The sequence below is a fragment of the Myodes glareolus genome, chromosome 2 (genome assembly GCF_982192425.1).
Source record: "Myodes glareolus chromosome 2, mMyoGla1.1, whole genome shotgun sequence".
Taxonomy (NCBI): Eukaryota; Metazoa; Chordata; class Mammalia; order Rodentia; family Cricetidae; genus Myodes; species Myodes glareolus.
This window is the reverse complement of record NC_142027.1, coordinates 129,027,966-129,100,054: the sequence shown is the minus strand read 5'-3', so window position 1 is coordinate 129,100,054 and position 72,089 is coordinate 129,027,966. Positions and strand designations below refer to the sequence as shown.

Sequence of the window (72,089 nt, the reverse complement as noted above, 5' to 3'; positions counted from 1 at the left end):
CAGCAAGGCCTCTCAGACATCATTGTTTCTTGGAACTTGATTTGCCTCTTAAGAAAATAGATTTAATATAGCAAAACACTTGTAAGATGATGCCAAGATGGGGGAAATGTGGCTTGGGCATGGAGTAAGAGCAAGGGCGCAGCGAGTGAGAAAGATCAGGGCCTGTTGTCCCTATGGCAGAGGATGTGGCCAACACACACCCCTGAAGCTACACAAGGTCAGGCTCCAATTTCCTGTAAGGATGACTCTACTCACAGCCTGACTTCGGAAAATATTCCCAGCGTTTGCCATTCTTGATCTGGGCCCAAAGCTGAAATTATTCCAGGACTTTTCCCTTCCCTTAGTCTTCTTTTTACGTCTTGAGCAGAAGGAACTGTTTGTTTGTTTGTTTGTTTCAGAAAGGGAAACACACACACAGAGACACACAGACACACACAAAGAAATATACACAGACACAAAGACACATAGAAACACACACAGACACAGAGAGACACACACAGAGAGACACACAGAAACACAGAGACACACACAGAGACACACACACAGACATAGAGACACACACACAGAGACACACAGACACAGAGAAAGACACACACAGAGACACAGAAACATACACAGACATGAGAGAGACACACATACACACGCACAGAAATACACACACAGAGACACACAGAAACACACACAGATATAGAGACACACAGAGACACACAGACAGAGAGAGACGCACACAGACACACAGACACCAGAACCATCTCTATAGGACAGAATGTCCCCTGTGCTGAGAGCCAGCCTCACTCACTCACTCAGCATCACCATGGGTTATATAAGTGTGGTTTGGACTTGGAGGTTGAACACAGTCTTGGACTTTGAAAGGAGGCAGAGGAGTTTGGGTGAGGAGCTGCTTGGCTCAAAATAAATCTAGGCACTCGATGCAGGAGGGAAAACACCACCAGCAGCTCTGATGGAGGGAATATTTAGATGTGCAGTCTAGAAGGTCCAAGCCAGAGCCTGGCCATCACATGTGTGCAGGGAAGGGGTTGACGGGAGGGAGGGGTGGCACAGTGTGACACACAGGGTGAAGACTGACACCACTCTCGTTCTCTTGAAAGGGAACAGACAATTCCTCATGTGCTGAAAGCCAACTTGTGCTTCTGTGCAGAACCTGTGCCCCTGGGTCAGACTTTGGACACACTTGGCATTTTCCAAGTTCTGGTTTGGCAAAACATTTGTTCCAGAACAAACAAATGCAGGAGATGGATGCTACTAACTTATCCTGCTGGGCCTGACAGTCCTGGTTTTGAGCCTCACCTTCAAGAAGACCTTTCAGATGAGGGCAAGTGGAGAGAACAATGTTCTGATATGGCTGCTAGGGAACAGAGTCCCTGATTCACTGATGCTCACAGGGTTCCCTGGCTGCCTCTCCAGCTAAATCTCATAAGCCCATTTTACACAGTGGGCAACTGAGGTTTGAAGATGTGTGGAGACAGAAGGGAAGGAAGGTGTGTTGTCCTTCAATTTTTTTTCTGTGTTTTAGACAGGTCTTTCCATGTAGCCCAGGCTAGCTTTAAACTCACAACCCTCCTGCTTCAGCCTCCTAAGTGCTGGCGTCACATTTGTTCCCTATTAAAGTCTGAGCTTCCTCAGCCCCATCCTTTGAAGTGCCTCACTTTAAGACACATTCCTGAGGGTTCCCTCAGCAAGTGGCTTCAGTGTCACTACCCCGACTTCAATTGTTGGGGATGCTCTATTTCAATGGGAACAAACGTTTGAAAACAGGACAAGCAGGAAGGACACGGAGGTACAACAGGAGTATGGTAGTGAAATAAAACAGCCTTGTGGTCAGGTAAGAGCCTAAAGGGTTTGGAACTTCATCCTGGGGGAACTAGGGAGGTGGGGGAGTACTTATACAGCACTTACAAGGTCAAGTTTGCAATTGGAAAGGTGACTCCAGCTGTTAGCTCGGCAGCCATGTTGGAAGAAGGTCAGCTGGAGGCAACAGCACAGCTAAGGAGGAGAAAGAGACACACACTTACACCAGCTGATAGGAAAAAGAAACTGGGGCTTCTTCAGAGATGCCCAGTGGCTAAGAGCACTGGCTGCCCCTACAGAGGACCTGGGTTCAGTTCCCAGCACCCACATGACAGTCTATCTGTAACTTCAGCTCCATGGGCCCAGATACCCTCTTCTGATCTCCTCAAGCAACATGCAAGCTGTATGCACACATACATACATGTTGGCAAGCAAGAGGTACACCTGCATATATACTGACAAAACACTCAAAAATACAGTCAAAATTTTACAAAAGGCAAGGGTCTTGTAACAACAGCACATCCCTAGGCTCTGGGCTCCAGGGAACCCCCATCACCCCATATTGGATTGAACCCCTTTTGAGGAAAGCAGATGTGGCAGCCTTTAATAGGCAAGGCTGTTATGACCCTTCCTGACTGCTTTGGGGCACTGTCCTCACTGTTCTGCACAGGCTGGATAGCTCTGGGATGTGCACATCTGAGGTAGGCCTGGACTAGGCATATAGGCTATCACCACATGTCCTGCCCCACCAAGGTGATGTGGGATTTCCCTTCTGTATGCTGTGAATATGTTTTATTACCATTGGTTAACAAAGAATCTTCTTTGGGCTTATGGCAGGGCAGAATATAGACAGACAGGAAATCTGAACAGAGATATATAGAGAGAGTAGGTGTATATAAGTAGACAGACACTGAACGGAACCTTACCAGTAGACCACAGTTACATGGTGATACACAGATAAATTAAAATGGGTTAATTTAAGATGTAAGAGTTAGGTAGAAATATGCATAAGCTATTGGCCAAACAGTGTTGTAATTAATATAGTTTCAGTGTGATTATTCGAGTCTGGCAGCTGGGAATGAACAAGCAGCCTCTGTCTACACCCAAACGAGTCTGCAACAGTCTCAATCTGTGCATAAGAAGCCCCATCTAGAATGTGCTCAACAAACATGGATTGGTGATAGAGCTCTGACTGTATGCCAAACTGTGCATGGCAAGGGAGAAGGTCCTGACCAAAACAGGGGTAGCCTCTGCCTTTGGGAGAGGCTGCACCCACCTGCTGAAGTCCACAGTGGCATGTCCAGGCAGTCTGTTCAGAGGCTCTGCAGAAGGATAGTCCTCAAAATGACTCAGAAATAAAATGATTTTCTACAGAATCAGGAACAGCAGTGTGCATTTAATCTTAGCCACCCTACAGGCTGAGATGGGAGAAAGCCAGAGCCCAGACTCTGAGTCAGAACCTGTCTCTTTGGGGGGCTCCTAAGGTTTGCCAGGAGTCCACTTGCACATTGAGGCTGAGTTCCTCCTACACATTGGATCTTGTACATGTGGGCTTTTGTAGTAGGGTATCACCCCCATTTACAATAAAAGGGAAACAGAATGTGAGACTCTAACAAGTCTGATCCTGCAGGGCCCCTGAAGGGGACTATTCTGAACCCAGCTTCACATAACAAACTTGCTGTGTGTTATTTTCTGGGCGCATCCCTTCTGTGACCTGTGGCACAGGTTTCATTTCCAAGGAGAAAGACAAGACTCAGAAAAGCAATGTAATCCACAATCTAGGAGACTTGGATTTGGAAAAGGGTTTCTATAGACCTGACTCTGAGCATAAAGTTTTGTTGCATCCTGCAGCTTCTCTGAGCCCACCCCCCGGCTCATGACTGCCACACAATGTGTGAGGTTTCTAAGGCTCCACCATCACTCTGCTCTACTCTGGCTCAATGTTCACCAGCCCCTGACCTCCAGGTTCTCAACCAGCATGGACAGGCATCATTGTGGGTCCTTTGAGTAGGACCACTCTCATCCTCCTGCCAGCCTCTGTCTCCACACATTCCTTCAATGTAGAGGCCAACTTCGCCACTGTGTCAAGTTAGACCCTCTGGCAGAGACTTGGAGCAGGACTGTCACATCAGGAGGAAAAAATAGAGCTAATGGTTCAAGCAGTGATTTAATCAATATGGTTTCTGTGTGATTATTTCAGGCCTAAGCTAGCCAAGCGGCCAGGAAGAACAAGCAACCTCCCCCAACAAATTGGTGGCAATGTGGCAAACTAAAATCCATATAAAAACCTGAGAGAGCTTAATTCTAGACACAAAAATACAAAGTTTAACACGGCTTCTTGCTTTTTGTTGGTGCTGTGCCACAGCTCCTTTAAGAGAGGTCTTACTGATTCAGCAGTAGCAGCCCTGCGACTTCAAAATAGGAGCTTTCCAGCCATGGATCATGCTGCCAGCATGAACTCTGACTCTTTCAGGCAGGAGGTCTGGCTATGAAGCATTTGGATGTGTTTTGTGAGCAATGTGCTAAAGCTTCCTTGGTGGCAAAATGAACTGGCTGTGTGCCTAGAGATGGGGCAGTGTGCATGACTCTGGGAGGGAGGGGAGATGAGCAGCTCTGCCATGCTGGACTGTGTGGAGCAAGCAGGAAGTATCATATATATCATAGCAATGTCACAGCCTAAGTTTTAGACTGGGCAGGCAAGCAGGAAGTATCATATATACCATAGTAATGGCACAGCTTAAGTTTTAAGATGCGCTTAGCATTTTAAAAAGTGCTCCTGGACAGTAAAGAATTACAGGTAAGCAATAAAGACAAATCCAGATGAGTCATAGTGTTGGATAAATGTACATCGGCTTGGAAGAGAGAAGAAAACTAGTATAGAGGGTCATAAAATAAAGTTAATGCTTTAAAAGAAAAGGAGCAAAGTCTTCAAAGAGACAGAGTACAGACAGTCATAGATTAAAAGGAGTAAAGAGAAATAAGCCACGTAAGGACATAGAGAGTCTGGATTCTGTATATTATTGTGTTTTCTTTGAATTTTTTGACTGTAAAGGAGCTAAGTACAAAGAGACATTTCATTGTATGGGCTGCTAAATTAAACCAACATAAAGGTATCTTGACTTCAGAATTTGGGACTAAGGATATGTTTCTTTGGAAAAGAAATTCTTCTTTTGTTTCCACAGAGGATGAGAACCTGTGGATTCATTCCAGGCTAATATAGTTTGAGAGAGCACAACCCCCTGAAAAGTCACTGTGAACACCCTCAAAAAAATTACTTCTCCCAAAGTGGGATAATTGCTGACTGAAATGAACCTAGCTCACAGGATACACTATGGAAGACCTGATTAACAGCACCCCTAAACAGCAGGAAGCAGTATGGACAGAATTACACCCATATTCCCAAATATTGTTTATAATTGTTTGTTCACATTTAAAGGGGGATATGCTATAGAGATGAATAACTTGTTTTGGTATAGATCTTGGTTTGATACAAATTTAAGGTAAATTTTGTATTTGTGCAGTTCCTTGATTAAGGTATTGTGTTTGTGCAGTTCATTTAAAAATATAATGTATAATTAAGAAATATAATAGTCAAGATTGTAGTCATGTTAGTTAGGTTTTCTAGATATATAGTTCAGTCAGTTAATTAGGGATTCTTCAAATCTTTCAAAGACCTTCAGAATATGGCATTTAAAATGTTTAAGAATTTAGTACTTTTCATTGCAATGGGACACATCTGCTCCTGGCAGCACCAGTCTACTTCAAGAGGAATATGGGCATTGAAGAGGCTCCTTATGGAGTTTGTTAGCCATTTGGGAAAAAAAAAAACCTGCTTTTGCCTTGACTGTTTAACTGGACATGCAGGACCCACAGAGAAATGACTACTGAACTTGTCGAAAGGTGAGACAGTCCTTCAGGGTTCCAGCTTCATGAAAGAGTCTTCCAGACATTCTGCAGAACACAGAAAACAGCTATTGACAAACTGCCAATATGGGTGGAACTGTCTTTGAAATTTCCTGCTTCATGGAAAAGTCTGCTGGACTCTATGGACCTGTAGGCTGAAGATGGATGCCCCAACGTTACAGAAGAACTTTGGGTGACTATCTAGGCAGTGAGATGTCTCTGTCAATTCTAGAGTTTGGGAAGTTGCTTACAATGAACTTATTGTTTACTTAGGTAATATTATATCCTTTTGGAGTCTTTGATGGAGTTGAAGAACAGATAGGAAGTAGATATAAATATTGTAACTGTAATTCTTGTTTGATACTTGTTTTGTTATATGTAATTTTACTATGTTAAAGTTAAAGCCTTTCTTTTTGTTTAAACAGAAAAGGGGAAATGGTGTCCTTCTGTCTATGTGTTGCTTTTATTGGTTAATGAATAAAGAAACTTCTTTGGACCTATAGCAAGGCAGAACTTAGGTAGGCAGGGAAAACTAGGCTGAATCCTGGGAGAAAGAAGGGCAGAGTTAGAGAGAAGCCATGGAGCCACCAGAGACAGATGTGCTGGTAGGCCACAATCTTGTGATGATGTACAGATTAATAGAGATGGGTTAAATTAATATGTAAGAGTTAGACAATAAGAAGATAGAGCTAATGGGCCAAGCTGTGATTTAATTAATATGGTTTCTGTGTGATTATTTCAGGTCTAAGCTAGCTGGGGGCCAGGAAAAACAAGCGATCTCCCCCAACAAGGAGATCCTAAGAAGTAGAGTCAGAAGCAAAGAAGTGATGGGAAAGCTATGTAGAGAGGCTGCCTGGGACATGCAGGTGCAGGGGTGCTAGGGACCCCAGATACCGTAATGGTAGCTCCTGGAGTGGAACAGGGTGCATGCTAGGCAGGCAGCCAGAGAGAATAAGAGTTGTGTACAGGTAACTGCCAGGATGGCAGGGATGTGGGTGGAGCAATGAAGACTGTGTTTGTACTCCCATTCATGGATCCCTTGTACCCACCTACCTTCCCACATCCAAGAAGCACTCATTATGCTTCAGGTGTCAAACTGAAAGTGTCATCCTGTCTTTTCAAAGTCTGTGTGCCTATGTCAGAATACATGACCAGTAGTCCCCACCTGCTGGGCACAGGGTTCACTCTTGGAACTGTGTTTTCCATCTATATGCATGGAGCACGGGGGTAGAGGGATTCAATGGGAAGGAAGCTGATATGTGTTGAGCCTTACACAAATGGTTGTCTACTACTTTTCTATTACCATGAGAGCACACCACAGGCAAGACATTATCAACTGCAAATAACATCTTGACTTTAGAAATACCAAAAGAGCACTTCTTTGAATAAATAGGCCATACTGTTCCTTGATAGGCTATGGCACTGCCCCAGGTTAAGACACAATTTTTGTTATGTTCACAAACTGGGGATGGAACCAGTGGCTCACACATGCCAAGCCAGTGCTTACCCGTGAGCCCCAGTACTAGATCAAGGCATTCCTGAGGTCTGTGTTGTCTTTAGCAGGTCACCTTGGTGTCAAGGCCAGTCACTTACACTGTGAATGCCAGGTTACAGGAGAATGAGCCACAGAATGAACTCAGCCAGTACTGATCCAGAGCAACCACTATAGGCCCACACCCACCCTACACCCTCCTGGGCCTCTACCAAGATGATTCAGCCCCAATTATCCCCTAATTGTCTCAGCCTGTGGACTCCCAGCTGGGGCCCTCCTCCCCCAGCCTTCTTGAATGGATCCTGCAGAGTTAGAGGCAGGCGGGAAGCCCCTCTGCAATGGAATACTGCCTGCCAGGCTTTTCTAGGCTCTTCTAAGCCTGCTCCTATCCTTCCTTCTGGAAGCCCCCTTTGCACACAAACCTGTGGGACCAAGATGTTTGTGAAGTTCTTGTTGCAAAGCACTTCTTGCTTTGGGGACCCCTGGGCCGCCACACTGGCCTTGCTGCCTACCAGATGACCTGCTTTGGTAGGGACAGCAAGGACTCTTGAGCCTCTTAGGGGAACTCCCTTACTCAGTATCTCCTTCCCATGCAGCAGGCTGGCAGAGAACTCAGGAAAGACCAGGAAAGATGGGAAGGGGGCTGCCTCTGGATGGAAAAAGCCTCAGGGAGGGGTGCCAGAACAGGAGAACTGAAAAACCCAGTACAGGGAGCTCCACACAAACTAGAGGATGGTCCAGAATCTCGGGAGACAGGAATTCAGATTTTCATCTTTTCTTGGCCAAGTACCTTTAATTTGAAAACCCACTCTCTGAACATGCTTATGTTGATCCACACTCAGCAAACACTTAGGTATCTAGGAGAAACAAACAACCTTGCTCTGGGTAGAAAGAGTTCTAGGCTCCTGGCATTTTGGACTTCAGACTTCCAGATTAAAGATGCTGACTGTGTGAACGCAACATTGAGAACTCTGAAACCAGAAGCACTTCCGGTCCCAGATGTCATTTCCAGTGTGGGGCACTATCCACACCTGTATGCCAGTTTAATGAGAACAGAAATCCTGAGAATTCAAGTTTTTGTTTGTTTGTTTATCAGTTTTAGGATTTTATTTTTATTTATATGTCCATCTGGGCAAGTATATCTGGTGCCCTTGGAGGCCAGTGGGAGTTTCTGGCAGTTATGAGCTGCTTGGTGTGGGAACTGAACTCAGGTACTGTGGAATTTGGGTACTCTGGTTATAATAGCAACACTATTAACTCCTGAGCCATCTCTCCAGCTGCCCCCAACCGTATTGTTTTGAGGACCCACTGGGGAGGCAGGTTATGGCTCATAGGACCCCCATTCTTTTTATTACCAGGGACCCAATTGAACCAATTTCCTCAAGAACGCTTGTCTGTGAGTGGGCCAGGGTCACCACTTGACAGCTCACTCCTCTAGCCTGTTCCCTCCCCTGCCACACACCACAGTCACCCTTTCAAGTCAGCTGCCATGCCCTATGCACATGTAGTGTGACCAGAGATAGCTCTCAAGAACATGGATAGCATCCCCTGTAGTTCATTGCTACCTTCTCTCATTCTTTTTTTTTAAATATTTATTTATTTATTCATTATGTATACAATATTCTGTCTGTGTGTATGCCTGCAGGTCAGAAGAGGGCACCAGACCCCATTACAGATGGTTGTGAGCCACCATGTGGTTGCTGGGAATTGAACTCAGGACCCTTGGAAGAGCAGGCAATGCTCTTAACCTCTGAGCCATCTCTCCAGCCCACCTTCTCTCATTCTTGAGCTTCATTCTTTCAGGTAGCTGACAGTTCACCAGCTTTTATTTATTTATTTTTTTTGGGGGGGGGAATACGGAGATCATGGCCATGGAAGAAACTCTACACAGGACCTGGTATATTTAGAAGAACAAGTGAGGTCAGTGAGTGCTGGCTGGGAGGAAAGGGTGGTGAGGTGCACTTTAGATGATTCCATCTGGTATTACACTGCCTTGGTCCTCTTTAGCAGCCCAGGCTGGACAGCTTCCTGCCCCAGTTGAATATGATGTGCCTCTCATCTCAAAGTGTGAATCCTCATTTATATTATGCAAAGTCCAAGAAATTGTTCCTAAGTATACAGTCCACTGTCTGAAGACTAAATTCCTCTAGTGAAAGTCACATTCCCCAGGATTCTCCTGGAGTTCAGACTCTGGGGTCTGCCTTAGGGGGATCCAGATTTGTTGTTCTAGCAAAAAGAAACCAGAACTCGTGTTGAGCAAGCTTAGAATCAGATCTTGGTCCAGGGAAACACTGCCAGAGGCTTAATTGTGCTCCAATTACACAGAATGCTCTAGAAGGGCTGCTCTGGGCAGAGCAACACGGATGGCCATTATTACATCTGAACAGCCCTGTTCAGTCGTATGTAACCTCTGTGCTACTGTGGGTCTCCTTAAGAGCTGTCAGCCCCCCATGAGACTGTAGGTAGTGGCTGCTCATCTCAAACATAACAGCCACGAGGGCAGAGACCTCCTGAAACTTCTGGTCCAGTGGGAAACGTGCCCCTCTCCCTTTCTTTCCCCCTCCTGTAGTTAAGGGCTTAAAAAAGTTATGACTAGCTCTAAGAGGAACCAAATGGAGGAGGAGCCTTTGAGGGGATGAGGTCAGTCCAGGAACAGGATCAGTCATTGCTGAAGGGACCTGTGTGGCGGGTCACAAAGTAGTCAGCACGAAGCAGTGTAGCTGGAATAGAAAGGGGCAGGATGAGAGCAGAGGGGCCTGGAGAGTCACCATGGAATCTGCACGTGCCCGTTTTTGTGCCTTTGTAGACAGGGATGTGGCCTGTCTACAAAGAGTCAGGAGGCTTCTCTGAGGTAGGGAGGAGCTATAGCCAGGCAGCGAGAAAGGGCAGTATCTCCAGAGTTTCCTGAAGGAAACTTTTGCTCCTGCAAAAGGTGTGTCTGACGCAGCCAGGGAGCTGGACTGAGCCTTGGTCTGACTTAGCTCCACCTTTACTGTCTCCGCTGCAGCCTGCCCCTGAAGCTTTAGTTAACCCACCTGAACAAACATGCTGCCTGCCACTAAAGCCACTAAAGCCAGTGGCTCCAGCCAGAGGCTCTGATCCTGCTGGATGGACCCTGGGCTACTTTTGGCAGCTTCTTGTTGGTTGCCATTCTCTCGCCAATAATGCATTTCGAGGGCTCACTTTGAAGTCTTTCCATATGCATGGTGCAGGCAGCCTGCACAGACATGGGAAAGGCTGCTGTAAAAGGCACGTGACAGCCTGGAGTGACAGGACACTGCACATGCGAGTCTACATCGCATACAACTTCATGTGTGATGGGCGGAGGGGTCAACAGACTCCACTGCTGTAGAGCCTCAGATCTGCTTTACTTGTTCCATCCGGAAACTTTCAAGTTTTGCTTTTTTCCTCACATATCCCTCATTTCTTTCTTTTTTCTCCCCATCCCCAACATGTCCCTCACTTATTTTGGGCCTATTTGCTCTGACTGGCCTGGAACTCAGAGATCAGCCTGCCTTTGCCTCCTGTCTGCTGGGGTTAAAAGTGCACACCACCACACTTGACTTTCACCACCCCCTTTTAAGTCTACATCTAATTCCCAGGCAACTAGAATCTCCTTGATTTAACCACCAATCAAGTCTGCCCAAGAACTTTGAAAATGGTGGAATGTAGGTGCAGGCCACAACTCTAACCACGAGTACTTGCTTGTGCTCAATTCTTCCATCAGTCTTCTGAGTGGCAAAAGGTAGGCAGGCAGAGATGAGAACCAAGGGAGGGCGAAATAAAGACTTCAGTGATGGCTTTGTGGGTTAAATCCATGCAAAATGCAAAGGCACATAGTAAGATGGTAGACCGTGGGGGCACTTGAGATTCACTGACGTGGTTCCCAAATTCAAGAGCCCATCGGAATCACCCAGAAAACATACTCAAACACAGGACCCCCAGAATGGGCCCTGGAGGTCCTCTCTGCAGATCTAGGACAGACAAGCCCAAAGGGTGGGCAACTATTTCCCTTTGCCCGGCTCTGAGTGAAGCACAGGAGGTGGGGCTAAACCAGATTAGCCCTGGGTAAACTGGGTTGGAGGACCCATCTGGTGCAGGGCCTGCAGCTTTAGCACTCCCAGGTGGTGAGATGCAGGCTTCAGACGTTCCTGTACCACATGCTGAGGCCCAGGAGGAGTTTAGGGGGCAGGGCAGCATACATTGCCAAGCCCAGAGGCAGTCAACATTCCCCAGAGTGAAAAAAAACACTCTCCCACCCCCACCCCCAAGATCTACCTCTGCATCCTCCCGCGTAGCAGGTAAGCATGATCAATAACAATTAAAAAGTGTCCATCAGCTAGTTCGGGTGGGGCCAGCAGACTTGTTGGTATTTTGGGGCCAAGTTTCCTAGCAGCACCCAGCTGGGTACAGCTGAGCTTCGGCTTCTGTGAGCTGCAGGGTATGTGGAATGAAGGCTCAACCTTGGAGAAGTATTAATGAAAATGTCACAGGCACTAAAGTCAAAGCAGATGTGAAGCCAGCTACACGGGCAGACCTAGCTGATAAGGAGCAGCCCGGGAGAGAACAAAACCTCTTGAGATTAGGTCAAGGACAGAAGGGGGGGTACCAAGGGGTCCCCCATGGCAACTCAAGGGAGGCTGTCGTTCCTGTGGAACAAGCTGACATTTCTGTGCTGCTGTGTTATATATTGACATCCCGACAGGGCAGCATTTGGAGGCCTCCACATCAGCAAATAAATATTACGTCTCCATCTTCAGCTAAGCAGAGCCGTGGTGCATTCCTATTACTTCATGTGGATTAACCATCTGGAAGTTGAATCAAGCCACAGAGTAAAGAATGGGATCCAATTTTGCATTCACCAAAATAAGCCGTACTAGTCTCAATTTATGGCAGATGGTTATGCAGTCTCAGCGGGCCAAAGAATCTCTCTGCAAAAGAATAAAGTTCATGCCAATTACTGTAATAGGAACCGGTACAACAACTGTGTGGGGCTGACGAAGATCGCAGTGATTGCTGTATAGCTCATAAACTGCGAGGGCCTGGGGAGCAACGGACACCCAGTTAATTCATTAAGATAACGGGAGAGAAACAAGAACACACGCGATCATGAAGCAGGAATGTTTCCTTGCAAAACGGAAGATAGCCGAGTGGCTGTTGCTGGGTCATGCCACAGGCAGGGGCAGTAAATGGTTAACGGCAGGAGGCAAGCTAGCAAGGAATGGGTTAAATTCTGAGCTTCTCTGTTCCATTCATTCAAAACAGACCTATGGGCTCCCGGGTCTCAGAATCTGGAATGAGGCCATTGTGGGTGGAGCCTAGGGGTGAGTGGCAGGAATGAAAGGGGTGGGAGCACAACAGTCTGACCAGGGGGCCCTGCTCTCCTTCAGGAAGGGGTCCTTGGCTGGTCCTCAGTGAGCTTGGATGTGCTTGTCCTAACTGTCCAGGGCAACCTGGGAAGAGCAGTGCACTGGGAGGAATGAACACTTTGGGCTCTCCCTAGCCTAGCTAAGCATTTTCAGAGACCTCCTGTGAGACTGGCTTCTCAATCCCCTGCTCCTACTTGTGGCTATGCAATCTGTGCCCTGGTGGAGTTGGGGGCAGTTAGATTATAGCACTGCATGTTTCCTGTATTTGGCTCAGTGTTTACATCTGCCCTTAAATAAAAGCTGCTGGAATTAAGAATGTTGGTGTTTGGGTTTTATAACAGGGTTTAGTTTTTTTTTTAAATATTTATTTATTTATTATGTATACAATATTTTGTCTGTGTGTATGCCTGAAGGCTCTTAACCGCTGAGCCATCTCTCCAGCCCCAGGGTTTAGGTTTTAAACCAATGGCCCGTTTGTCCAGGACTGTCCTCATTTTAGCAATGAAGCCTGGCCTCCCATGAATCCTTTGTCTTGGGATGGCTAGTGACTCTAGCTAAGAGTCTAATCAGGGCACAAAAAAAGCATTGTTTTCATATGTTCCCTGTCATAGAGCCATGTTCCATGTTGGTGCTGACTACTCAGACTTCCACTGGCAGGACACCAAGGCTCAGAGCGGCCAAGGCTTCATTCTGGGCCTATTGTTCTGTTAAGTAGAGGGGTAGGCATAGGATGCATGCGCTCAAGGTCAAAGCCTCTTGCAGTGTGAGCAGTCAGGTCCATTCTATGACTTAAAGGTATCAACCACACTTACAGGGCTAACAGGACAACAGCAGTAACAGTAATTCCACTGAAAAATACGGGTCGCTGTCTCATTCCAGCACCCTGGGAAGGTGGCTGCCACGTGCATGACAGTCATAGGGGAGAGAGACCTAGTGTGGGGCGTGACATCCAGTCATGGGCAACACTAACATGCACAGGCTGGCCTCAATCTCTGATGCAAAAGCTGAGCCAGTCCCTCAAGATGGGCTAAAAGCAAGACTGAAATCCTGTTAAGATTTCTGGACCCCACACAGTAGGGCACTGAGTTCATGGCCCACTAGATGTTCAACCGATATTGTCTCCAGCCAGAGAAAGCAATGCTAGCCAGGCATGTGTGTGTGTGTGTGTGTGTGTGTGTGTGTGTGTGTGTGTAGCCCCAAGGCCTTGTGTGTTACAGCTTCAGCTATATACCTTGGTAAAGTGGTACAGCCCTGCCCACAGCTTCCCCATTATTCCCTACAGGTATTCACAGGCCACCCCCCCCATCACCCAAATGCTGCCAAGCACACTTAGAAGGGACACACAACAGGATCCTAGAGACTCATCATGGTCCATAGCACAAACACAAAGCCAGTTGGGATGGGAGGAGACAAGGTGCCATTGGTAAGGGACCTCAACAGGGGCTGAATGTTGCTCCCGCCTCAACCCGCGCCACCTTTCCTTTGAGGCCTCAAAGTGTGGAATGTTAGAATAGACCTGGCTGTTCACACTCTGCCAGAGGTCATGCTGGGTGAGGGACTCTGGCACCTAGCACATCCCCATTCCTGCCCTTTCAGAATATTATAGACTATGCCTGAGGGTTTCTATGCCACTATGCAGCAGCTCAGCTCTGCCTCAGAGAACTTTATGAACAAATACTCTTACGATGCTGGTGGCGCACACCTTTAATCCCAGCACTCAGGAGGCAGAGACAGGCAGGTCTCTGTGAGTTCGAGGCCAGTTTGGTCTACAGAGTGAGTTCCAGGATAGCCAAGGATATACAGAGAAATTCTGTCTCAAAAAATCAAACAAGCCAACCAGTTGACAAACAAAACATTCTGAGCATTAAAGCTGTAGCCACAGACTTGGAGTTCTGCAATTGGCAACTACGGTCTAAACAAGCAGGCGATCTGAAGGACCTTTGCTTAGAAGGCGACCTGCCTCCATTTTTAGTAGAGGTGCAGTGTCACCTGCCTTCCAGGCAACTATCAAGCAGGAAAGTTGGTGTGAGGACTACTTGGTTGGCAGCACTGGTGGACAGCAAGTTTTGGAAATCAGAGGATAGTTTGGGGAATTATTAGCAAGGTGTCACGTGGCCCAATTGGGGCCACACCCCTCACCCTGTGATGCTCAAGGCTACCTACCTGCTACAGGGGCAGCACAGGGCAACTATAGGCTCAAAATCTCAATGAACACCTAGCCCTTTACAGAAAGTTTGCCAGCCCCAGTTCTAAACAGCTGCTGTGGACTATAGCTGAGAGGTCACAGGTTCTCTCTTGGAAGGACACATAGGAGTAGATGCTAGCACACATTGGAGGGGAAGTGGGCATACCTCCAGTGAGAGTAGTACTAAAATGCTGCTGTTAGCATCAAGGATGAAGGGAGACATCTTGCCATGGGCCACTCAGAGCCGAAGCTTGTTTTTATCCTGTAAGCTACTCCTCTGCTGTATTCCTCCATGCCTCCCATGGTCTGAAGGCTATCTTGCTATCAACATAACAGTAAAAGATCAACACACAAGTAGCATGTCAGGCACCTCATAGCTTCTCAGAAACTAAGGCAGACTCCACCAGAAGCCAGGGCACAGAGGCCAGGTCAACAAAGCTGGGAACATCACAGCAGAGGAGCAGCACACGTCAAGAATTTAATCAGCATCATCTTCAATGCCTTCTGTGAACTCACTGTAGCATCACCTTGCAGCTTTGGGTCTGAGCTGGCTGGAAATGAAATGCTTCCACTATTTCTCTGAATATCTCAGCTAGGGAAGCAGACTGTTGTTGGCTAGTGTCAGAATGAGGTGCCTAATGGTGACTGGCATTCTGGACTTCATGGAGTCAGGAACACAGCACAATCACACAGGTTCTAGAGAGCAATTCCTGTGGCAGAGTCCAAGACTACCCATACACTTCCGAGAACTGGTCAAACCTGCCCTACCATGAAGGCTTTTGGGGCCATACTATATGAAGGTCACAGGATGTTTCTGCAAGCATAGAAACATACAGCTGTCAAAGAAAACATAGCACAAAGCCTCACATCCCTTAAAAAACAAAAGGCAGTGTTTTAGTGTGTTGTAGCTGATTGATACAGAACATCCTCTATAGCCCAAGCTGGCCTTGAACTGACAAGAGATCTTGCCTGCCTCCCCCCTAGTGCTAGGTTTCAAAGTGTGCACTAGTATATCCAGTGAGTTTATCTTTCATGTGAAATTTGTGGTTCCGTGCTGAGATGAGGATGGTTAGAACACAGCTTGGACTGGAAGAACAAGGGCAGCAATAGCAGCTTACTTTTACACAGGAACACTCTTTGAGCCTAGGGACCAGTTAGGCTTCCTGTCTAGTGTGACCATTTGTGATACGTTGACATTCTGGATATGGATTCTGAGGCCTCTGGTTTTGATGACTGGGGAGGAAAGAGGAAAGGGTAGACTCAAGAGTTCCTGCCCCTTGTGTTGTGGGTTAAGGGAAGAGTCTTGTTCATCCTCTCCAGCATCCTGTTACTAGACTGGCAGACATCAGCTATGGGGAAAAACGACATTCATGATTGAAGCTTCCATTCATTACAAGAGATGACTCTGAGGAGTGCCCACACCAACATAGGGTGTGAAGTGAGATTTAAGGGTTCCACTCATTAGTCAATAGTGATGGTCACACTCCAAATCAGCAGCTTCTGGAAGGAGCCATACTTGACCCAGGGACAGGTACTTCTGGGAGAGGCAGGGATTTCCCTGCTTTTGAAGAGGGGGTGCACCAAGACAAACCCACAGAAAGATGACAGTGACAAAGTGGAATCTGTAAAGGTTTTCATTCGTTTTCTAGGATGCAGCTGTTGCCATCGGCCTCTAGCATGATGAAACATTCTTAGGACACGGGAGTTGCACAGGCTGGCTTTAAGACAGCCAGAGGACTTCGGCTGGAATGGAGACATTCTTTTTTTTTTTTTTTTTTTTTTTGAGACAGGGTTTTTCTGTAGCTTTGGATGGGGCCTGTCCTGGAACTAGCTCTTGTAGTCCAGGTGGGCCTCGAACTCACAGAGATCCACCAGCCTCTGCCTCCTGAGTGCTGGGATTAAAGGTGTGTGCCACCACCACCTGGCGAATGGAGACATTCTTAATCCAGTCATATCTTAATTTAGGACTTAACTCAGCAGAAAATGACTCCATGAGGTAGTCATGAAGGTTCCACATGTGGAATTTCAGTCTCTAAGAGGGTAAGCTTGTCAGGGTGCAGGAAGCTTGTTCTGTCAGAATGAGGCTGGCTCTGAACGCCCCTCAAGTGAAGATGCCCTGCACTATGGCAACATCAGATAGATGAAAGTCTGACCATCACAGGAAGGTTCAGGCACATCTATCTTCCTTTCCCACTTTTCTGTTAAGGGGATGTGACACAGGCTGTAGTTGCAGTGTTCACATCAGATCACAAGACTGGAGCATATGGGCAGGTCTGTCAAAGGCATCCCACAGACAACATGGGCTAGGACTTGGTTTCCACTGCTCTTCTTCCTTCCCACTCACACCAAGCCAAGCTCTAGAATCCTGCAACTCCACAGACCCTCACCTCCTGACTTCTAGTGGCTCTGCTGACCCAAGAGCAAGGTCAGCATGTTCTCCATGAGTTCAGCTGGGGAGCTGAGCAGTTCTTACCTCCTAGACATGTCTACAGGGACTGGGCCACTTGAAAACACCATCAGGTTGAGGGACAGGAAGTCTGAGCAGCCTTGGACACAAAGGGAGGCAGCATGGAAAGTGAGTGGAACAGTAAAACAGAAGGCCAGGGAAGAGGGCTGCCATGTGTCAAAAAGGTACAAAGTCTCACCTGCCTGTGCCCTCCACAGCAGAGGAAAAGGCTCTGGGAGGTCTTAGGGCTCCTGGGCCTTCAAGTACTTTCGTCAATTTCTTGTTTGCCCAGTATGTAAAGCTTCAACAGTACTTCTCAAGACTTATCATGCCAACCTGTGTTGTACCAGTTCCTATCTATGTCTGTCTCCCACACTGGGCTGCACATCTGCCCTTATTTGCCTCAGAACCTCTGCTGAGTGCCAGGTGACTGTGTACACTCAGGTTGATAAATGCAAGAGACTAGATCACCAGGCATGCTGATGCTGTATCTGAAACAGAACACTAAGAAAGGAACTTCAAACAGCCTGCACATTAGTCTACTCAGGCAGTAGGCCTTGTCTCCAACAGAGAGCACAGGTGACACAACCAAGTTCTAAAGGACGAAATATCCCAGAGACACGATCTTGAGACAGTAAGACATGACAGCAGAGCCTGACAGAGCACTTAAAAACAAAGGCTTTCTGAATTTTTCCTTTAAAAATATTTTTTTACAAACTCCAAGGCTAACAGTTCTCAGCTTCCTGTAAGGACAGGAAAACACCTCTGAAACCACGTGATAACCTGACTGGCATGGGCCCATGTCAAGAACAAGTCACCGCACAGGACCAGCAAAACACTCCTTCTCAGAGTGGGATTGCTGAAACCCAGAGAACTCTTGAAAAGCTAGCACTGAAGTGGTCCACACTGCTCCAAGCCAGTGGCACCAGGGAAACAGCCATTCAAGCACACAGGCATCATTTTGTGACCAAATTTATTGTTTCAATTTCACTTACTTTGTCTTACTGTAGTTTACACAAGAGACTGCCAAGTCAACGGGTATTTGACATTCATCACGTCCCTCAATCTCAACAGCTGTTAGAAAGACAGTAGAGTCCACACCAAGCTCTCATTTCCTTGTGTGCCCAAGCTCCCAATGAGACTATAGCTGTCCATGAATTAGTTTCACTGGGGTAAAGACTGAGTTCTCCACTGCCTGGGGTTGGCAATGACCCTTCTGGTGCCTTTTCCACTGATGTGACCAAACCCATCTCCCACCAGTATCCATAGGAAAAACACCAGCCTTTATCTTGAGAGGACACATGGAAGCCAGGGTCTGTTGCCGAGGATGACAGGGTATTATTGCAATACAGTGGGAAGTGCTGTCATTGCTCCCGTGGGAACACAGGACATGGGAGGAGGGGCACGTAGGGCAAGCCTGTCAACAAAGGAACCAGTTACTAATGAGTTCACTGCAGGGATGATGTGTTCTATGGGGGATGGAGGACTGTAGGGTGGTGGTGTAGGTTAAAAAGACAGTGTGTAACTTGAGGGTTTCAACAGTATGATTCTGGTCAGGCTTCTGGGACTGACAAGGGAAAACAGCATCATACAGAAAAGTTAATTTAAAAAAAAAATCTTACCTAGCTATTGTTCCTTCCTTTAAAAAAAAGAAAAAAGAAAAAGAGGAGAAAGAAGAAGAGGGAAGAAAGGAAGCAATGTCGGCAGCAATGCTCAGGATCAAGCTGGCCTCAGGATGGGGACAGTGCTGTGCCACATTTAACTGTTCCCAGCTCACCATCAGCATCCCCCTGGCTAGGACTGCAGCAGGCAAAGAGCTGACTGTCACTGTGCTCAGAGCGACATGGATGATCTGCATAGCATCCACACTGGATCCCAGAAACAGAGCTCAACAGAAAAGCTCTGTGCGACCTGCAATACCATCAAGGTTACTTCCTGTAAAGCCTTGTTTGCTCAACCAGAGTCTGAATATTGTCTAGTGTTTATTAGGAATCACAAACCGTCATCACTTTTTTTTTTGCTAGATTTGATATAGAAAAATACTTGAAAATTCAAAATACAAAAATCCAATAAAAAGTGGCAATTAAAAAAAAAAGATTTCCCCACCCCTTGGGCAAACTAGTAAAGAGCTTTAATTTGACTCTTTACTTGACAGACATTGTTGGATTTGGCCGGAAGATAGTGACTACCCAGAAATAAATAGTTACAAATACAACCAGAACATCCAGAGTTTACTTTCTGGATTCACTGGAGTATCTAACAATCTGAAGATATCTTTCTGTAGGAGTCTGTTGCTGACGGGATAAAAATAAAAGTGTATGTGTGGTGATTTGAAAAAACAGAAACAACCAAAAACTATACACACTGGTCCACACCTGGCATTCATGAAGCATGCCAGCCAGCACCACATGGCAGTCCATTTATCCATCAAGGGCATCACATTGATGATTATTAAAATCCATTCCAGGTTTATATATTGAAAATATTTTCTTTAGTATTTTTGCTGAAGAGAGGTACAGTACTTTGGAGAAATTGTACTGATCCCTTCAATGTTTTCACATACATATATACACTTGTGTGTGTATCTAGGCCTCTAGCCATATGTATTTTACATATAGCTACAGATATACACACATACATACACACACATGCGCACACGCGCGTGTGTATATATATGTGTGTGTGAGTACACGTGCCCTTGAGTCATCTCAGGCACACGCTGGAAACATCAACACAGAGACACTGGTAGCATCTTCACTCGTCACAGGCTGCACTTGTTCCCCTCACTTGACCTTGACTCCGTAGCTGTAAGAAAGTAAAGAAGCAAACAGCAAGTTAGGCCATAGGCTCTCCTGAGACACTCAATATGGAAAATATTTGGTAGAAAATGTTCCCCAAACTATGGCACCCTAAAACTTCATTTCTGTCCAAAAAGACCAGCCATGTTAAAGGCAAAACATTTTATTTCATCATAGAGAAAAGTAAATTCAAAGAAGGGGAAAAAAAAAAAATCACTGAAAGTTAGTACTTAATCAAAGTGACAATAATTGAAAAACCCCCCAAAAAACAGTTTTTGTTTTGTTTTTAATGAACGTGAGTGATAAAGAGCTTTCAGGAAATCTCAGAAGTGTTACTCATTTCTTGTCTGGCATAGCAGCTCCTTTGCATGGCCAAGCACTTCTCCCTTAGTCGATGTGGGGAAGGCAGCTCTGTTACGGGAGCAGCAAGGAAGCCCAGTGCAGGTCTGAGCACATGGACACCTACACACAACAGTAGGCTCTGCTGCTCTCATTCTTTGCCTATGCCTGTGGAGTGGATTTGATGCTCTCTGCTCCATCTATGGAAATGTCATATGGGCACATAGACTTTGGTAGGAATACCACAGAAAAGTGTCAGGCTTACAAAGTGAAGTGAACTATAGAGTCAACAGGAAGACTGTGGCACACAGAACACACTTTACCTACAGTGAGCTTCTGAAGTTAGCCTGATAGTGTGGCAGGAGAGATCCTGGACTACCATGGGAACCGCAAAATGTTCTACTGAGAAATGGTTCCACTAATCGGTTGGCTATCAAAAGGTGAACCAGTTTCCAGGACAGTGCCACTAAACAAGCAACTACACTGACAGTGGGATGAAACTATGACACTCAACCTGGCCCACAGAATGATCCACAAAACATACATGCTCACAGTTTCTACAACAGGCACCTCTTCAGTTCTAAAAGCGGAATACCATCAATGTAGACAAGAGCCTGTGGCGCGCTCAGCAGTTAACTCCCCATCACCAAAAGGTGCAGGCTTTTAGACATTCTTTTACCCAAGTCTTCACTTACACAGTTTGAAAATGTCTCTGACCTACAGGGAACTCATCTAGGCATCAGCGGCCGACGTGCCTCGGACGGAACCCTTCTTACGCATCTAAATGTAAAATAAAATCATGAGCTGCTAAAATTATTCTACATAGGGGTTAGTAAGCAAGTGGAGAAAAGAAGGTCTAGCAATGACTACATAGATTGTCTGCTTCTCATGTAGACCTAGAAGGGATCGAGTTCTGAGGTCCTGGCTTCAACCAACTTGTGTGAGGTTTTTCTTAAACAGTCTTAAAAGTTAACTGTATCTGTATCTAAACAAAGGCCTCCACAGTCTGGTAGCAAATTATCAGGGATACATTTCCAAGGGAAGTTGTCAATATGCTCTGAGAAAATGCTTCAGGGGAAGGGGGCATAATAGTCTGGTCCACCTTTCACTGTTGTCTCTGGATCAGACAGGAAGACATGAAGGTGCTTGCTACCTTGGCTGATTTTAGAGCAGTTTCTTAGTGCTTTCAGGACTACTGAAAAGAGCAAGGCTCAAAGGAAGAGACACAGAGAAATAGCACATGGGGAAAAAAAAAACAAACCCACAAACCAGCAAAAGAGCAGGTATTTCTAACATTTACAGACCAAACAAACAAACAAAAACTCACAGAAGAAAACCAGAAAAAAGAAAATAAAACAAACAACACTGTATTTCTACAACAATTCCTTCCTCCAATCCACCCCAGGGTATGGCCAGTTCTCTTCTACTACCTGGTTAATTCTTACAGCTCTGCAAACTTCAGGCTACATACACATGCATACATGTGCACGTCCTTTCTATGCCCAACTTAAGGGGCCAGACATTCTCAAGTCTAAAAGTGTTTTGATAAAAAGAAAGTCAATTCTTAAAATACCTGTGAATTAAGAATATTATACTGTATGAGAGTCTTTGACTAGGCATGAGAAGAAATTCCTGCTACATGTGTGAGCAGGAATTGGCACCTCTAGGCTAGGGGATCTCATGGTGTGTTCAGGTATCTGCAGGCTGAGAACTTTGAAAGAATCAAGAGTTGGGAGCAGCAGACTTCAGACATATTCTGTCCAAGGAGTCGGGGTGCAAGGGCCTGGTCACCAGGTGATCAGTCTTCCTCAACTGACAGTTTAGCACAAAACGCCCAACTAGGGCAAGGGTTTTTCCCTGAGGCTGGTTTTCTGCCACCCTGAGGTTTTAGGAAACACTGGCTGGAAGCAGTCATGCTACAGCTTAAGCAGCTGCTCCAGAGTAGATGGTAGAAGAAGTGAATATTCTGGAATCTGGAGCACTAGAAGGGAGGGCACAGCAGAGGAAGAGTTCCTGCTGGGAGGGGTGGCACCAGGACTGCTCCTTAAAGGAGTGATGTGGGATGCCCTCTGTATACTGTGAATATGTTTTATTACCATTGGTTAATAAAAAAGCTGATTTGGCCAATAGTCAGGCAGAATATAGCTAGGTGGGAAATCCAAGCAGAGAGACAGGGTGGGGAGGGGGAGGAAGGCAGAGTCAGTCAGAGAGACACCAGTCACTGCAGGAGAAGCAAGATGTGAGTTAACATCATGGCCATGTGGCAACACATAGATTAATAGAAATGGGTTAATTTAAGATGTAAAAGCTAGTTAGTAATAAGCCTGAGCCATTGGCCAGTTTGTAATTAACAGCCTCAGAGTGGATAATCGTGAACTGGTGGGCGGAGAGAAACCTCCAGTTACAGAGAAGCACCTAACTATTGAGAAGAAGGGAGCACAGGGAGAGAAAGGTGTGAAGGCCAGAGCAGCATGACTCAGGCTTGATCATTCTACCACCCTACTCCAAAGACAGAACTTTGCTGCAGCAAGAGAAAATCAACCCCTTTATAATGTTTTCTCTATGGGAAAGTACACTCCAAATTCAATCAACCTAAAATAATCTAGAGCAAAATTCACTTATAAAAATGTAAGATAGGTTAAACATTCTATTGCCCTATTAAGAACATATAGCCTACTCCTTTCTAAAGATTGGTATAAGGCTAATTAGAAGCAGGCCTGCCCTGATCACCCTAAGTAACCAACTGCAGACAATTCTTCATTGTGCTATAGCAGAGACAGCATTCCTTCCCTATCAAAGAGCCTGACTTCCCACCATTCTCCATGACATGAGGGCTCTAGTCTCATCAGATACCACACCTGCAGGGCTTGCAGAGCCAGGAACTTTGGTAGGCCTCAGGGTGACTGTGTGGGACCCTGGACATGCCCTGGATTTATTTCCCACTTTGGGAATGAACTACCAACTGCAGAAAAGCATGGCTCAGCAAAAAGTTAAAACCAAATCCTTGTGGGAGGAAGTTAAGGAAAATGGCCTTGGAAGAGTGCAGATATCCACTGGCTATAGGTAGGAGCTAGGGCAAGTTTAGCCATGAAACTATACCCTGACCTCTTGTCAAAGACTACTGCAATCTGCCTAGAGTTTTTCAAGGAAGAAAAGCTCAGTGCTAAGAGGGAGGTGGGACTGGTGAACTCAGAGGACTCCCTGTCCTCACCTTGCCTATGGAGGAGCTGAGCTGACTGAGCCCAAGGGATCTCGATGTAAAATGAAAAGGACCGAGACAGGTACTGTTGCAGAAGGACTGATGCCCAAGACCCAGTACAAAGCACTGGGATGTTTTTACAAGAAACACATTTTAGGTTAAGAAAGCTTTGGTACACCTTTAGGAGTGTCCAAAAGGTTCCATTTGGATGAAAATACACGTGGTGAGAAATGGCTTGCAGTAACACTCTGTCCAACTCCAAGTCTACACTTGCTAAGAACATACAGGTTTATAAAGGGAAAAAGAACTACCACAACTGGTCTTACTGTTTCGAGTTCTTTCTGAGTCTCATCTTCCATTCTCCTAATGTCTTCCATTGTCAGATCGATCCACTTGTCAATCCAACAAAAAAGCTGGCGATGTAAGTTTGTAAATATCCGTTTTTCTTGCTTTTAAAACAAAGTGGCAAAAACATCCAATTAGTGACACATTAACTTTACATGCCCCAAGCAGCCCATAAAATGAACTTGTACTTAGTTAAAAGACCACTTTATACAATAGCAGAAATTAGGCCAAGCGTGGTGGCACATACCTTTAACTCAGCACTCAAAAGGCAAAGGCAGATCTCATGAGTTCAAGGCCAGCCTGGTCTACAAAATGAGTTCCAGAAAAGCCACGGCTATGTAGAGAGACTTTGTTGCAAACAAACAAACAAACAAAACAAAGCAAAAACAAAAAGAAATAAAATAAAATAAAAATTCTTTATATCAACATTAGTTCTATCCTATCATAATTTTATACAGGAAAGTCAATTCCCTGTGAAGGGGCAGCAATGCAGCTCAGCAGGTAAGCATGCTTGCTTCCAAGCATGATGACTTAAGCTCAATACATGGATTCATATGGTGTAAGGAGAGAACCAACTCCCACAAACTGTCCTCTGACCTCCACACCCACGCAGCTGGTACACACTGGTATATATGTTTGACATATAACAAACATAATTCAAAACTTATTTTCAAAGTTTCCTGAGAAATGGGAAAGAATCTCCATTGACAAAAGGATTAATGGTCTGGTAAAAGCCAAGAGCGCACAGCATGCATAATTGAATTCCATACGCTCCTGCTGGGCTTCATATACTGACACCTGTTCTCAATGCCAAGGAACAAAGGTCAACTAGATTTTTTCTACAACAAAACCAGACCCAGTCTTCTCTCGGTAGCAAAGAGCATGCTGCACTGAAGGAACCCTCCCATTATGTACTCTGCACTACATTACTGCCCATGTGTATGCACACACATAAACATATATATGAAAATCATGTATAGAAATACCAAATTTAAATACCCAACTATTTAAGTTGTTTTCAACTTTCCCAAAAAGGAGAGCAAAATACATACAACAACCGAAACTTTGGGAACAATTTTCAACTTTCCTCCATGAACAGAAAATTGCATGTTTACAAATGTGACTTTTAAATTGGACTGTCAACCTATTTATTACAATGTCTAGGTGAGAAAGAAGGCCAGCACGTACACAGTATGCTCAAGGGATGGTTGGGAACAGGCAGAAAAAGCACTGTGAGAATTCGGGGGGTAACAGGGACATCTTTTTATTTCCTAGGGTTTCTTTTTATGTGTATGCATGCATGTCTGTGCACCTCATGTGCAACACAGCGCCCATGGAGGCCAGAAAGTGGTATGAATCCCCTATGCCTGGTAATTATTATTACCAATAGTTGTAAACCATCATGTGGGCGCTAGGAATCAAACCCAGGTGCTCTGAAAAAGCAGCTCTTAACCACTGAGCTGTCTTTCCAGTCCCCAAAGATATCTCTATAATGATGATGGGGGTAAATACTATAGGAACAGTAATCATAGCTTATTCCCGCATCTTCCTGTGTATTTATAACCTATTGTATTTTGTTGTTCTGTTGAGATGTTGGGCAACAGTATACATAAATGAGTTCACATCACCGCGATCCCCCTTCTATATCTAACTGTTTATGTTATCTTCATTTTTTGTTTTGTTTTTTGTTTTTCGGGACAGGTTTCTCTGTAGCTTTGGAGCCTGTCCTGGAACTAGCTCTTGTAGACCAGGCTTCATTTTTTTAAAAAAGAAATTAGGATAAGGATCCTCAGATCATGTTACCAATTGAGGGTCTATCTATTCTTGGCAAGACCTCTACAGAAGATACTCCACACAAGACAGCATGAGTGCCAGAAAAGTGGCCAGGATACTAGGTCTCTTCATGGACAAGCTAGTCATGGAAGGGACTTTGTACTGGAAAGCTCACTGAATAAACACTGCATCGCGCCTAAGCAGTCCCGTAAGGGCAGGAGATGACTCAGTGAGGTTAAGACCACATGCAGCTCTTCCCAGACAACCCAGGTTTGGTTTCCAGCACCCACATGATGACGGCTCTCAATTATTTCTAACTCCAATTTCAGGGATCTGAAGCCCTCTTCAAGGTTTCCACAGGCACACGATGCACAGATATACATGCAGGCAAAGCATCCACACACAAAAGATAAGACCTTAAGAAGAAAGGAAGGGAGGGAGGGAAGGAGGGTGGGAGAGAGGGAGGGAGGGAAGAAGGGAGGGAGTCTCTTAAAATCTTGTTATTTGAATTTGATGTTTTCAGGGGTTCAGACAGACACAGTGGCAGTAACTTTAATGTCATAAAGGATAAAATGCTTGTCATAGAAACCATTTTCCAACAGTCACCTTCTCTCAAATCTCCCACAAGGAAGTCCCACTGTAAGCAGATTTACCTTTTGAATGAAGTTTTCTACTTTGCTCTGCAGCCCCCACCACTTGAACTTGATGGTCACCAGCTTATAGGCACACATTTTAGGACAGTCAGGGGTGTTTGCCAGTTCCTTCTAAATGAGAAAATAGAAAAACTATGACTTAGGTACAGGTTCTAATCAAGACCGACTGCTATAAAACAACATCACAGACACACAAGGAAAACTGGTTTTGTGCTTAATTCAGAAATCTGAAATCATCTAAACAAAAGACCAGTATTCCTCCCCTGCCACACACCAAGTTACTTCCCAGTTGTGAGAACACACCGATGAGTTTGTTAGCTGCTGTCACTATTGTTTTTTGGTTTTGATTTTTCTATGTAGCCCTGGCTGTCCTAGAACTCACTCTGTAGACCCAGCTGGGTATGTGCTGAGATTAAAGGTGTGTGCCACCACCGCTGGTTTCACTGGAGTTCTTATGTATGGTAAAGGTCCTATCAGTAGTGAGCCTTAAACAAGGTAAAGCTTTCCTAGCTCCCACTGTGGAGTTTCACCATTTTCTGTATTTTTAAACATTTCCAAGTGGAGCAGCACAGCTGGTGAGAGCAGAGGGCCACAGACAGCAACGCAAACACCATGAACGACCTGTGCATGCAGCTCCAATTTCCAGAGATCCACACAAATGATGTAGGTGGAAATCAAGTCTTTCTTGGATAAATGGGGATGCTGCAAGCAGCTGTCCTCTGAGCCATGTAACTGCCACATCAGGGAGTTAAGCTGTACCCCTTGAAAAATAATTACCCCAGCTGAGTTTCTTGACTACACCCCCCACCTCCTCATAGAGTTAGGAAGGGTGATGAGACATTCACCTGGGTATCTAGCAGCTATCTGCCACCTAGTGTAAACAACTCTGCTTTAACCACACACATGGCCTCGGGGAGGCGTTAGTCTGTGTATAATATACCTCACTTTGACAGCTGGCTTCAGCAGTTATTAAGTGGGGACTATTTACACATCACCACATGTTAGGTGCTACCAGGCATACAAAACTGACTCAGAAAATGTGTGTATTTTCTTCTTTGAATTTTTTTAAAAAGATATATACTCTATCTACATGTACACCTGAATGCCAGAAGAGGGCATCAGATCCTATTATAGAAGGTTGTTAGTCAACATGTGGTTGCTGGGAACTGAGGACTGTGGGAAGAGCTGCCAATGCTCTTCACAGCTGAGCCATCTCTCCAGTCCTCACATATGTGTATTTTCTTTTTCTTTCTTTTTTTTTTTAAAAAAAGATCTATCTCTATCTATCTATCTATCTATCTATCTATCTATCTATCTATCTATCTATCTATCTATCTAGTATACGGTGTTCTGTCTACATGTGTGCCTACAGACCAGAAGAGGGTACCAAATCTCATTATAGATGGTTGTGAGCCACCATGTGGTTGCTGGGAATTGAACTCAGGACCTCTGGAAGAATAGTCAGTGCTCTTAACCTCTGAGCCATCTCTCCAGCCCACACATGTGTATTTTCAATGACAAAACAACAGTGTTGCCCTTGGTGGGAACCGTTCATCAAAGACTCTAGTACACAGAGATGTTATCAGATATGGGGGTACCAAGTTACATTGAGTCAGGTCTGGACACCTGTCATCAATAAGTCAATAAAAAGAGCCAATTTAATAGTGGCAAGCAGAAAAAGGAGTACTACTCAATGTGATCACAGGAGGAAGAGAGTTAAAGATAGGCAGCAAACCCCTCAAGTCCATCTTTGGGGTCCTAAAGTGGAACTGAAGTTTAAATAGAGGGCTAAGGCTATGTACATAAGCCCTGACAAGATGCAGACCTGAAGTCTTATCCTGTAAGGTGATGATAACATGTTAGAACTCTGTGGAATCTCTTTCTAGGAGACAAGCTCCCCCTCTGACAGGTACTCTTCCTTCTTTTAGCACAAGATTCCTGGGGAAATTCCCACTACTGAGCCTACTGTTTGAATAATCTGAAGTCAGACTGAGACACATACAAGTGTCTCTCTAGATATCTTTATTTCTACCATGCCAGTTAAACTCCCTCTCCTCGACTGCAAGCTTGGCTCTAAGCTGGACATCTGGTATGGTAGAGGTCAGCCAGCTTCTATTGGACACCCTGCCTTGAAGCTCTACAGAAAGTACCGTTAAGGTGAGCCTTCCATAGACCATCTCTTCAATAAACAATGAGGTGAGGATATGCTGGGGCCTCTGATCCAGTGAGTGCTGCTGAGTCTGAGCAGAATGTGGCTCAAGTGTCAGGCAGGTCTAGCTGGTACAAGGTCAAAAGCACGGGATCCACCCTGGTTCCTACTGTGTGGAACCCCTCCCTACCTTCGCTGGCTCCACTCTTCTAGACTATCCACTGAGGTGAACCAGGGCTCAGCAAGCTTAGCTCCAAGGCTGCAGATGGTAAACAAAATATGTCCTTTACATCTAATGGCGTGTGAAGCCCCCTATATCCACACAAGGCCCTGTTCACACTCCCTGCAACACTAACAGCTCTAAGCATTTTTTTGTCTTGGACAGGTACTGGTAACTCTGAGCTATAAACAGTTTCCTTAAAACCCTAAGAGCTGCATACCTCATTCTCCACAAAGATTCACCCGTCAGAATGACAGTTCTTCAGAATTCTCCCACAATTTATAAAAGCAAGGGGACTAAATGCAACACAGGCGCCCTCCACAGGTGAGACGGGACTCTAAGCACACAGTGACTCTACAATGAACCAGGCTGTTTCCCATATGCTTCCTAGTGATGCTGGCAAGCTACTTAGGCCAATTAACACAGCAATTTATAGAGTTTGCACTGGGTTATAAAAATTATTTTAAGGGGAGGAAGTGGGAACTGGGATTGGTATGTAAAATAAGAAGATTGTTTTAAAGTTAAAAAAATTAAAAAAAAATTTAAAAAATAAATGGGACCAAAAAATCCTAGTTCTTGAAGCTTATATACCTCAGATGTACAATTATTTTCAGTCTTCTTGTTTTCCATCCAATTTACAAGCAGTTATTAAAAACACAATAAAAATCCACTCAAATCTGTTCAACGACACAAAAGCCCGCTGCCTCAAATTCCTGGCATAGTCTTCTTGGTAGATATCAGCACCTCACTGAAGTCATCAGAAAGCAATGACAAAGTAATATCAAAGAAAGACAATAATACATAAGCTAATGTTTTCCTTCAATAAATAATATGCTCATGGTATTTTAAGTGTAATTCCTGTTTAAAATAGACTGATAGGGAGCCATCTCTTAATTCAGGCTTTAAACCAGTGATAAAAAATAGGGCTTTATGGGTAGCGGTGATGTATGCCTTCAGTTCCAGCACTCAGGAAGCAGAGGCCAGACTGGTATACAGAGCAAGTTCCAGGACAGCCAAAGTTACAGAGAGACCCTGTCTCAAACAAACAAACAGGGCTTTAAACAGTTCTACAATCTATAGGGTAAGATGAAAAGCTATTAACTCTTATCATTTGCCCTGTTATCAGAGAAGCAAATACAAATATACTAACTTATTCAGAACAAACCCACTCAGTAACCAACATTCTCCACACCCACAACACTTTTCAAGTCTTCTAAATAATAGCTACTGTATGCACAGCCACGAAGGACCATTTGACCATTAAAGCCAGGCTGGCCCTGAACTCAACAGTAGTTCTGCTTCTTGCACTATAGCTATGGGAAGAGCCACCTTTTTAAGATCAACTGCTATGGGAGAAAGGACAAACCAGTAGCAAGATGCATCTAGACAGCCAGACACCTGTAAAAGAACCAGGCCATGTGAAACTGGTAACAACCAAGTTTTTTCTTTTAGGTACAACACTGTATTTTCAAAACTCACATGATTGTATGTATCACTGGTAGGAGAGGTTACCTTGTTATTTAAAACAAAACAAAACAAAACAAAAAAAAAACCACCTGACTCTTAAAATATTTTGGCTCTCATTTTAGGACAAAGGCTTCCTTTGCCTTAACTTTTATGGTACTCTTTCAAACTGTCCTCTTTCCTTTGCCTGTGACAATATAAGTGTGCTTGGGCTCCTCCCAAATAGACTGAGGTGAAAGCTCAGTTAGGGCATAAAATATTTGAGATTTTAGGTGCTTATGTAAGTATGAGTGTTTACAGCTAGCAAACAGACAGCACTGGATCCCTGGGACTGGAGTCACACATGGTTGTAACTCCCCATGTGGGTGCTGGGAAAGTCGCCAGTGCTCTTAACTGCTGAGCCATCTCTCCAGGCCTTCAGTTTAGGGTCTTTAACAGATAAGGTTGGTCCAGCCCATGTTTAAATTTCCCTAAGATTAAACAATGCAAAGTAAATCACAGGCATTCTTGGGGCTACCAGAGCATTCCTGTAAAGAGATGTGTAACTCAGGATGGCTCAGCAGGTAAAGGTGGATGCTGCCAAGCCTGACTTACCAGAGCTCAACTTCCACCTCTCCATGCCACACAATAGGAGAATCAACTCACCCCATGTACGCTGTGGCAGGCAAACACAGGTGTATGCAAGTGTTTGCTCATGTACACACCTTCGTGCAAATAAATACAACACAAATCTTTCATTTTTTTATTCTATGTGCATCAGAGAGAGTTGTGTCCTGCATGCATGTATGTACCACATATATGCCTGATGTTTGCAGAGATCAGAAGAGAACATCAGATCCCCTAGAACTGTGGAACAGGTCATGAGTCAATAAGTGGGTGCTGGGAACCAAACTCAGGTCTTCTGCAAAAACTAGTGCTCTTAACCAATAAGCCATCTCTCCAGTCCCTAATTAAAAAAACATTAGAGAAACATTTAATGTTCAAAGCTGTGACAGAAACCAGTAGTAGCCTGTATAGGGTACCTGGGATCTCAACTGCTGAGGGCCACAGCTTCCTGATTATTTATAAACAATACAAATATGTCTCAATGTTTCCTCTTTATTGCCTTAAAAACAACTGCCTCTCAAAACAACAACAATGGGTGGGAATAGAATGAAGGTCTTTCACACAATGTTCCAATCCAGCCAAAGCTGATGATTTCATTACCTGCAGCAAGGCAGCTAAGACAAATTCTGTTACTTGACAATACCATTATTCTGCCAGTAAGTGAGTTTTATAAAGATTAAAAATTAAAATGGAAATCTTTTTAAAAGAAGGGAACACTGGTTGGCTAACAAAAGAACAACCAGAAGTTCTGTAAGAGGAGAGTCCTGAGCTAACAAAAGAACCCCACATTATGTTTTTCCCCACATAATTTAAATTTCATCCATAATGTAGCATGTACTAGTTAGTTGCAAAATGTTTTCAAAATTGCATTAAACAGTTTGTATAGTCACAGAATTCCTTACATTTCATGTTACTAACTATAAATGAAACTCCCCAAGTCAAATCATGTTTTCAATTTAAGAGCACGTATTAAGTTACTTTGAGGCATGTGGCCGAGGCCTTCAGGGAAGCAACGGACACAGCAACCACACATCAGGACTGAATGACTTGCAGCAGCATGTGGAGCTATGTGGTAAGCAATCAGCCAACATTAGCCTCAAGAACAAATTTCTTGAGTCTGTGACAAACAAATATATACAAACGTAAGAGAACAAAAAGAAAAGCATCTAAGGGCATTCTCCTGACCTGGTCCTCTCGGCCTCACTAGCTTCACACGCTACCTCGTGGGACGAGGGTGGGATGGGGTGCACTGGAGTAGAGTCAACGCTCCGCAGCAGCAGCAGAGCAGTCTTCAGTGCAGTTCACACTCCCCCAGCATTTTAGCTTTTCAGTGGTAGGCAATCAGAATGCTCAGTTTTGGCGGCCGAATTCAGAGCGTTAAGTTTCCAACTGAAATCTCACTAAGAAAGCTAAAAATAAATGTGCCGTGAGGGCTGCCAGGGTGTGCACCAGCAAATGTCAACACAGGATCACAAAACGCATGCCAAGCATGTACACCACAATCTCAGAAAAACCCCATTCTCCAGCGTATACCATCTTCTCTTCTCTAGACCGCTTTTACTTTGTGAGTCTTCCAGACAGGCCTGGGCTGGACATTGTGTTTTTCTACATCTTATTGATTTGCACTGGATAATGAAAGTTAACTAACTCCGTACTAAGCACCCACTGAGGGTACATCTACACCAGGAACTGCCAGACACCATGGTGGTTTAGCACAAGACAGAAGGTGAACAAGGAGACCACTCTGACCTGAGGCACCAAATGCATCACATGGGCGCCCACATAGCTCTGGTGGGGTGAGGGTTCATGGTGGAGACTCTTAACTTCAAAAAGATCCAAAGGGTAAACTAATCATAGGTAATTTCATAATTACAGGGAAAATAAATTCAAATAGGAAGACCCCTGCTTGTGGAACAGAGTCCATGTTCCCTTACAATACCTTGACACAGTTCACACACTTACTCATGGGGAAGCGACCTTGTACAAGTACAGCTGCAGGGTCCCACTCCACTAGACTCATGAAGAGCCTGACCAGAGGCCTGCTCTGCCAAGTCACTTCCCAAACAAGGCAGCATACATTCCAGAGTCCTGAATCCTGCAGATCTGCCTAGAAGCAGAGGCATTCCACAGCCAAACCAAGGTGAAGGCTTAGTAGGCAGTAGTTTTACATGTATAATACAAACTAAGCACTAAATGCATTTTTAGAAGCTTCAAGCTAAAAGTAAAGTCACCAAACTGTGTAATCTCCTCTGAAAACCTTTCATGTCTGTAGACCTCTTTATTGCCCAGAATCCAAAATGTGGCTTAACCAGAAACTAGTTTGAGCTCTGCACGCTATAGTTACAGGGTTTTAAACATGAGACCACAGGGAGGAAGCGTACTTTTAGCTGCTTTGGGCCTCAGGCATGTGAAGTTCAGGATTTGGGAGTGTGGCAGGCAGCATTTTCCATTAGGAGAGCCACTAAAAGGATCTGGTTATGAGCCACAGGAGGAAGCTCTAGGTGCCTTCCCCACTAATTTCCACCTGGAATGAGACTTTCACAGCAGGTTCTCTCTCATTGCTAACTTCCATCATTGTTCCCATCCCTTACATTTTACATTTCATTTGACAACCAAGGCTGCTGTCATCTTTCCACACACATGGGTACAAAGAGACAGCAATCACGAGGACAGGGAGGAAATAAACTGGCGTCTCTACAACTTGCAGCGCCCTTCTCTAGCCTGGAGAACTCAGAATGGTCACGAGGGCTGTTCCAGAATGTAACTGAGCAGTGCATAGAACAGGAGTCTGAAAGGCCAACCTTCAAATGCCAGGACACATCAAACCAGTGTAATTTCTGGGCCAACTCCTTTACCTGACCCAATTACCATACGCTCTAATGTCTGGCACTGTAGAGGCAGATGCTTTGGTAGAACCTCCTAGCTATTAACAATCATCCATCTGTAGAAATAAAAGCTTAACTCTTCAACAGTGTCTGACTTAAATGAAGAAAGATATTATGCCTTTCGTTGGATTAGAATGACACCATAATCTTCAATTTGTGAAGCCGACACTCCCAGGATCAGAAGCGGGAAACTGGAAAGCTAGGAGGAACACACACATAAAACACTATTGGAACCCTTAAGAGAGGTGGCTGTGCCAGTGCCACAAGACACACACCCTCCAGGTAGAAACCAAAACCTACACATACATATGCATGTGTGTGCATGCACACCGTGCCATGGAGAAATAAGATGTTCATCAGCAGTTCTGCCTTGCAGCAAACTTCCTAATCAGGTTATAAATTGCTCTATTAGCATGCACAAAGTCACTTCATGTTGAACTCTAAGCAACAAAGATCTTTTAATTTCCTTCTTCAGAAGGAAAATGAGCACACAACTCAGGCTTATGTCTCTAGGGCTACAGTGTATTCCTGGTTTTGTTTGTTTTTAAGTAAAAATATGTATCATACCATAAGGGAAAAAAATAAAAGCCTGTGCCTATAACAAGCCTGGGAAATGAGAACGTCTCTTGAGCAGCAACACCACCTGGCTGTGGAAGGAAGGCCTCAAAACTCTGTGGCCTCTGATAGCTGACCCATACCAAGCGCTAATCATTAAACACTGTGAGGACAAGGGGCTCAGACTGGTGATCAAAGACAAATCAATCCTAGCTATAGTGTGCAGGACTGTTTGGTACTAGAGAAGATCTCTGTAGTGTAAAACAGTGCAACACACACACACACACACACACACACACACACACGGATAGAGAACTTGACCATCTGATACCACTTCCTGTGTCCAGCACTTACTCATATCATTTAATCCTCTCAATGACTGCTGAAGTTGGTGCTAACAACTGCATTTTAGAGGTATAGAAACTGAGGATCAAAGCTTACGTGATCTAAATCCTAATGTATGTGTCTTCACAGTATTGGAATGGGTCTCCTTTTGTGCTCCTATCACTGGAGGTGTGCAGAACTGTCTAAGACAGAGTTCAACTGTTACCATGCAACCCGACAAATGTGGCAGACAAGGATCTGCCCCATCACTCCTTATACCTGTGAGAAGCACTGGGCTCAGGTCTGCGGACCCGTAGATCTGGGTTTCTCTGGCCACATTTTTCACTTATAAACAGAGCACCTGTACCTGATCTAGCCCACTGTAAAGTTTGGAAGGTTAAATGTGACCTTTTTATAGTACCTGGGATGACAAAGAACCTTCTTGCTTCAATTGAATATTGCCAGTAAGTACAATACAAAGTATCCCTATATCAAATGAGGAAGTGTCACAGCAATCACTAGGATGTAACTCAGGAACAGAGCACTTGCCTAACACGTGTCAAGTCCTGGGTCTGATCCCAAGTAACTGAAGACACACATGTAGGCAAACAAACAGATCCTGAGGTTTTCACCTATCCTCGAGCACATTTTGGAATGTGGACTGGTAAGCAACAGCCTGCTGCTTGGATGATGCAAGGAGGGCTCACAGAGAGGCTACCTCTCAGCCTGCACAGTACAGCACAGAGCATGTGCCATACCCTGTGGCAGTGCCACAGTTTTGTCATACCCACACATATTTCTTCTGTTCTCACCCTGCCAACACCACCAGGGAGAGTAAGGACACATGCCCACTGACCAAACCCATAGGTGCTCGCTTATTCCCATGTGTGCTCAGCTATTGTCACGAATATAACCTTTTTGTCCTTGCACATCAATAAATGGTGGTTTGGCTTGTTTTTCTTCATTACCCCATCATTCCCAAAGCCATAGCAGCTCAAGCCAGAAGACTTGTTTGCTTCTTATGAATACCTCCACCAGTCACCACGTGGATGAAGTAAGCAAGTGATCACCAAGCAGGTGGGTCGGAGGAGCCTTCTGCATGGTCAACATGAAGTCACTGTTGGACTTGCTTTTCTAGGCACAGACCATTACGGCTCATGCCTGTCATCTTAGTGTCGTGAGGCTGAGGAGGGGACTCACTAAGTGTTCAAGGGTTGCTTGGGCTGTATGGTGACCCCCAGCTAACATGGGCCCCATGATGAAACCCTGTCCCCAAACAAACTTAAGCTACTCAAGAATTTTAAGTAATAAACTAGAGATAAAGGTCTATGGGTAAGCATACATCAAAGTAACAAAGCAAGAACAAGCAAAGTTAGTTACACACATTCTAATTTCCTAAGATGCAGAAAAGCCAAGCAAAAGTAAAAAACATTAAGTAATTCTACAGTTGGTTGGAAAACCTCCTAGAAGTGCCCATGCGAAAGTCCTGCACCCAGGCAGAAAGGTTCACCATGTGACAGGTATGTTAAATCTATACTCCAGACACTGGTAATCAGGTGAAGGAACTCAGCATTTTTACATACCATGTGACAGATGTGTAAAACCTATACTCCAGACACTGGTAATTGGGTGAAAGAACTCAGTATTTTATCATAAGCCTTCTGCTTCTTCATCCCCTGTGAAAGTACTGCTAGCCAGAGTCGGTACCAAAGATAACAGCATCACCTCAGCAGGGATAGAGGGATATACCCTGGAGAGCCACCAGCCTGACCTAGGGGTGTCTATAGATGTAGCTCCAAACCTGGAAAAGGAGGATGGGGACACTGAGCAAATCCTTAGAGTGGACTCAGATGATGCTTGTGTGACATTTACCAATTCCTGAGCATTAAGTCTCTAGTCATGGTTATTAGGTTGGAAGAGTTTTGAACTCTACACTGGAAACAAATGTGAAAATAAGACAAATTATGATTCTGTCTTTCCTTTCTAAGATAGGGTCTCACTGTGTAGCCCTGGCTGTCCTGGAACTTTACATAGACCACGATGGCCTTGAACTCATAAGAAATCTACTGCCTCTACCTGAGTCCTGGGATTAAAGCCATGAATGACCACACCCTGCAATGGCTCATTTCACATTAAACAAAGTCAGATCCCTCCTTCGTTTTAGTTGATATGCAACAGTCTACAATATAGTTATAACAGGAGTTATAATAGGGCCATTCAGGGATCCTCTACAGCAGCAGCCAGCACTGTAATGTCTCCTGATGTAACCAGTCTGTTAGAGCCTGGCTGCCAAGAAAATCCTGTGAGTAAAAAATCTGCTCAGGTCAGATTTGGGTGTTTATGTGCCTCCTGGTCTGTCAAACTAATTAGAGTAACCTGCCACCAACACTGTAAGCCTTGTTTAAGGGATTCCATTTGGTGGAGTGCACTATACAACAAGACTATGTTGGAATTACTTTTCCTACTTAATGAATGGAGTGAAGGTGTGCTCTACCTGAATGCAAATACTTGCCACGAAAACTGCTTTGGTATTCAGCTCTCCAGAAACCTATCTACTAAAAAGGTCAGAGAAACACCTATGTGAAGGGAACTTGTTTAGAGCAGATGCCAACTAGAAACCTTCATTTAAAAGGATTTCTGTACTGTCTGGAGTCAGAAGATGTCACAGTCCCCAAAGAACAAGTCATCTGCCCCTCTTCACGGCATGACTGTTAATGTAGCATGCACTTACAGGCCAGCTGCAAATGGTCCTAAGTCCTTATCTAAGCAAAGAAAACCCTCTGTGCAGTGTTTATCTTTTATTTAAACACTACCACCTCTTTTAAGAATTGGGACCTGTCAATTATTATGTTGTCAAGATTCCACTTGTCAGCAAGGTCAGCAGCCAGTACCTTCCAGTTAGGTCCCAGGGGGCCTCTCTTGGTCTTGACTGAATGGAATAATGCAGGGTCTTCATCAGCTTTGTAGTCCTGTAAAGCAAAACGGAGTCAGAGATGAAGAAGAAAACCAGAAACCATTTTTTAATCTTGCCAGGCAGCTTTCTGCAGCTAGAGCTCCCTGTGTCTTTACACACGGGGAAATGGTCCACACGCAGCACCTGCAGTTTGTATCACATTACTTTCTAAACTTTTGTCTCAACTATGGAATTAGGAGTGTTGAGTGATGGCAGCCCACCAAGATTAGTTGCTGGGCTGCGAAGCATTAGGGTTTGAGGGCTGACAGTCAGCAGACATGCTGAAGAACTAACACCTGACTTTCGACAACACCTGTACATGGTGGCACTGGGCTGCTTCTGCCACTGTGAGCCACTACTGCACTACAATAGACCACAGGCCCTGTTCCTGCATGTTCCTCCTCCCTTCCTGGCTAAATCTGTGTCCTTCACTGTCATGAAAGGTAGGGACGGGTGAGTGAAACTCTTCAGTGATAGCAAACCAGGGATGACCACAAAAATCTACGACTCATGCATGTAAACTCTGTTTCGTTCAGTGTATCCTGCCTGGCAGATTGTACAAAATGAGTTAAATCATTTCACTCAACTGAAGTTCCTGTCCCTCTCCCCCAGCTCTCTCCACAGGAGCCAAGTTATTTTTGGAGTGTGCACAAACAGCGGGAATTTCACTAATTGTCACAACACAGACCCAAGGTGCGCCACAGCACTTGTGAAGGACACAAACACTGTGCAGAAAGTGCCCAAACCAGGCTGAGAGGAAACCCTGGCTGCAAACTGCAGTTCTTAGGTAAGAGTCATTCAAGCAAAGCATGCATGGAGCATGCTCCAAAGCGAAGAAAATATACTGGCAAGTGGTCACTTAGAAGAGACCAGTTAGTAAATGCATATGGCATGCTATTAATTCCTAGGGAGTGTTATAAATAAACCATGTGAAAAAGAAAAAGAGTGAGGATCAGGGAAAAAACTAAGCTTTTCAGAAGCATGCTTGGGTAAACATGTGACTCTGTACTGGAGGTCATCTCAACACTGTCTCAGAAACTAGAGAAAGGGCTGAAATTATTAAACACATGAACCTGGCTGGCTTCACTGGGTCTCAATAATCTGAAATAGTTAATGTGGTATGGCCAGGACATAAGGCCAGTCAACATTATGCAGAAAGGACACACAGGGAGACAAGCAGAACCAGAGTCACTTCACCTGTCTGTGTACAACAGCACTGATTTCACTCTCTGCCAGCAGGGATGAGTTCATAGACCCACACCTGCATCATTAAAGCTGATGTGCTTTCTCAGACTCAGGAAAGAAGCAACTGAATAGGGGATCCTAAAACTTGCATTCAGAAGCAGAAGTAAGCTACCTGAACAAAAGCATACCTCTAAACCTCTAAACAATTCTCTTCTAGAGCAAAGGCTCGAAATTAAAGCTCACCTTTCCCCCAAATTAAAAAGCATCATTACATCAATCACTTCTAGTTCCATTTCCTTCCATCAAAGACCCTATGGGATAGCTACCACAGGACAGTAAGGGCCAGAACACAGGGTTGGTTCCTAACATCAGTCTAGTTGAAAGTGGCATACAAGACAAGACAAAACAAAACAAAAAAGGTACCCAAACCCCAAGAAGTATCTATTACCTACCAAAGGAGAAGAGAGAACATTCAGTCAGAATCAAAACCAAAAAAACCAGTTAAGAACACACCCCTTCCAAGAGACAAGTGGCCTTCATATTCAAAAGTAAAGAGAAGCCGGGTGATGGTGCAGCACATCTCTAACCCCAGCACTCGGGAGGCAGAGGCAGGGGGATCTCTGTGAGTTCTAAGTCAGCCTGGTCTACAGAGTGAGTTCCAGGACAGGTTCCAAAGCTACAGACAAACCCTGTCTCACAAAACATAAACCAAAGTAGGAAGAAAGGCATACCATGTTTAAAATATTTCAGCAACTAAATTCTAACCATCAGACTAATGCCCAGAAGGCTGGTCATGATTCACCAGCCTATGAGAGCGAACCCACGCCCCTTTTCTCTTATTGACTGGGGTGTGATGTGGCCATGGCAATACCAGTCCTGTTTTTCTTTTCTTTTTTTTTTTTTAACCAAACCTGAACTGTAGTGAATTGAATAGTAAACACATTTCTGTGTGTGAGTAGCTGACAGTTATAGGTTGTACTACTGTTTTATGCGACATTAATAGTAAAAATGCAGAAGGCTAATACATGCCACAGCAGCAAGACAAGCCTTGGCTTTGGATGTATTCAACTGTGACAGGAAAGAGGGAAACAGGATTTTAGAATTGAGTATGGAAAACTGTGGAGTGCTATGAAATTTAAACCTGTCCCATACACATGGGAAGAGTAAATAAACACAAAATAAACTGTACACAATTGCCTCTAGGGTCAAAGGAATAAAACCAATGGCATTGAATAAAGGCAGTCCCCGCACTAGGGCCAAGCAACTTACAAAGAAGGGAGAACTCAGTTTAAATTCTGACTGGCATCAATCATTTCCAAGTCGGCCCCAAGAGACCAGCAAAGGTGTCAACTAGAGGAGGGGGAAAATGGAAAATTTTTTTTACCCCAGTTCCATGGCAGGCAGATTATGTCACACATCTACAGAAACCCTCTGCAGTAGATGCAGAAACTAAAGAAACCGAAAACTTTGTGAAAGTGTCACTCCAGATCTGACACTATTTCAGAAGGCACACCTGCAAGCCTTCATCATCAATGCGGGGTAGCCATGGCTGCTTTTCTAAAACGCATCATGAAGTTCACCATCCAGCGAAGAGGAACTGATAAAAGTTCCCTATACCTGGACTTCAACCAGACTTTTATGTGTATGGATGTTTTACCTGTATGTGTATCTGTGTATCCCACATGCAAACATTGCCCTCAGAAGAAGCTAGAAGGTGGCACTGGATCCACTGATACTGGAATTACAGAAGGTTGTGAATCACACTATGTGGGGTAATGGGAAGTGAACCCTGGTCTTCTGGAAGAGCAGCCAGTTCTCTAAGCCACTGAGCCATCTCTCCAGCCTCTACTGAACTCTTTGATCTGTTCCATGGCTCACATAACTAGACCACACAGGCCAGCCATAGGTGTCAGTAATCCCAGGAAGCAGACATTTAAAAAAACCAAGAAGCCAGCCCCAGCACCAGGAGTATCCAAGTGGGTTTTCCTGAGGTGTATACACAAAATGAAACATTCTCTTTTTTTTTCTAAGAATGCAAAGCAGCAATCACTAAAGATATTATACTAAAAATATAATATAACCCAATTATTAACAATAGCACCTTAACCCTGACAGGTGAGAATAATGTACCTTGTCAAAACCTAGACATTTTGCCTGAGTTAGTTTGAATCCGTAAATGTTTAATCAGTTGAATTAAGTAGCATAATATGAAAAGGCAAAAAGTGGATGTAGTTTTCACAATCTCAATTTTGTATTTCTACAATAAATACTATTTTCTTTTTTGAATAGAATCTTCTTGATGAATTTTATGTTGGGTATCTGATTTGGTCTCTGGATTTGAAAACTGGTCGATTTATATCCATATCACAATGAACAAATACATTCCTTCATGTATGACAGTTTCAGCATACAGAATGCAACCTCAGCTACCAATTACAGCTGCAAATGAGCAATAGTGTGGAATGAGACAGCCTGCTGGCTTTGTTAGTATTCTGTCTCCTCTGGGATCCCAGGGGGAAAGGGAGGCTCTGATGAAGAGAAGCCCCTGGCTCATGGTTTATTGTGCTCGCCACCAGCTGCAGGCTTCTCATCTCATTAGTTCTTTTAGAATACTGTGGGTGAAGACAGCTGCAGTCTGCTTGAGTCTTCAGCTCCTGGGTATTCTGAAAGCTGAATCTGCTATGCACTTTCTGTAATCCTTGGGAAAAAAGAGCAAATTCACTAGGCCAAGGAAATACACTTAAAAAAAACAACAGGTTTTAAAATCCGGTTTAAAGGAGCAAAATCTTATTATACTAAGGTGAATTGTGCTTAGCACTTTTTGTGATTTAATTACCTAGATATTTAATTATCTAGACAATGCCCAGAGGCCTGGTCAGGATAAGGACCTGTGAAATCATCATTATTTAGCTGGGTGCACCTTTCAAGACAGTACTTGCTCCTCCATCAATAGTGCTCAAATGACACAAAAGCACACTGGCATCAGCGTAAGACACACTTAAATTCGTGCTAACCAATGCTATGTCACCAAAACTCTCATTTAAGTAAAAATGAAGTCGAATGGAAGCCAAGATACCCCCGGAGAACAAAGTACTATATGGTAAATAAATGGATTAGTGTCTCCACAATGGAGTCACAAGAGTGCAGTCATTAAACTCACCTAAGGAACTGCTCTGTCTTGGAACAGGAAAGCTACACTACCTCTCGGGTACACATCTGTTATTGACCACCACTCATCAGAAACCACATTAATTTTAAAGACAAAGAATATTAATTTTATGAATCTTTTATCCTAGTGGCTGTCCCCCAAAATACAAGCATACAACCTTTGCTGAGCCAACCTAAGTATGTCCTTGCACCCAGATTTAACTCATGATTATGAATAGGGAAGGGAGTAGGAGGTAAGTTTCTTGACAGCTCGTGGAAAATCAAGATGAGCCCCAGACACCAGAAACCACTTAAGAGTGCGCCTGGGTTAGCAGAGGTGAGGGTAAGCAGAAACAGGAACAGCTACTCAAAAGCACCACCAGCCATGGCAACTCCCTGATACCTGCTCATAAAGAACAGACCCAGTCTATATAACCTGCTGCCCAGAGGGAGTTTCACAAAGTAAACGTTAGGATCCCGCGGCCTGCTATCAAATGTTCTACTTTAGCATATGATGATTAATTAGGTGTCTACTCAAACAGCTCAGAGATACTATGTTTAAAATGGAAGGGTACTACTGCTCAATTCAGCAAAGCTTAGGGAGAGGCTAAATGGAATGTAAAGACAAATAACAAGCATTCAACCTATTAGCACCACTCTACTTCCTTTAAATATTAGGGCCCTTAGGGGAAAAAAAAAAAAGAAAATATCTCTAATCCCAAGGCTGACAGTATGCCTGGAGTTGACAAAACGTAAGCCATACTCCAGGCCAGCATGTTTAAAAGAGTGTTTGCACTGAATGTTACTATAACAAATAACAGAGAAAGAAATAACATTTACTAACTTGTTTAATAAACCAATTTCAACAGTTATTTTCCAATCAGCAGCTTTCTTTTCTGTTTTTAATTACATCTCCCCAGTGACTCCTCACCCTTGCAGGTTCCCACAGAGTACCATTAATACAGTATAAGTAAATCTCATTAATTCAGGTTCTACCACCTTGGAATTCCTAATCACTAGCATAGGGGCCGGGCTGAAGTTTATCTTTGCATGATCTATGAAAAAAAGATTTGCTACACAAATTAATAGAGTAACAAGATCTCAGGAGGGCTGTTTAAACAGTTCAGAAGTGTTTTAGAGCAATTCAGAAGCCTTCATTTGCATATAATTATTATGCTAATTACAAATCATTCTTATCTATTCATTAAAGCAGAGTCCCAAAGGTCCACTAATTGTCAATAACTTGTTGGCCTAGTTTCTGTTACTGAATGCACCTCAGAGGAACAAAACAGCATTAAAAATATTCTATAATGCAACCCTCCATGAATCTTGCTTTCCATGACCCCTAAAACCACATTTACAAACACCTGTATGGAGACCAAAGACACAATCAGCGTGGTTGAGAAGTGCGGACAGAGTGTTTCATTCTTTCTAATTCTACAGAGACCCTTCAAACAGTCCTGGAGTGGCAAGATGATCCCAGATGGACTATGGGTATCTACCACAGCCTAGCCACATACAGCCATTGGGGTATGTCATGGTAGGTACCCCATGGTAGGTAGGTTAAAGAACAACCAAGCTAGCGGCTTCCTGCTTTCTAACGCTATCCGTTCCTAGCCAGAAGTCAATGCCCTGTTTATGAGAGCAGATTACTAAGAGAATTCAGAATTTCAGCTCTGGAAAAGAAGTTTACTACAAAATGTGTGATATGACACACTGGACAAATGACAACAGAGCAAGGAAAACAAATGGTGCTCCCAAAGGAGATGTCGTTGTGGTAAACAGTGCAGATGCTTGTGTTGACAGTGCCTAAAACAACTGCCTGTGGTTCCCGCTCCATCCCTTCACCCCAAGGGGACTGAGTTTACTGTTTTGGCTATGTTTTATGTACAGAATTACCCTGTTACTTATTATTTTAACACTGTCATTACTATATGTTACTATGTTATACCCCTTAAAAATGAAGCGACTGTGACCCTGGTGTCATGGCACATACCTTTAACAACCTTAGTACTCAGGAGGTAGAGGCACATGGATCTCTGATTTGGAGGCTAGCCTGGTCTTCACAGCGAGATACCATCTCAAGAAATCAACAAACAGCCAAGCGGTGGTGGGGCACGCATTTAATCCTAGCACCTGAGAGGCAGAAGTAGGCAGATCTTTGTGAGTTCAAGGTCAGCCTCGTCTACAGAGTGAGTTCCAGGACAGCCAGGACTACACAGTGAAACCCTGTCCTGAAAAACCAAAATGAATGAATGAATGAATAAATAAATCAGTGTTCAAAACACACCAACAAAAAATGAAGGCATTTCAACTGGCAAAATAGCTCAGCAGATCAAGATGCTTGCCGTGTAAGCCGATGACCCAAATTCAATCCCAGAACTATGTAAAGGTAGAAAGAATCAACTCTACAACGCTGTCCTGACTTTCTCATGTGTCCCCATCCTAACATCTCCATATGTATATCTCTATATATAAACACACATAAACATACAATTAATTATTTCAACTTAGGCATTCAAGAGTCTAGATACCAATGAAATAAGTTTTAACACAATAAACATGCCATTGTCAGCAAAGGTACTCCTCATTCATTTTAAAACCAAATTGCACCTAAGATGTTTGGCAGTGTTCTAACACTTCTGTTCCCTTTTAACTGACGGCACATCATAGAAGACACCATAGCAAATGGTATCAGCTAAATAGGGAATGTCCTTTGCTGGGCCGGGTGTGCCCTACCTGCCCTGTAGCTCCTCAATCCAGGATCCTGTGTGGTCTGTTGGCATAAAATTACTAAAAACTATAAAGCCATTTCCTTTCTGTAAAAGCAGACTCCAGCACCATCATTTGTGCTTGTGTTTTCTGAGCACTTCTGGACAGAGCCAGGCAGCATAGCTCTCCAGCAATGCTTAGTCATGCCCCAGAGGAAGGGAAAGGGTGTTCCCTGCTCAAACACATTACCCACAACCCCAGAGCAGGAATTAGGCTGCTGCCCTCAATACTACATTCTAAAAACAGGACTGTAAGTTTTATATGTTAAAATCCGCGCGTCCCGGGAGAGCGGCTTGAGATCCGCCTGTCCGAGACTGGCTGTGGATCCCTGCAAGATCCCGGTAGGTCCCGGCAGCGGGCAGACACATGGCAGGCGAGCAGGAGACAGAGACGTGGATAGACACAACACGTAGAGTGAGATTGAAATATTTATTCAGGGGGTTATGGAGGGGAAGGAGGGCAGGGGGGAGGGGGAACCCCAAGAGATGACAGTAAGAGAGCGATCCGGATGGATCCGAGATGGCGGGGAGAGGTCAGGGGATGACAGGAGTGGGCGTGGCTTGCCCCTTAAAGGGCCAAAAGCATAACATTAAGACCTCTGCTCCTGCTCAACTTAGGGAACAGCATCTAAGTATATCACAGTGCTGTCAGAGTGACCACACCTTCAATCCAGGATTGTGAGGCTGGAAACCAGCCTGGTCTACACAGCAAGTTCTGGGTCAGCTAAGGGTCCAGAGGAAGTCTCCTCAAATAAATATATAGAATAAAATAATTTAGACCTCTTAAAAAAATTTAACAAGAAATTGCTCAAAACCATTTTCTGGTTCTCAGAATTCTTCCCTCCCCCACCTTCCCTACTGTTTTTCTTCTAAACCTGGTTTGTGGTGGGGTCCAGTCAGAAAGTACTTTTTGTGAAGATGTTTTTACACACTGATTTTTAACAGAAATGTACACATGGAAAAAGCAGTATGTTATTTTCCCACAAGAGGGCACTGCTGCCAATCATGTCTCCAAACACACCAGGAATCCACGCTGGAAGTACTTGACCATGTAAGGCAGCAGACTAAAGTGGGAAAATATTTTCACATTTATTTTTAATGGCAACCATGCTTACATTATTTATATTCTCTTTGAAGATGGTGGGGCAGGAAAGGGGAACCCTTTACAACTCACTACAAAGAAAGATCCTGTCCAGGGCTTGTTTCACTGTGCAGCAAAGGCTAGTGAGATGAGTAAATGGAAAGTGCATGTTTTACAAGCACAAGCAAGACCAGCCACTTCAGACGTAGAGCTGTTTTCTCCTCCATTCAAGGGCTATCCCTGCACATATCACACTGGCAGCTGGGGCACAGTCCTCCCACTTCACACATGCATCACGAGCAAAGCTTCTCAAAGTCTCTTACACATTAGTGATCAGCTACAAACTCCTAAGATAGAACAACTCCCTGCAAGCTGTCCTCTCTCTTACACGCGCGCACACACACACACACACACACACAGCTAAATCGCAGCTATATAGACAGACTGATGGCTTATCCAAGCTATCAGGGTCCACCCACCACTGGTTAACCAGATTCTATTCTAATTTTTAAAAGGGGGAAAACCAAAAATAAAAAAATAAAAATAAATAAAAAGAGGGGGAAAAACCCCTAGTATAGACTGTTTAGGAAAGACATTCTTTTATCTCTTAAAAATTATATAATTATTTTTTTCCCTCTAGAAACAGCACAGTAAAGCATATGCTACCAAGATTATAGATCAAATACATAAAGTGTAAGCATGGTCTAACAGAACTCAAAATCAAAAGAAAAAGCAATGCCTTTCCAAAAAGTCTGTTTCTGAGAACCAGGAAGATGGACTGATGAACCAGCAATTGTTCCTTTGCCCTAAGTAAACTAACAGTGCTCTCTCAATCAACTCTAGAAAGTGAAGCTGCCAGCCTCCCTTGGAGTCTGCTACCAATGACTGCTAGAAATGACAGCCCCTCCTTAATAGTGCAAATAAAGGTTAAGTAAAGGTTGGGCCTTGACCTCCAACTGAGAGTCTTCTTGCTTCCCGATTCCTACTCTCTCTAATCTCTCCTGTGTGCTAGCACACAGCTTCCCACAAGTGTACAGGAGCAGGGTCACTGGGATGCCGGGCATGCTGTGCCTCATGGGATTCTCCACAGGTGAGGCGTGATGAGCCCTATACTCAAGGGAAAGAGAGTGTCATCAACAACTAACTTCCTGTATCCACTAAGGGGCCTGTGTCCACTAAGAGGACGCCCCCAGGCGGAAAAAGCTGCCTACAAGCTTTTCTACTGCAAAAAGATGTATGTGTATAGTGGTAGAGAGTCCAGAATCAACAATCCTAGGATCCTAGTCCAGGCAGTGGAGTAAGTACTAGGAACACACAGCAAAGTAGCACTCCAAGAGCACACTGTGAGCCTGCAAGGGAAAGACAGTAAAAGGAAGGTGATCTGGCACACAGGCAAGTGAGGAGGAAAGCACTGAATATCAACATGGTGGGGGAGGGCTCAAAGGAGCAAACAGCACTGAGTAAAGCCCAGCAAACTTCAGGCAGTCCAGCTTGCTGAACAGCCACAGCAACAGCTGCCCCAGGATCCGCAGGGGAGCACAGTGGGAGGGCGCTCTGTGCACCCTTTCCTGTGATCCAGAAATAGGTGCCTCTTCCTGTCCTTAGTGATCTATCACCAGGTTCCTAAAACTGTGTCATTTTTGGTTTTGAAATGCCTCATTTCAAAAAAATACTTTGACCACAAATAAAAATATCACAGTCATGTTGAAACATAAGGGGACTATGTTATTCTCTTTGAACCTGCTACATTTTAAGATGGTAGAAAAATATTGTGCAACACCATATTAAGTTATATTCTTATAGTTTAAAAAATGGTATGTGTGTGTGTAAAAATGTGAGTACTTGTATACCATAGCACATGTGTGGGGAGCCAGACAACTACTAGGCATTGGCTCTCCTTATACCATGTGCATTCGGGGGACTGAACTCAGGTCTGTCAGCAAGCTCCGTTATCTGAGAGCCATCTCACAGCACTACAACAGTATTTGTAAACCGTATCTTTCTAGTAATCTAATATTTCTGAATCACTAATATAGTCTTATTACTAACTTCTTTAAAGCATACTAAAATGCATTGCTTTAGATTTCAAAATTTTGAATTATCATTTCATCATTTCTACTAAAGAAAAGAGAAACCCATCCTGGGAGTTATAAAGTCACACAGCATGTATTAAGCCAGGAGAAAGGCTGACAAACTCTTTTTCATTTCACATAAATACCTTTAAATATGGTTCCAATTTCTCTTTTTTAAAACTGTGCTTGTTTCTTTCAAATTACTTCCAAACTGAAGGACTCTGCTGTTAGTGGTGTGCACACTTCAAGCTCATAAGCCTGCCTCTCCTGGGAAGTGACTTTTGTATACAAATCATGGAAAGCTACTTAGACAGAGTGCTGGGCATGATTAAAAGGGCCACATTCAGATTTTATACCTTAGGAAACAAAGCAGAAGCAGATGTCAAGTGCTGTATTTGTGTACAATTCTGGAAATGAGCTGAGGCTATGCGTGAGCATCTCATCAGGGCAGTTAAAGAAACCCAAACATTTTGCTGTGGTTATGTATCAACAATAATCTTAGAAGGGGGAAATCTTCAAACTTACATTTGGATGTTTTATGCTGTACACACAATCTATTAAGACACTTTTAACCTGAACAAAAACAGACCACAAATAGCGGCTCAGAATCTTTGCAGTGCAGGCAGCACCATGTATTTCCCATGGTGTAGGATCAGGAAGTGGTATCCATTACTGTATCCATTACTGTCTGCACAATAAAATCCACCCTCTCTATCTTTTCCTACTTTCTTCTTATCTTGTTTTTCTGAGATGGGGATCTCCCTATGTTGCCCATGCTGGTCTCAAATTCCTGGGCTCAAGCAACCCTCGTCCCTCAGCCTCCTGACTTCCTCATTTAAAAACACCAGCAGCAACAACAAAACCAGCTAACAACTACAGGAAAAAAAAAATCCAGCAAAGCTCCATTGCAAAGTTCACTCCCCATCAAAAGTGTGCCTCTGAGTTCAGTGCTGCCCTTGCCCAAGCGGTGCCCAAGGTACTGAGAAAACTGAAGGCAGGGAATGTGAGCAGGAACACAGGGGTTTTGGACAGAGAAGTGTGAAGGGACAGAGGTGTTCCGCTGGCACAGTGTGCTCTGTGACTGCTAAACTCCAGAGGAGGACCTTTACTCGTTGAAGGGTACAAATCTTACTGGCACCGTACTTTAATGCCTCTTTCTCTCAAAGAGGAAGTCAGTTTTGCAAGGCAGAGACAATCTAAAGAACAAAAGAAACTGAGTGAGTTATTTACACAGAAATATCAGACAGCCCACTGGTTTCTTTAAGAAATAATGCACCTGGGGCTAGAGGTTAAGAGCATTGGTTGCTCTTTCAGAGGTCCTGAGTTCAATTCCCAGCAACCACATGGTGCCCTCTTCTGGCAGGCAGGCAGACATGCAGCACAGAACATTGTATACATGTTTAAAATCATGTATACATGATTTAGGTGGATTATTTAAAAAAAAATAATCCACCTAAATCAAGTCTTATAAAATTTTTCCAAAAGGCATCAACGAAATACCCCTCAACAAATCTTTGCTTCTAGAGGTATACTGACAATGCCACTTCAATTATACAAATACGTCAGAATGCTTAGCCAAATATGCAGATACACCATGGGTCAAAATTAGTCCCTTCAATACACGGTAAAACACAGCTTCTAAGAATGAGCAAACACAGAAAGACAACAAGAGTGAAATATGAGCCATCTAACAGTCCAGCAAGCCTGAGTAACTCTGAACTGAACCGTTTAGACCAAATCCACCTGCAGTGACAGAGAACTCCCACCAGATGGAGTGAAAAGGTTTAAGCTTCCTTTCAAATTTTTGTTTCCTCTACTCAACTATTTTACATTTGCCGAATCTGACAGATCTTGACTACCTATTTTCTCAAAATTACTAGTTCAGACCTAACATCCATGCAGCCATGTACGTCTCTCATGTACCTGTAGCCCCAGTTTTGAGTGTTAGAAATATTTTCTAACAGAACCTCTCTGCCTGCACAAAGAATTCCAATCAGACCAGATTAAACCAAATTAAATGCCTGTGTTTAATAGACAGCAGTCCCACCAGGCGGGGTGGTAGTGGCGCATGCCTTTAATCCCAGAACTTGGGAGGCAGAAGCAGGCGGATCTCTATGAGTTTGAGGCCAGCCTGGTCTACAAGAGCTAGTTCCAGGGCAGGTTCCAAAGCTACAGAGAAACCCTGTCTCAAAAAACCGGGGAAAAAAAAAAAGGAGTCGATGGTCTTGGATGGCCGGGAACACGGCAGGGGGAAGACAGAAGGAGCACACATGCAAACCCAAAACCACGTGTTTCTTTTTTTTTTTTTGACATGAGCTTGCATAGGTTTATCTTAACAGGGCACCTTCACCTTTCCTTCCTGCTCTTCCCTACCTACTATGCAATCACCACAGGCAGAGTGCAGAAGCCTAAGGAACAAGCTAACAGCAAGACTCTTTCCCAAGGTCCAACTTCTTTGTAGAAAAAAACAGACACATGAACAAAGACTGTGACCTGAGAGTGTGATGCATGCATGACAAAGGTGTACGTAAAACACACACTCCCTTCAACCACTGCAACCCTACTCATTTTTGCCTTTCTGGGTCTGAGTCCTTGGTGACCTTTTGTCCCCTGCAGCACTGTGAACCTCTACGATTTAGCTAGATCATAGTACTGGGCTGATCTCACCCAGACTGCAAGGCACTACCACTGATCTTGAGTATGGAAAGTGTGCATTGACATATTGCCTGCTATGACAACACTGCCCTTTTAAAATTGCAAATACATTCCTTTAAAAGTATCTTTTATTTATTTATGTGTGAGCACTTGTGTCAGTTTATGTGCACCAGGTACTCAGGGAGACCAAAGTGCATCAGATCCCCACGGAAATGGAGTCAGACAGTTGTGAGCCACATAATGTGGCTGCTAGGAACTGAATCCAGGTCCTCTGTAAGAGTAGCAGCTCTCCAGTCCCTCAAGCTAGGTTCTTTTAATGTTACACCTGACATCCTACATGGTATCAGTTACGCTTCCATTATCAGGACTAAGAAAGCACACAGACCAAAAGACCCTGTGATACTAATGTCAAAGCAGCCACAATGCCCAACAGCGATGAAAGTTTGAGCAAAATGTAATATTTCATCCAGTGTGATATGGTCAAGCCTAAAGAGATGAACACCAACATATGCTACAATACAAATAAAACTTGAAATCATGCAGTCTAAGCAGCATTCAGACACAACAGGCCATGTGGTGTAAGAAATGCCCAACAGGTAAATCCCAGTGGTCACAAAGAGCTGGGGTTAAGAAGGAATGGGAGGAACAGGGGACTAGACAGTGATGGTTGTATGACCGTGAATACTCACTATGCCACTGCATTGTACATTTTTAAAGGATTCAAAAGTTAACTTTTATATTGTGTGCATTTTATCACAATAAAAAATGCTACTACAAATTCAATATATTTTAAATTTGCATTTACTCATATCTGAAGTGTAAATTTGCAAATAGGAATTATGAACCCTGGAAAGCAAAACCATAGAAAATTGGGCTTGGGGAGATGGCTCGGCAGTTAAAAAGTGCTTGTTTCTCTTGAAGAAGATCAGAGTTTCCCACACCAAGCAGCTCACACCCTGTAACTCCAGATTCAAAGAACCCAGATACCCTCTTCTGGCCTTCCAAGGCACCTACATGCACAAGCGTGTGCACACACACACACAAATAAATCTTTGTACACATACAATTGAAAAGAGAAAAAATGCAGGTGAACACACACATAGTGACACTGGGGCAGCCACCTGCACAGTGCAGCTGGCAATGACAGCCAGGCCTGCACATAGTAACCTAGTTACTGCAAGGTGCCCATATTTAGTGTTGTGTGGTAGTCAGCCTCATTTTGCACAAGATTAAACAGCTGTACACAGGGAGGTCACAAAACCTTGGCAAAGATCAAAGAGCCTAGAGATGGCAAAGCCATTGAATGTAAAACCTGTTTTCAGAGTACCATTCTCTGCCACAACCATCCCCACCAAATCACAATGCCCAGGTTCAATCCACTCTTTCCATCATCTATCCAGCCCAAACATCATCCCACAGAACCACCTGTGTAGCTTTTGCAAACGTGGGGCCTTCTCACCTGTAAGGTAGCAGAGCAGAAGGCTGCCTTGGCCACACTCTCACTGTCTACTTTTGTTCTAGAACAAGAATGAAAACTCCTCATGCTCCCAGCAAAACCAGACGTATCCTATATTTTACCAAACCACAAAGGTCCAGGTTTAGTTGGTGCCACCATTCTATTCTGACTAGCCAACACATCACTTCAAATAACAACGTATTAATGCTGTTCCCAGGGCACCCAATAACTTGGGTTTGCCAAGGGCTTGCCACACTGCACTTACGGTACCTCATGGTACCGTGTCTGTGACCAGCTAACCTGTTGACTCTCACATCCTAGATACTTCTCCTTTTCACCACTCTTTTACATACAGTAAATAATGACTAAAAGACATCCCCAACAAAAAGAACAGACACCATTTGAATGATCCTCACTTGAACAGATTAAAATAGCCTCCTTTACATAATTCCAAAGGTGAAAATATCCTTGAAATTGAGGTAACTTCATATCACAGTACAATTAAAAACAAACAAACCCAATTTCGGATCACCCCCACTATTCAGTGCCCACATATTTATCATTATATTTATTGGTGTGTGATGGTGCGTGTGTTTGCAGAGCCCAGGGGTCAGCCTCAGGCATCGCCATCTGGCACTGGGACCATACTCATTAAACCATTGCCCTAGCTTAACAAGGAAATTCTAAGTAGGGAGGTGCCCTAAAAGAGCGGTGTCCAGCCTAGTAACGATCAACTTCAACCCCAGGTGTTTCTGACAAAAGTCAGAGACTTTTGTTTTAGATTTACCTTTATAGTTTGTATTTGAGTTATTTCTGTTGAGTTGACAACACTGCTCAAATTCAGAGACCACACACTAAAAACAGATATGGTAGGGGACACTGAACAACCAAACCAGGGAAGTACCAGCAGAGCAGAAGACAATCTTTGGCTATCACAGCTATAAAATCAATATAGTACCTGCATGCTATAGGCCTGAGTTAGTATTTACCAACTCCAGGAAATCAAAACAAGCGAGGGTCTTCACCTGGCATGGGGAAGGAAGATTAAGTGAGGAGAAGCAGGTACAGATACTTACATTTAGTAAGAATCAAAACAGAGCTAGCTAGGAAGATGGCTCAGTGGGTAAGGTCAGCCTCATGACCCGAGTTTTGACCCCGTAACAACCCATGTGAAGGTGGAAGGAGAGAATCAACTCATGAAAGTTGTTCCTCTGACCTCTACGTGTGCTGTGCATTAAACCCACACATATAAAATTTAAAAAGCTTAACAAGCAAAATAATTCAAATAGCATGCTAGCTGGCTAAACGATCATATAAATGATTCTAACAGGACTAGCTTTAACTGAACTAGTAAAAACTTAGTAAGGAAGTTACTAAGTAAGGAAGGAAGATTTTTTACTTTCTTACTCATACATAAAAAGTATAAAAGACCTGTGTGACTTTAAAGCAGTAAACAAAAGTGTTTTGGAAACACTTTTTGAGCAAACGGTCTCTAACATAAGCCTTGCCCACAGCATGGGAGACGATCACCTTCTCTTCCTCCAGGGCCTCTGTTGTCCAGAGCAGACCTGAGTGCCAGGATCATTTCAGTGTAGAAATGCAGACTATACAAAAGACAGAAGATTATTTGAGATGTGAAGTGGACATATCAAGATGCCACCAAATAGTACTCACTGCCGGTTCAACTTGACTTCGATCTGCAATGTCTATGTGGACAATTTCAACAGTTTTCCATGTGTTTGGATCTAAACCATGAACCTGTGAGAAACAGAATACTTTAGTGTGTTCTTTTTCAGGAAAGCACTACATTTCCATATGTCATCTTAGCTTGAGTACCTCAGAACACAGTATGGGACAAATTACTATTTCAGAAAATAGCAACTGGTAACCTTGAGCTCTAGACAGTTTTTACTCTTTGTATTGCTTCGCCAATGAGGGGTGGATGTATACATGAGAAATCTGTCAGGGCAATTTTATAGTAGAGCTAAGAGGTGATTTGTGTAACAAAATGTGTTTTGCCTGTTTAATGCAAATGATATAAGCACAGAGCTTGGAACCCTTAAACTCTATGCTAGCAAATGTAACACGACAACCAGACTTCAACAAGCTGCACTAGGGGTTAGAAGAGTGGTTTTCAATGCTGTGACCCTTTAACACAATTCCACATGCAGTGGTGACCCCCGATCATAAAATTATTTTTGTTGCTACTCCATAACTGTAATTTTGCTACTGTTATGAACAGTGAAGTGGAAATAAACATCAGAGTAAACAACCGCTCTGGTGAACAGAGGGAAACCGACTAATACCCCAGGTAGGGATTGGATGCCGCACCATCTGTGAGTCACCCACGTTGTCTTTGCTCCATGTAAGAGAGCTGCTGATAAGAACAGTGATCTCCGAAGAGTTCACTCAAGCATTAAGGCAAGGACTGATAGAAGAAGCAGATTTGTGTCTGGCTTGCTTGCCTCACCCCAATGACACAGATGTGCTGCCAGGAGCTTGTCTAAGCCAGGGTCATCATCGCACTAAGGAGAGCGGACTATTTTCAGTCATCCCCCTTCCCACAGCCTTCACTCAGGTGAAGAGCTGGTACCATGAGCTGGCACCATTCTGATGGGGCTGGTAATCAAACCCAGGGCCTGATACATGTGGACCAAGCACACTATGAAGCAGCTACATGCCGGCCCTTTCAGTGCATAGTGGAAACTTACATTTTCTAATGTTCCTAAGTCAGGTTTGTGCCATGTTTCGATTTTGATGAAGAAGTCATCTTTCATATATTCATTCTGCAGAGAACACAACAAGAAAGTGATGCATCCTTCACAGTCCTTTGGGAGTCTTTCCTCGTACAGTACCCCAGTGTGTACTTTTTCAAAATCCAAATAAACTCCCCATTTTATTTAGATTTATCTTTATTTTGTGTATGAGTGTTTTGCCTACATCTATGTACATGGGCCACACATGTTGTCTGGTACCTGCCGAAGTCAGAAGAGGGAATCGGAATCCCTGGAACTTGATTTATGGATGGTTGTGAACCACCATGTGGGTGCTAGGAACCGAAACTAAGTCCTCTATAAGAGCAACCTTCTTAATGCAAGTGTTCTTAATGGTCAAGATGAATCTCCAGCCCCAGCTCCTGATTTTTGGGGCTTGTTGGGTACAGCAAATGACACTTGCATAATTCAAGCACTCCCACTTGTCAGACAGCACAAGGGCAGAGAAAAGGCAATTTTCTGAGCAATTCTGACATTCAAAGGAGTAGCAAAAGCAGAGCAGAACCAATAAGAAGCGTGAGGCAAGCCTAGGACATATGAGGTGGGAACAGCACAGGGAGGACACAGGACAGGCCATGAAGCAATGGGGGCCTAAGCAAAAAGTGAGCAGCAGCTAGGAAACATTAGGATGTAAAAACAAAGTTTAAGGAATACTGTGTGCTACTCACCGTTACAACTGAGGCAGAGAGAAGAGGCGGGCAGCAAAACAAGAAAAACTTCAATTAGATGGAGTCAAAACAGCCTGTCCCCGTATTTGTCAGGTGGACTAACATATAACATATCCCAAACATGTAACACTTAGTAGTTTATATCTTCAAAATGGTCCCAATACAAGTGACACCAAGAAATCCTCAATCTAGATTATGGAGTGCAAAGCAATATGGAAAACAATCTACCTTAATTTAAAATAATGCTAATAAGAATATCGCAAAAGCATAACATCATATATGAAAACAGTTTGGGAAATAAATCTTTAACATCTTCTTAGAGTGTTGCTGGAACACAACAAAAGACACCTCTGGGTGTACATGATCTTTATAATTTCTGTGTTTACTTGATCTTTCCAAAGCCAACAGTTAGCAGGACTTCCATATGGCTGTCATCTGGGAATGGGATATGCATAGGTCTGAGGAAGAAACCAGTGGTTCCCGTGGCCATCACCCACGCAGTAGACTACCTAAGACCCTACAGGAGGCTTTACTTGGTCTAATCCTCAAGACCAGGGCATTTAGCGTCCCTCTCCTTATAAGAGCAGAAGGGTGCAATACTGCTGGAACCAGCTTACTTGTTCTACAGTAGGGGTAAGCATTCCAGGCTTTCTCATGAAACACCAAGGAGCCCTCGGGAGCAATCATCCTTACAAATGCAGGAACTTTGCTGTAAGGAGAGAGATGTTGGGATACATTTTCAACTGTACCATCATTTTTGTTTCTATCAAAAATGTTATCACATTCTAAATCTGATGAACTATATAGCACTAACAGTTTATTTCAATCCCAAAATAATCAAGTATCAAATTAATGTTAAAAAATCATGAAGAAAGTTTAGCTATATAAAAGAAGTTACTGTGTGTGTGTGTGTCTTTTATATTTTGGTGGTACTACGTATGGACCCAGGACTTTACACATGGTAGGGAAGTACTGCACCACTAAGCTTCATCTCCACCCTTTTAAATGTGTGTGTGTGGTCCTCACCATCTACCAAGTGTGAATCAACTTCCCTGAAATCCCACAGGTGACCGAAGCTACCCAGCCCACACACTGTCACTCACATGGCCAGGCTTCCCCACAACAGAAGCATGCCATAAATGCAGGGTTATGTCTAAACAGCAGTCACCTCAGCTCTGAGAATGGAGTATCTCCATGTGTTCGAGACTAGCATGAATTAGAGTGAGACCTTGTCTCATCAAAAAAAGCCTGGTGTGGTGGCACATGTCTTCAATCCCAGCACCGAGAGACAGAGGCAGGCAGATCTCTATGAGTTTGATGCCAGCCTGGTCCACACAGTGAGTTCCAGGACATCCAGGACTATGTAGAAGACCCTGACTTGGACAAGAAAAGAATGGAAAGGAAAGAAAAATGTAAGTTCAAGAAATGGCTGTTGCTAGCTGCCTCAAATGTGCTCAGAGGAGAAGGTTAAATGCATGACTGGCATCCACAGACTTGTGAAAACCCATCAAGAACAGCACTCGAAGACAACTGATATACTCTTATAAACAGAAGACAACTGATATACTCTTATAAACAGAAAGCACTAGTCGCTAACAAGAAGAAAACTGTCTTTGCAGTTTATACAAAAATACTGATGAACTGAACATGCTTATGACAGAGACACTGCCACACAGACTATACTGAACTCTCAAACTCTACCTTCTAACCTGTCAACACTGGGCATACTGCTTGGATCTTCTAACCTGGAGTTTGTATTATCTACTCTAAAGTCACAAAAATTGAAACACAATGTCTATGATGTATCTAGAATTTTGAAAGTCCCCCAAGCCCCGAAAACTGACTGCCGAGGTTAAAGGAAGGTGCTTTCCTCATTTAAATGTCCCAGGAACACTATAAGGCAAGTACTGTTCCATTATCTCAGTTAGTTAGTAACTCAGATGTTAAATCATAGAAGCCAAACTACATCATACCCCCAACTTCAAACATTTTATATATTCTTTACATATCATAGTAAAATTCAAACTTATTTGTCTAATAAGACAGAGAACAAACTAAGCCAACTTGGGAGCCAGAAAGGACTTAAGGGTGAGCAAGTTAACAGAAGCCATTCCTAAACTCAATGCTGGAGGCTAAACAAAGCACCCCCGAGAAGCCTCACACCACCCAGAAAGCTGTGCGGCATGAAGAGAGAGAACCCAAAATGCCAGGCCCAAAGGACACGACATGGGTGGAGTACCTAGCTGGGGGAGTTTCACTATTCAGACAAATTATATCACAGGAAAAAAATATATAGTTTGAATGGTGGGGCAAGCAACAATCCTAGGGCAGACATAAAGAATTTTCCATGTGCTTTCATGCCCTTCAAAGATAACAATGAATGAAGGTCAATTCTCATTTATTCTTTTCAAACTGTAGGCTAACTCACACCAACTTCAGAAATATCAAGTCAGGATAACTAAAAAGAATGTTTTCTTAAAGTCAAAGGCAGGTTGGGGAGAAGTTATGAGACCCAAGCTCCATCCCTAAAACCTATGTAAAAAGTCAAGCACAAGTTTGTAATCTCAGCTCTGAGAAGCTAGAGAATGGAGGATTCCTGAGGCTTGCTGGTCAGACAGCATAACCTAGTAGGCAAGCTCCTGATGCATGCCTAAGAAGACAGGGTAGGGGCTGGTAAGACATCTCAGTGGTCATCAAGCCTGATGACCCGAGTTCAATCCTTAGGGAGAAAGCTGATTCCCAGTTGTCCTCTAACCTCCCCATGTGTGCCATGGCACACATGCACACACATCTCACTGCTGCCCTGAGACCTTTACACACAATGCACACTCATGAGCATGTGAATACACATGTACAAGTTCATCCACACATATACTGCACACACACAACGAACATCAAGTGTAAACCTCACACAGCTAAGAAGGAGAACCAACAGTCCTTATGCAATGTGAGGTCCAACAGAGCATAATGTAATACCTACGTGTAATTAGAATATACTTCATCTCAGAATACGGCAAATAACCTATCAATTGTTCAGTCAGTCAACTTAGAAAAAAAAGCTGGAAAACTCCCTAGAGATTACGTCAGAAACAGTTTATTCTACAAGGCCCAACAGTGGAAAAAGTTTAATACCTATAAACCAGTATAAAACCTGCTTACTCCCCAGTGTGCATACTTAAGAAGGCCAGAGGATGCTAAGTGCCCTGTCCTATGACTTCCCACTTTATTCCTTTGAAAAAGTCTCCCACCAAACCTGGAACTATACTGAATGCCAGCAAGCTCCTGTAATCCTCCCATCTCTGTCCACCACAGTGCTGGGGTTCCAGGTGTAGACAGTCACATCCAGTTTTTCTGTGAGTGCTGGGGATTTGAACTCTGATCCTTATTTCTGCACTATGACCCAACATGCCCACTTCTAATATTTTTCCATCCTAACCTTGACTGTCTCCTATCACAGTTCCAGAAGACTGCTTCTACCATTTAAGTTCCTTTTTAAAATCTCAGTTAAGAAATTTCCATTTCTGAGCTAGCTGCTCCAAACTCACTACAGGTTTGCACTTAGCATAAGAACATTCATGGGTAAGCTTCTCTTCATGACTACTAATGACTAGACCTGGGGAAATGTGTACATGAAATAAACAAAATATAATTTAAATTCAGATTTTAAATATTCATTAGTGGACATTTTTCACATTCTTAACAAGGCAACTAGAAGTTGGCTATCATTTTTCCTCTATCTCTTATCTCATCTATCTTAAATTATCTATCTTCCTCTATCACATTGATTAATGAAAATCACTTTAAAAGTTTAGAGAGCCTGAGAAAAGGAAATGACAGTAAATAAACTTATGAAATGGAGGTAGGCTTTCAAAGTTCTCTCCTCTCCTCCCCTAAGCATTCACGAGACAGTGACTGCTTCTGATGTTCTTAGCAGATCTCACCTCAAAGTACCCTGTCTAGATGTGGGCTGGCAAAGAGAAGCCCATAGATAGCATGAAGGTTTTCTCAGAAGGCACACCTCCATCACACACTTTAAGAATATTCAACCTGGGCTGGAGAGATGGCTCAGGGGTTAAGAGCATTGCCTGCTCTTCTAAAGGTCCTGAGTTCAATTCTCAGCAACCACATGGTGGCTCACAACCATCTGTAATGAGGTCTGGTGCCCTCTTCTGGCCTGCAGGCACACACGTAGACAGAATATTGTATGTATAATAAATAATAAACATTTAAAAAAAAAAAGAATATTCAACCTGGGTATCAAAGTCAACTGCAGTATTTTATTCTACTGTGTTGAAAGGAGGCTGTATTAAGATCTGATTATAATGGAATAATGGTCATAAACCCATTCGTTCCCAGGCAGGGCAGCTAAAAAACAAAAATGCTACATGTGAATGCAGGTGCCATCGGAAGTCAAAGGCATCAGATTCCCCAGAGCTAGAGCTGAAGTAACACGTGAGCTGTTTGACATGGGTGCTGAGAACTGAACTCAGAACTGTCCTCTGCAACAATACAACTAAGCAGTCTCTCAAGCTCAGGGTAGAAAACTGTCACAGAATAATAAGAAAAACAAGAGAGACTTACATGGTTTAAATGACTCTAATTGCCATGCTGGGGGGTTTGGAAACAATGAACCAACAGGGCAATCCCAAAATAGCTGTCCTTTCAGGAAAGAAAACAGAAACAATGGAAGACAAAAACCAAGAACCATACCACAGGGCAGAGCATGTTGCAGGAGAGGAAAGAGCAGGACAGCGAGGCCTGAGCTATGGCAGTTCCTAGCATGGCTACTGTAGTGACCAAAGGAAGACGATGACCAGACAGGGCAGCCAGTGAGGTATGGGCAGTCAGAGACTGGGTGGTCGGCATGCCAACAAGCTGGAGAGTGAAGTTCATTCTTTGTGTTATATGGAAGCTGTGGAAAGCTTTGAGAATGAGAACAACACAACCTGGGTCAAATTTTAAGATTACTCTGGCTCTGTGTGGGAAATTAAACCAAGTGCAGGAGTGGGCAGAATGAATGGTGAGGCAAAATCGATTCCAAATGGACAAAGACCTAGTAGTGAAGGGTGGTGTGTGCCAGTGACTTGGGATAAGTACAAACAAAACCAGTAAATTGGAACTTCATTTAAAATAATAACAATAGCATAATAATAAACTGTTGCGGCTTCAAAAGGTACTCCCTAGAAAATAAGATTAGCCCAGGGAATAGGGGAGCTCTGCAAACCACTTGTTTGATAGGCCTAACACTCAGGTGTCCTGCACAGTCAAGAGCGGCTAGGCCTGGTGTGGCAGTGCAGTCTACAGCGCTAACACTCAAGGAGGCTGAGCACGAGGATCACAAGTAGGAACCCGACCTACACAAGGAGACCAGTCAAAATACAAAACACCAAAAAACCCAAAATAATAATTGAACAGTATTTTTTTATTTCATACACAAGCAGCTATATTCAAGAAGCCAAGGAGTCTAGACTTTGGTTACTGTGGGTCAAGTGAAATACAGAATTTCACAATTTGGTAAAATAAGGTGTTGGTGGTCTAAATAAAACCTTCGATTCTACTGATATTAAGTGGGGACAGGGCACAGAACTTGATTTAACTAAAAAATTAAATGCTAAGCCTATAAACAAGGTTAGTGGGCACCACCTAAAATGTAACACAAGGCCCTTGAAGGATCCTTCCTAGGATCAAGGCCTTACTTGACGCTAAGTCATCTGTACCCTTTTGTAATGTGGTTATCTGGTGGCTTATCAGTGTGAAAGCAATGAATCTGAGAGGCCTGACCGCATCCTATAGTCTTTCTTGCTCCCTGACAGTAGCAATGGTCTGCATGGTCTCTATTGATGGCAACGTTCTGGCCATCTCTCCCACGAAGTTCCATCACTGTTGCCCTCTCTCCTGTTCTCCTTTTATGCTTCCCTGTATTTCTATCTACAGCTACCATTTTGGACAGGGGCTGAAGGGTCTGGTAAGAGTGGACACAAAGTCAAGCAGCCCTCACCATCCCGTTAGCTCCCTTCTGCTCCTTCTTAGGGAACCTGTGCTCACTGGATTCTCCAATGGGTCCTCAGGCCTGGGACTTCATATTCTGAGCAAAAGAGAAATTAAAAGTCATGGTATGTAAGTCTGTCACTTACTGACCACGGCAAGTGTGCATTCCCATGACTTCTTGGCAAAACTCATAAACTGTCCATGTCTCAGGACTTGTACACAGAAAAGGTAGAGTGACTCTAGGGCTGCCTCCAGAGATCTGGTACTACCAAGCCTCAAAGTTCTATCCTGTCCAAATATCCTGTCCAAATAAGCTTTTGAGCAATAATACCAATTGCAGTGACCATATTTATAGCTCTCCTCAACTAAGAGTTACTATTTATCGCTGGAGAGTTACCTAAATCAAATGTTTCAAAAGTGGTATTTAATAGTCTTCTTTCCCATAAAAATGCATTCACCAATATCTCAGCAGAAGTGACAAACATTCCTCACATTTTAATGACTTTCTAGAGTTTTTATCTGATTAGGTTTTAAAAACATGGAACTGTATGAATACCTAATGGCCCAGTAATAGACCTTTTCTACATAACAAGGTGCCATTTTTCTAATATCTGAACCTTTTGGTTTCAAACAAGATATTTCACATTTATTTCAAGAGGTGTTCTGGTTGGTTTTCTATCAACTTGACACAAGCTAGTCATCTGGGAATAAGAACTTTTAAGAAAAGGCCTCCACCAGATTGCCTGCCGGCAAGTCTGTAATGCAAGTGCATTTTCTTGATTAATGATTGATGAGGGCCAGTAGGGATAGATACCACCCCTGAGTAGGTAGTCCTGGGTGCTACAGGAAAGAAGACTGAGCAAGCCAGGGGGAGCAGGCTGCTAAAGTGGTATTCCTCCAGGGTCTGCTTCAGTTCCTGTCTTAACTTGCCCCTTTGTAAGCCAAATGAACCCTTTTCTCACCTAGCTATTTTTGGTCAAGGTGTTTTGCCACAGCAATGCAGCAAGCTAATGTTTTCACATTTGGAATTGTAATCTACAAAGGGTTATCACAGAACAATACAAACATGACACATTAAACCCTCCAGCGTATTCAGTGCTTTTAATAAGGAACTTTTAGTTGTTTGTAGAACTCAATTAATGGATGAATCAAAAATAGTAAAAGAGAGGCTGCAGAAATGGGTCAGTGGTTGAGAGAACTTGATAGTTTAGTTTCCAGCACACACATCTGGTGTATCACTATACCCTGCAACCCTCCTCTGACCTCCACAAACAACTCCTCTCTTGTGACACACAACACACACACAAATATAACTTTATAAAAGAAAATAATGATAAAATTTAAGCTTAATCACCTAAGTTCATCTACAACCTCAAGGTGCTTTAGGAATACAAGTAAGATTTATTTGAATGTACAGAGAAGAAAACCAAGACAAGCAGAGATGCCTGCCCAACCTTAAGAGACAGGGAGGTGGTTCACAAATGACTCAGAGCCATCTCTACTCTCAGGTATGCATTTTCTATTGTAAAAAAAAAAAATATCTGAAGGAAAAGGTATGGGTAAGATTCAAGACTCCAGCTTAAGAGGAATGCACAAGGGAACTTAAAACAAAAGTAAAAACCACAGTCACACAGACCTCTTCACCATCAGGCATCCACTCATACTCATAAAAAAAGAAATAAAAAATGGAAACTGGCAAAAATTCAAAACAGAAAAATATGGAAGACTAGTATATGGAACTTTGAAGGACGACTGAAACCATCATGGCTTTCCAGTAGATCCTTCTTTGTCCTAAAGGTACAGGCAAATAAACTATGCCACTCATACTTACTCAAGAACCTACACACCAACCCACATTAAAAAAGAAAAACAAAAACAAAAAAAAAAAAAATAAAAAAGGATGAACTAGGATCCAGAAGGATAAACCCTTAAGTATTTCAAGTGTTTCTCTTTTTAAGAGTACTGATGGCAAGGAGTGAGGATGAATTATATATTTTTACTTTATGTATATGAGTGGTTTGCCTGTATGTGTACTACACGTGTGCCTGGGACTCATGGTGCTGGATATCTTGGAGCTAAAGCAGTGGACGACTGTGAGTCATCATGTGAGATCTAGGAACCAAACCCAGGTCCGCTACAAGAGCAGCCAGTGCTCTTGACCAGTAATCTTCTCTCTCCCAGGTTGAGGATGAAGGTTGAATTTTACAGTCTGCCCTACTGTTTGAACTTTTGTTATAGACAGATGTATCTCTTTTACAATTTAGTATAAACATAAGGGGGTCCACAATAAGTTGAAGCACAACACACCGTCACCACATATTATAGCTCAGCAGGCCTACTCATAAGGAGGTTGCCAGGTAGGTACTGCAGGTCACAGGTGGAAACCCCACTTGCCTCTTCAGGTGGTAAATTTTGTGTGTGTACTGTCCCTTCTCTCCATCCTTCTCATAAGGTTCATTCTTCAAGACTTCGATTCCTTCTCCACCGCCAGTTTCATTCTTACTCGCTTCTGCAACAGAGTAAAGCTGTCCAACCTGATACTGAAATTCCAAAGAGCAGAGTTTTACTAAGTCAATAAAAGCTTTCAGAACTTTCCTATGTTAAAACTTTAATAAAGATAAGTATTCAGTGTGTGTTCTACATGAAAACAGAACTCAAATGACAATGTCGGATGGTCACATATTTCCATGGTTCACAAACAAAAGTTACTAATATTTCACTTATATAGCATTATGTATCAAGAGAATGTCAGCACTTAGTTCAACTTTTGAACCAAGAATTTGTAACCTGTGAAACATTTTTATGTTTCTTACATCTTAGACGTGTAACCTTAAGGCTGAGCAACCCGCTAGCTCTCCATTCTCAGTAATGAAGAGTATGTTGTGCGGTAGTAAAAGCCTCAAGACCTTTTAGCACAGCTCTGGGTCTCTTTTATGACCAAAGACACATGTGCCAATTTGGACCTTGCACCACTGAAAAGATACAGTATTGGGTATCCCAGGTCAGAACTTTTCAACAAAATTCTCCAATAAGCACAAACAGTCTAGAAATATAAGCACGTAAGCATTAGCATGAAAGGCTGGGTAGTGCTCAGTCATTCCTACTGCATAGTAAACCAGGGATCTCAGTGGTAGGGCAGTTCCCATGAGTCAGCAGTATTGAACTGTGTACTAACAGTCACCATAAGGGGTAAAACCGAGGCTCTTATGTGCTCATTTGTTCCAGGGACTAAACCATGGGACTAATGCCAATCTCTTCAAATTTGATTAAGACAGCTTAAAGCAGTATTTTTCTCCTTTATAAGCTTATTTTCAAAGTAAAAACACAAAATTTTACCTCTAGAACTCATAATTCAAAGCTAAAATTATACTTGAGAGAATAAAAGGATCATTAAAGTTCAGGAAATACTCCCATCTGATGCTCACAGGGATGCAATTTTGTGCTGGCTAGCTTAATAGCCCTACCCCCACACAGCATTCATTACTCAATTTGACTTGGAAGGGTCTGAAAGGCTGGAACTAAAGAAATTTCTCAGTGTTCCCTAAGACTCTGTCTAGACTGATCTGGGCATGGTGGGACACACCTTTAGTCCCATTACTCAGGAAGCAGAGGCAGGTAGATCTCTGTGAGTTTGGGGCCAGCCTGGGTCACAGAGTTCCAGGACAGCCAGGGCTGCTACAGAGAGAAACCTTGTCTCAAAAAACCAAAACCAACCAACAAAAGAATCTGGACTGCAGGGGAAGCTGTTCCCTCTGTTTTCTGACATGTTGCCTTGGTTAGTCTAATGCCAATGTCGTAATTCTTAAGTCCTTCACAACCTACTTTCAATACGTCAGATTTCAAAACAGGATTAAAATGTCTTTAAAACAGAGGACAAATTTGGTCTAACAAAAATCCATGAAGAAACAAAATGATTGGAATCCCCAAAAGACTAATGAATTGGTAACTTAAAGCATGCTACTAGGTTTTCTCATTGGTGTTGTTTGAAAAATAACGCAGGGTCAGGTATGGTGGCCCACACCTTTAATTCCAACACTCAGGAGATATAGTGAGCTCTAGGACAGGCAGGGCTACACAGTGAAACCCTGTCTCGAAAATCCAAAAAAGAGTAACTCAGACTCAGGGAAGGGGGCATGCTTGTTAAATCTGAGTATAATAAAAAGCTGAAAAAAATCTGAGCTGACAATATCAAGACTCCAGATTTCAACAAGTTGTTTCAATCAGCTACCCTCCCAGCCCCAATAAACCCTACAAAATAAATGTCAAGTTCCACCTCTGAGTTCAATTAATCAATTGTACAAACAAAGAGCAGGTTTGTGATGTGATGAAACTCCAGTCCTATTCAGTCACCACACAGCTGTACTCAGGACCACACAAAACCCACTTCTTTTCTCAGTTCTGCTTTTGCCTGTCCTTCTGTTACCTGTCACTTCTTAGCTTATCAGTCTGCTCTGCCAAACATCCAACTCTCTGCTTTGGGTCTACTGTCAGCTGAGGAACTAATATGTACACGTTCAGAAGGGCCCTGGGAGTTGAGCTAGGCTACACCTGCCAATTCCTCAGACTCCTGTACTGCGGGATGTGGGTTTTCCGTTAATGCCCAAGACCATAATCCCGATGTCAGCTGATGGCAAGATCATACCTAGAATACCTTTTCAGTGCAGAGCAACAACTACGGTGCATGTAGCAGTGAAGCCAGCTGTGTAAAGTCATAAGGTCACAAATTAGCATAAATGGATACACTGGAAATGTTTAACTCTAACCTGCTAAAGTAGAACAGAGGTCTTAGGGGTGGTGAGGTTGGCAGGCAGAGGTACTACCAGAAAAGCTCAAGTGTTACCACAGGAGAAGGCTCAACTCACACGTGTTACAGAAAAGCAAGTTCTGCGGAAAGACAAACGTCCAGTAGTAAAGGAGGCCACCTCTTCTCTCAGCGGCAAGCTCTCTCACATAGGAAATACTTAAATTGAGACAGGAACCTCATTTTTCTGGGATAGTGTTGAAAGAATTTCTACATTGGTTAAACTATTTTCTACCGATCCTTCCAAATGAGACAATATAACAGAAATTTATTTACAGTTATCTGTAATATGACTCATTTTGTCACAAAAACTGGAAAGCGAAAGAAAATGAAGGCAGAGAATAAAACTCATTGGTAGACTGCTTGCCTAGTATGTCTGAGGCCCTGGGTCCAGATGCCAGGACTGAACCAAAAGAGAAGGCAAAAGCAAATGCATATTACAAGAAAAGCATAGACCAGCAGAGCAGTAAACCACACCAATGGGATGTGCAGAACCAAAAACAACTTACCTCTTGAACAGAACACGGCAAAACCACACGACTAAAAAGAAAAAGAAAAGTATATTACATTACATATTGATATGGCTTTAAAACACACATCTCTAGACTCAATGTAACCTCAGTAATTTTTTCTTTTCTTTTCTTTCTTTCTTTCTTTCTTTTTTTTTTTGAGATGGGCTTTCTCTATGTATCCCTGCTGTCCTAGAACTTACTCTGAAGCCCAGGCTGGCCTCAAATGCAGACAGAGATCCACCTGCCTCTGCCTCCTCAGTGATAGGATTAAAAGTGTTTGCCACCACTGCCTAGCTTGGAATTTTAAATTTAGTGACACAGTGGACAAGAATGCCATTTATAGGAGAGGGTGTTTGCAAGCCTAGGACCCTAAGGGTCTCAATTACAAGTCTAAGACTGCCATTGTTGAACCCAGAGGGCTACCCGCTTCACTGCCATAGGATCTGAGATGCAGAAGTTTGATTCTTGTGCAGGCTGAGCAAGTATGAGCAAGGTCCATCATCTGCAGACTCTCTGGTCAGGTCACTCACCACACATGTGCTATCTCTGGTACACACGTACATTTTTAAAGGTTTATTTTTAATGTGTATGATAGAGCACCCACAAAAACCAGCAGATGGCACTGCAGGTACAAGAGGTCACAAGACACTCAACATGGGTCTTCTGTGACAGCAGTCAGTGCTCTTAGCCACAGAGCTCTCTCTAATCCTATGTATATTTTATTTTTGATATTTCTCTCAGAATACAAACATGCCTTGAAGTCCACAAATGACTGTTTCTAGAAAAGTCCCTCCATAATCTAATTACTCAAGTTTACTGAGACAAAAGTGAAGGGCTTTGGAACAAGCAAAAATGTCTGTAAAGGAGACAGCCTCACACCTTACAAATCCCATACCCCTCCCAAGGCAAGGCCAGTGGAAGGTGGATCTGTGTTTGATACTGTCCTATTCGGGCTAGTGGATATCACAAAGGTTATCTTTAGAGTTCCATTTACTATAACGTAGTACAAGACGACGACTCAAAAGTCTACAACTACGTTGTGTTTTATCACAACGTTTACCAGTTTTTACCTCCAGATTTTTGACAAGGAAATCCCTTATTTCTACAAAACAGGTTTATTGTTATTTCCTCCCCCTAGTACAGGTCACTGTCACCCTGTGTAACAGTGATCTAAAAACCATGGACACCCAACACTCAGAAAAGCCCCAAACTTCTATTTCTCATGGGAAACAAACAAGCTGTTAAGTCCCTCCATTAAACCCTGCCCCTACAGTGCACAATAACTTGATGCCTCATTCCACAGGACATAAATCAAAGAAAGGCAAGTGAGAAAGAGAAGTTGAGATACCTTTTTCAGGGTCTGTAACATAGGGTAAAGAATTTATTAAGTTCATTAATGAAGCAATAGAAATGCTAGAGGATTTTCCCAAGACATAGCTATGACTGATCTCAAAAGACCATCTGTAGGTGGCTAGGAATATGAAGAATAAAGCAAAGAAGTCTTCTGAGAAGCTTTTCAAGAATTATTATTAGTATATTAAAGGACTGAACAAAGTTGTAGGATTGTAGAAAGGAAGAGATGGAAGAAAGGAAGTCTTCACCAAAGTTACAAAACAAAGAATCACAGCTGGGTAATTTTAACACTTACTAGCAGAAGATGCCCATTTATGTTTAACAACTCTCAGAGAAATCTCTTTCATGAAACAAAAGTGGCTATGACTTTTAGAATGATAAATCAAATTCACAAACTTCTCTAAAGATCCTCATCAAAGTGTTTTTTCCAAAGAGAACCAGCAACAAACACTTTAAAACCAAGATTTACACTAATGGCAACTTCGTCTATTGCTGGATAACTGCAGGGGCCAGTCTACCCTGAGAGTCATCTCCTGTCTTATCTTGTTTGAGAACAGGGTCTTACTACGCAGCCCTTGCTGCCCTGGAACTCACAAAGATCATCTCTCTCGGTGCTGGTATTAAAGGCATGCATGGCCCTGGAAGCTATTTTTAATTCTTTGATTCTTATTTTAAAAAGATGTTTTAAGATGACAAACATCTATGATAGTATTTTACTTTACCAACATTTTCATAGGAACCACCTACTCATTGTCTGTGTACCAACTAAATGGAGTTGACTACAGAAAATTCACTTCATTTAATGGTACTGAGTACTTACACTGTGTTGAACATAGAACACATTAACAGGAAACAGTCTTTATCTTAAAAGCCTAGATGGAGGAAAAAAAAAAAACCTAGGGGAGACCACCATAAAAACTAAACATCAAAAACTTTAACATAGGATGCTTTCAGAAAAATAATCAGATGTTGGATAAATATCAGCATTTATTAACTCAGTGCATTTAAATGTTCACAAAGTAAAAGTCTGCAAAAGACAGGGCTGGAGAAATGGCTCAGAGGTATTGCTCTTGCAGAGGATCTGAGTTCATTTCCCAGCATCTACATTAGACAACTCATAGCCAGTTCCAACTGGATCCAATGTATCTGGCCTCCATGGGCATCCATACTCAGTTGTGCGTGTACAACTGACACACACTGTCCTGTTTGTCTCATAGTCTCCTGTCTTAATATCTGCAACCAGAATAATAAATGAGGTGATGCTTGCAAGATACATTGTTAAAATCACTTGGAAGAAAGTTTTCATACAAGCTCAAAGTTCAGTACTATGAATATGCTTTAAATGCAAATCTTTGTTCCATGCAGAATGTCAAAGTAAGCCTTTTTCAGGTTCCTGTCACTAACAAAAAGCAGTGATTGTTCAGACCAGATATGGTTCATCAGGCAAATGCACTTAACTCCATACGACCTGAATTCCAGCCACAGGACCCTAATGGGGGCAGAGAGCTGACTCCTTCAAGTCGTCTTCTGACCTTCGAAAGCAGGCTGTGGCTCCTGCCTGTACACACGTACGCACGCACAAATGTAATCTGTCATCAATTCATGAACAAATGTTTGCTGAGGGGCTGGAGAAATAGCTCAGTGGCTAAGAGGCCTTGCTGTTCTTTCAGAGGATCTGAGTTCAGTTTCCAGCACCCACATGGTGGCTCATTACTCTCTTCAATGCCCTCTTCTTCCCTTCAAGAGCACTGCACGATGTGGTGCACATGCACACATGCAGGCAAACATTCATGCACATAAAGATAAATCTTAAAAAAAAACAAAACAAACCCACCAAATGTTTGTTAACCATCTTAACGACTTTCTAAGAGCTGGATATCAGAGTGAGTATAGTGTGCACCGTAGAGAGAACATGAAGACAAACAACATAAACTGCCCGAAGGTGGTGAGCTACTAATTTGAGGAAAAACAGAAAAGAAAACAGACTGCCCCTGAGTTAAGCCTATATGCAGAGCAACAAAAGACTAATAAGGGGATCTTGCAATGCTGGGATGGGCAAGAGAAAATGTAGATGAGTAGAAAATAGAATCTGGGCAGTGTTAAGTAGAGGCACTGCGTTAGTGATTTTTTTGTTTGTTTAAACAAAGTTGACATTAATACAGATAAGCTGCCTACACAGCGAAATTAGGGCCTTTTTAAAAAAGAATTTGAAATGAAAGGGGAGGGGAGAGAAGAGCAACAACAAAATGGGTCATATTGAAATCCCTAATTGCACAAGGAACACTGATTCAGGTGACAGCTGAACATTCCCTGCCACCACAGTTTCCTGTAATGTTCACGGCTCTAAGAAGCGGGAAGCCACAACTTTTAAACAAAATCATGGGACCAGTCCGATGCACCTGGGGATATCTTCGTTTGCCACACCATGTGTTTAACGCCGCATCTAGCCTGGTGAAGTAGGTGGGGCCAGTGTCGCCTCATCTTAGAGGTGCGGGGCCAGAGATCGATGGTAGGGAGATGTGCTAGGGATCAGGTCCACTGAGTCTGCCGGCGTTCTGGCATAAACTTTCGGGCGACCCCTCTACGGGCACTCCCGGCTCCCACGGAAGCTCCGGCCGCGCCGCTGAGCCAGGCGCGGACTATTGAGGGCGGCGTCTCCGCACAGGGCCTCGGGGCTCCAGTAAGGGGTTCGTGGCGTCCCAGGGGTGCCCCCCACACTGAGCCAACCGACCATCCTCAGCTCGCGTCCCGGACCCTCACTCTAGCCCACCGACCCACTCACAATTCCTTAATCAGCACCATCTTCCGGGAACCCCCTCACAGTTGCCGCCACCACCGCCGCCGCCGCCGCCGCCACCGCCACCGCCACCGCCGGGCCTCTCAGCACGCATGCGCAACCTGGCCTCCCAATGGTCTGAGCTCCGGTCGCGCATGCGCATCTGCACCCTTCCGCCGCAGGCCATTGCGTCAGAGCGCTTGGGGGCTAACTCCGCCTAGTCCGCGCCCCACCCTCGGCGCACGAGGCCTCCACTGCGGCTGCGCGGCCCGTTGGCGCGCACGTGCGGTGTGGGCCGCGCTTGCGTAGACTCGGCGAGCGCTGGGGCTGCGTGCTGTCAGACGTTCCCCCAGGCCGCTGCATGGCAGTTTTCGAGTGAGTTCTTCAGTCGGGGGTCCCAGACGGCGTTGTGCTGTGGCTGGCTTTGCATCTCCTCACTGCTTCCAGAGGAAGTTCTCCTCTGTCAGACACTTCGCTTCCATCGTGCACTTTAGAGACTTCACACAGGCGTGGAAGCCGATGACGCCAGGTTTTGGAGCCTCAAATTTAGCAGGACCGTGTTCTAGAAACCTAGACCAGTGTTTTAACCCGGATGTGTTGGTCCCTTGTGCTTTAAAAAGTGTGTGGTTGCTTTGCCTGCTTTTATGTCTGCTTCATGTGCGTGTCTGATGCCTATTGAGGCCATAAGAGGGCGCTGGATCACGTAGAACAAGAGTTGCAGACAGTTGTCAAATACCATGCGGGTGCTGCGAACCAAACCTGGGTCGTCTGCTAGAGCAACCATTATTTTTAGTAGCTTAACCCTTATCCAAACATTTAATCCTCAACAAATCCAACTTTTACACAACCCAGTTGGATTAGGCGAGTTATACCAGCCCCCCCCACACGTCAGGTATTGATTTCACCAATATGTACTTTCCAGGAGGAGAGCTCATTACAGTAAGAATGAAAGGTAGATTTTACTGAGACTAATCCGAAGATTCCTGAACACAGTGTGTCCATCATGGGCTTTGTGCACTAGTAACACAGATGTAACACAACTCTGATCAGTTTTGAACAGTCGCTTGAATACTGCGTTTGGACATAACCTTTCAAACTTCTGCCTGCCTCCACTCGCTGAGATTCATAACTTGGGATCCAGGAGCCTTTTGGTGGGACTCCCAGGGAACTGGTGAACTTTAGACATTATAGGCATAATTTCATGTCAACGCACATGTTAGGCACATGTTAGTCACCTTGCTTACTCTGTACTCTGTCAAACCATATTATTTTTCTTCCTGGATGATCTTGAGAATATTTTTATGAAAACTGGAAATAGTCCCAAGCAGTAGGGTCAGTCGTACCAATTTGAAAAACTGGATTGGACTTTGGAATAGAAGACCT

At 43.6% G+C, this 72,089-nt stretch overlaps 1 protein-coding gene across 1 annotated transcript; it reads right to left on the bottom strand.

The window, feature by feature from the left end:
• Window positions 1-18,160: 18,160 nt before the first annotated feature.
• Window positions 18,161-70,801, bottom strand: Pitpnb (phosphatidylinositol transfer protein beta). The gene is made up of 11 exons (XM_048450732.3): window positions 70,713-70,801; window positions 66,575-66,605; window positions 63,659-63,804; window positions 55,894-55,985; window positions 55,277-55,284; window positions 54,546-54,620; window positions 53,509-53,592; window positions 37,406-37,483; window positions 26,312-26,422; window positions 23,867-23,989; window positions 18,161-20,009 (listed from the first exon to the last, which is right to left on the bottom strand). Exons 1-11 carry the CDS (start codon window positions 70,730-70,732, stop codon window positions 19,959-19,961), a joined length of 819 nt encoding a protein of 272 aa, XP_048306689.1. The 5' UTR covers window positions 70,733-70,801; the 3' UTR covers window positions 18,161-19,958.
• Window positions 70,802-72,089: the final 1,288 nt, after the last annotated feature.

What these genes read in the sequence shown, in the direction of transcription:
- Pitpnb (XM_048450732.3), bottom strand. Translation starts at nt 70,732, where the DNA reads ATGGTGCTGATTAAGGAATT. An exon ending in TGCCGTGTTCTGTTCAAGAG is followed by an intron (nt 63,805 to 66,574) that starts GTAAGTTGTTTT and finishes TTGGAATTTCAG; the next exon opens with TATCAGGTTGGACAGCTTTA. An exon ending in ACTTAGGAACATTAGAAAAT is followed by an intron (nt 53,593 to 54,545) that starts GTAAGTTTCCAC and finishes TGTTTCTCACAG; the next exon opens with GTTCATGGTTTAGATCCAAA.